The 60,948-nt window shown below is 40.7% G+C and overlaps 1 protein-coding gene across 11 annotated transcripts; it reads left to right on the forward strand.

Moving 5' to 3' along the window:
* Positions 1-14,963: 14,963 nt before the first annotated feature.
* On the forward strand, positions 14,964-60,070 carry LRRC3B (leucine rich repeat containing 3B). 11 transcript variants are annotated; one of them, XM_071429387.1, is made up of 5 exons: positions 14,974-15,106; positions 24,413-24,486; positions 32,830-32,896; positions 36,550-36,680; positions 58,809-60,070. In XM_071429387.1, the coding sequence occupies exon 5, from the start codon at positions 58,972-58,974 to the stop codon at positions 59,749-59,751; it is 780 nt and encodes a 259-aa protein (XP_071285488.1). In that variant the 5' UTR covers positions 14,974-15,106; positions 24,413-24,486; positions 32,830-32,896; positions 36,550-36,680; positions 58,809-58,971; the 3' UTR covers positions 59,752-60,070. The 11 variants fall into 11 exon arrangements, with proteins under 11 accessions (XP_071285486.1, XP_071285492.1, XP_071285485.1 ...); XM_071429385.1 differs by lacking the exon at positions 24,413-24,486 and having other exon boundaries at positions 14,964-15,106; XM_071429388.1 differs by lacking the exons at positions 14,974-15,106; positions 24,413-24,486 and adding an exon at positions 15,710-15,856.
* The last annotated feature ends 878 nt before the right edge of the window (positions 60,071-60,948 follow it).

Consider the following 60,948-nt stretch of genomic DNA (forward strand, 5'->3'; position numbering starts at 1 on the left):
GTTTCAAACTCAAATTTATCTCCTTATCCTTACAGCAAAAAATGCAAAAAATAAAGTTTAATGTCTGAACTACAACGGAATTATTAGATTTTACATAAATCAGGGAAGGTAAAATCCATTTGATATGCTTACTTTTTTTAGGTTATTAACATATGTAACTTCATGTCTGTAGGTCTTTTGTACTGTGACTGAAAGTATGCCTACATTACTATCAAGCAACTCACCTTGTATCAGTATCAAAAATGTCACAGCCAGGTCACTATTAGAAAATATTTTGAAAGCTCAATATTGGAAGCCCAGTAGTTTCTACTTCTTTTTTTTTTTCTTTTTTTTTTTTTTGTCCCTCCTAGAAATGCAAGGTCAGTGAATTTGAATGCTGTAAATACTCAGGCTGTGATGGGTTTATGCTTTTGTGTTCAACTACTAAAATGGCATGCACAGAGATGCATCCATTCCTAGCAGTCTTCCAAGCTGGAAAGCTTGTGCTATAGTATGACATGGTTAGTCTTTGGAAAAGACAGATTCCAATATTCAGTGACTAAAATTTTAGAATTCTTCCTTCTTCTCTGCTATGAACCTAAAAAGCTTGTTCAGGACTGCTCCTTCTGCAGCTGGTGTCCCAGTGTCTGTTCTACTTATAGCACTATTTATAGCTGGTAGTAGTGTCTTACAGAACCCTACCCCAAATTATTGAGGAGAAGCACATGAAGAAAGGTGCAAAGATGAACCCAGGCCACTTGTATCTGCCCAATTCAGACAGAATATGTCTTTGCCAGTGAAGAGATGTCAAATAAGCCATTGGCCCAACCAAAACTGGAAAGTTGTATTGCTGTCACTAGTACTCATGGCATAATGTTGACTGAGGTTGTTTACTGGCAGACCACAGTCTTCTGTTGGTTCAGAATTGGGAAGTGAGTCTGTTCCTTCCACCCCTGGGGTAAGGTTTTTGAGTGCAGTTAGTAGCAAGGAGAGAACAATTGCCTGGCTGACAGACATCCTGCCATACAGCTGCCCACATGCCAGAGCAGCCCTTCACAGCACAGGTCTCCTGACATGTAATTCAGTTGGCATCACTGAGGAAAAGGAGTCTAATAACAACTCTTGGGAATTTTAATTCTGCAGTCCTCATTCTGTCTTCTAATCATACATGGGTATTATTTAGATTCACAGTTTCAAAATATATCTCTACATGTCCAGCTCCGAAAATAGGTCAAAACACCTATCCCAGCATCAGCACTAAGAATTCATAGGGTAAGAATAGAAGAAAGGCACCCATAAATGTATGTCCTGAAGCCCACCCTGCCTGAACTGCAAGAGGGAAAATGATTGCAGAGATGGATGCCTCAAACAATAACAAAGTGTATGGCTGAGAGCAAGATCTAAACCTATACAGAGGTTTTCAAGCCAGCACCTCTCTTTATGAATCTCTGCTTATCACCCCAGTGGCACTAGGACATGGAAGTGCAGAGTTTTTCTCAAATTCCAAACTATTCAGCGCACGGAAGGTTAAAAATGGCCTCTTTAGTCCCATCAAGAAGCTTGTTGGAACCAATCAGTGGTTTCAGAGAATTTGTACAATGCATTTTCAACAGCTTCTCTGCGTAAGAAAGGGGCTAAGCATCACTTCAACTGCACTGGCAAGCTCTAGCCTGGGTAGCAATAATGACTTAAAAAAAAAGGCTATTCTATTTGCTATAAGATTAAGAAAAAGAATATTTTTGAACAACAGTTCTAAACTCCAGTCTACTTCTTCATACCATATTCTTATGGTTAGAAGATGATTAACTAATATTCCCATGCATTTTATTTAACATTTATTTACTCCCAGACTTGAATAACTTAATCATAATAAAAATAGATTTATTGGTCTGTTTCTCCTTCTAGCCCAATTAGGTAAAGCTCAGAATTTTATAGGATATTTAGAACACTGAAGCAGATGCTGAATAATAACAGCTAATCTTTTTTCATTGTGATAAAACCCAGAAGAGCTTCCAATGATGGCCAAGCTCTTTTATGATCCTGGATTGCAGGAAAATGAAGGATATCTTTGAAGTACCTCCTCTACAGTACAGACCCATTTTCATTTCCTAGCTAGTCCTCTTCTCTCATATGATCAAAATCCCATGACTTTCTAGAGATGCAGGATAGCTATTCCTGATTCTATGTTCACTTAGAGGGAAAATTTGTGACTATACCAATGTCTCTTTTAACAGGGCCAAAAAAGACTGAAGTTGCCATGGGTAATTCCAAGTGTTCCTTCATTTATGCTGATTTTACTGAAACATAAGTTTCAAAAATATGGCATATACAAACCCAGTATTTAACGACAAGGCCACAAGTGCTTTTGGGGGTATCTATGTGGAGTCCACAGACAGCACAACACCTGTTAAATATGAGGAGTTGCCAATCTACAGGAGAAATTTTCAAAATGCAATAATCTTTGTTAAACTGGTGCAGGGTCACACTCTTCCAGGTGCCTTTTTAGATTTCATGTCATGTAAGATATTACAGCATAAGGGATCCCTTCCCAGGTAATACACTTGTTCCACACCTGTATCCCTGAGCTAGTATTTCTCAATCATTCTATCTTCTCTCCAATATTGCATTTTTCTTGTCCAACCACTCTCTGGTCTCCCATTCCCAAGAAACTGAAATATAGTCTGAGAGACTAAATTTGAGCAGAAACCATGCCTGGAAAATTCTCAAGGGTGACACCATCCATCTTGCAAGCATTGAAGTAGTAAGTCATGGCAATTAAAGTGTTGTTTCTTAATGAAAGTGATATATAGTATCCCTGGTTTTATTGCATCCCTTGCTGCTTTTTGAAGTGTGTTAGACAACTCTAAAAGTAGATATAATTGCCAGCAATTGCAAAGGAGCCTGTTTGTGAATGCCAAAGAGATTTAAAGGTAGATACAGTTTGAAAAAATTGAGTTGGAGTACTTTCTTTGTTGTTTGGGGGGATGCAAGAGTAGAGTGTGTCCACGAAGTGCAGTTCTGCCAGCAATCCACAGCAAAAGGGACAGTAAGGTCTGCAGACTGTAGAAATGGGGCTGTTTCATAAAACATATGCCATCTATTTCAATACACAATTTTCCTCCGAAACAACAAATGCAATGGTTTTGTGTATATATTTCAACACTTACGAAAGCTACCAGTTGCAGATACTCATAAAGACTGTCACCGTTTTCCTGAAGGTGGCAGAAATAAGAGAGTTTAATAATTCCCTATTTGTTCCAGAGAAGTGAAAGAAAATGTGCAGTCTCGCTACTTACGCTCCAACTTGATCCCAATCTTGAGAAGTCACCATCTTGTTCCAGAAAGACAAAATGCTTCCTTTGTCCCACTGTGCCTGCTGCCTTTGATGACAACCAGCCACTGATGACTTAGAGGCAGCAGACAGGGTTTGCTAGACACTGGGCATTAATGAAACTTGGGTGCTGTAGATGGATTGGAAGCCAGGGCAGCTACAGTGCAAAGTCTGCACAGGAATATTTAAGTAGTTAGCATGTGCATACTTTGTTTAGCCACAAATGATGTCGTTTGGAGGGTTGCAAAAAGGAGCAATGGGTAAGCATGGCTTATGACAGGGTCACCTGGTGCTCTTCACTGCTCTGCTTTTGATGGGACTGGGAAAATGATCATGCAATATCCCTCAGATGTGACCAGTCACTTGCAATGTGAGGAAGTTTACACTTGGTCCCCAGACTAGTGACTGCCCTGCAAGGCCTGTTTGATGACCTGAGACTTAAGGCAGCTCTGAGCAAGAGTTTCACCACAATTGTGGCTAAGGAGCATATTACCTGTTGGCAATAACTAATGGCCTATTACCATTTTCATGAGTCATCTGATTATTTGATTCAAAGCCTATAATTCAAAGTTTTCAGTTGCAAGACTTTTAGCAGTACACCACCAAATATACTTTTTTCTTAGTTCTGAAAATGTAGGGAATAACTGCCACAGGGAAAAAAAATAAAACAAAAAATGCATTCCCAGTCAAGTGTATGCAGTATATGATGCATTTCACATATATATATACACACTGCAACAGTTTTCAAATTCATCTTTCTTGAAATAATTTTAGGCACAAAGATTTTTTTCTTTGAAGACCTGTAATGGCCAAAAATGTGTAATTTTATACTGAATTTTATCTTTCTTAAACAATAACAACTAAATGTAGTTAGGTGAGAAACATGAGTTCTTTGACACTCAAAACACCTTACAAAGGAGCACAGAATGCAATTCATCATCATACCCCACCATGTCAAATTACTCATGCTGTTATCAACAGATATTTAAAAACCAAATTCCATGGAATTTCAACTGTTTACTGCACTATCTCTGAACATTATTTTTGTCAACTAGTATTGGGTATGCCAATATTGCAATGTTTCTTGCCTAATTTGGCCTGGGCATTACCTCAGATTATGAACTCCCATCTCCTTGAGCAGTTAGCTTTTAAAGACAAAGATGCCTTGTGAAATCTGAATGCCATTTCCAAAATCTGAGAACCTCCAGTAGTATTTTTGTTTGTCTTTGAGCTGGGTAAGAGTTGAGCTATTTAATTTTAGAAAACTGTCCAAATAAACCACTCTTGTGCTGGTGGAGTAGTGTGCCAAATACAAGCCTAGAGCAGAGCTGCTTGGCACTCAAACTCCTGAACTAATAGACTCATAATGAAAACAATTCAAACTGACCTGTAAGAAGTATGGAAAGGCCTATGCACCCCTCATTAAAATGAATCTGTTTCTTCATTGCCATTCTGTGGTAACAGGGGCCATGTTTTGACTCACCCTCCTAAGTGTACTCAGTAATTGTGCACTAAATCTCTCCACAAGGAGATTCCTCAGTGCATATAAATGTAAGACGGGAAACAAGGAACCAGATGTAAATCAGTGCTTGACTTAGAAAAGATAAAGATCCCACTTCAGTTCTTTCTTGAAGGCTTAAATGGAAGAAGACTGCATAGGCCTCTTTCTGCATCAGGGGTGGATGCTGTTCTGAAACCTGGTGCTGTTTAGCATGCCCAACAGGGAAGAGAGGAATGCTGCATAAGAAATCTGCTTCTTTGTAGGTCAGATACAGATACATGTCTTGACTCAGTGATGACTAATAAGAACTTCAAATTCTTTGAATTCAATTCAAAGTTATTTTTTTCTTTTCCAGTATACAGTTCCAAAAGAGTTAAAGAATTTCTTTCCACCCTGTTTTTTACAGAATCATATTATTTCCAAGATCATGATCTTCTGATCTCATGTATACACAGTGATCTTATTATCAAAATTTCAAGCACTCATTTTCCTCAAATTCATTTTTACACATATTTTCATAATGCTTCCATATGATCTACAGAATATTTGTTCTAAACTGGAAAACTGATGTACAGCTGACTCTTTCTTTACCTATTCTCCTTGACTTTTAAAAGGGATCTGTCTTTGGTTTTAGACAAACAATGCTATATCAGAAATGTCTCATTAGTAAAAACAATAATGTAGTTGATGTTTTTGTCCTGACAACGTAGCATCCTATATAAGATCCAATATTACTGTGCTCATGCTGCATTTCTGCAAGCACAAACAATGTATCATCACTGGACAATAATTTTGCCAGACGAAAGCTGTGACTTTGTCCTCTGAGGGTTGTCTGTAAGCAGATAATACTGTTGAACTAGACAGAGGGATTTACAATGACATTCTTTTAAGTTATCAGGCATAAGTCCAGGGAGCTTCTGAAATGGTCCCTCTTTGAGTAATTTTAATATGTTTCTAAAAGATTTAAAGTGATATAGGCTCTGTGTCAGAATTATATGTATGGCTGTTTTTAAATGGTAGTGTAAAACTCCAGCTGCACAGCTTTATCTGTGTTCATATTTTATTAATCAGTCTGTTTTAATGTCCTCACTTCTATCTCGCTCTCATTATCTTCCTTTAAGTCCCTGCCCAGCTATTTCCCAGAGACCATTTTAAAATTAATTCTAATCATTTTAGGCACTTTTAAGATGACTTTCATCATAAGACTATTCTCTTAGTGAACTAAGTTGTTAGCTGACAGCAGTATTATTTGGAGACCTTGTCTTACTGTTTCCCCCAAGCTAGCAAGAGTCAGGCCAAATCCTTGGCCTAATCCTGTTTACTTATTTACAATTTAAATCAATTTAAATGAATATGCCACAGAATAATTGACTCCCTTAAAATATAGTAGGAAAATAAAGAGGGTTCAAGCTCCAGCTATTTTTCAGAGAGGAACACAGCTCAGACAAATGCTGTGTCCAGGCTCATTTCCTGCAACCAGAAAAACCCTGAACTCATGGGGCATTTTCTCTGGCCTCTTGGGAATCTGGGGCAATTTGTTCCCTCTGATTTATGATCAGTATGGCTAACAGCTTCAGATACTCCACTGAATCTGAAAGAGCTCTTGGCAGACCACTGATTCAAAGTGGGATCTCATGTTTTTTTGGGTTAAACACTCTGGATGGCAACCTTTAGTGCCTTTTAACACAATAGTGAATGAGAAGGTTAGCCAGGACTTGTGTTAGTTAACTAGATTAGTTGAACAAGAGTGAAAATGTCTGATCTTATTGACATCCAGAAGAAATGAAGCAATTATGCTTCAAAGATTTCTGGTTACTTGAACATCTTTTCTTTTGTTTTACCATTGTTGTTGTGGATCACTGTGTATCTATCACGAGTCTGTAACTTCAGCTTTGGCAATTTGCCTAAGATCAGTGCCTTGTAACAAAAAAAATCCCTTAGTGGGCTTCTTTGCAGAAAGTCCTGCCTCTCCAATTTCCTAATAAACCAGAAAGACAGTGTTCATGCATGTCATTTTCTCTGGACCTCTAGCTCTTTTATGGTGCTTCTCCATCCTGGCTGTACTGGCAACACTTAATCCAGCGGGAGTTCACGCTGGACTTTCTGCAAAATTCTCCAAATAGGAGACTGTTGAAAGGTGATAATAAGAATCACAAACTGTGTTAAATCTCCACCAGCTTCTTCTCAGAGTTTGATTTATTACTGTAGAGAAATCTTCTTAGGGTTTCAGTCTTGGTCCTCCCTAGTGTTTAGCACAAGAGAAGAGTAATAACAAGGGATGGCTAATATCTGAGAAGAGAAGGAAATTTTTACACATAAGACACACACATATATATATATATATGTTACTTCAGATCATGTCATTTCCCCTGTAATACCTGTTATTACACCATAACATATTTGTCTATATCAGAACACACCTGTTATTACACCAAAACATAATTTTCTTGTAAGACAATTTCAAGGAAGATAAAAGCACTTTTTTCCAAAAACCATAGCTATCTCATAGTAATAACTGCTTTTATGGAGCATGTTTCATTTTGTGAGCAAGCTCTACCTTGATAGTAAATTGCATATACTTTCCCTTTTTATCTAGGTGCCTAAGCATGAGGTATCATTTAACCTACATATTTTGTTCTCCCAGTGTTTCTGTAGGTATTGTTACAATTATTGTTATTGTTGTTGTGTTGTCATTCAACACAAAACTTAGGCACATAATTTACTTTAAAACCTTTAAAAGGCTCAATTGAAGTCAATATCAGTACTCTTAGTACTCTTGGCACATTATTATGAGCAGATGTGTAAATGCCTGCAGGATCAGTACCTTAGGTTGGCAGCTTCTTTGGGGCACACCATGCTTCCATTATTATAAAAATACCACATTAAAATGTGGGAAAATATGCATTTTCTGTAAATATGCACAATATCCCAGCAAATTTGGCTAACAGTTTTGTACATAACAATAATATATATAATTTTAAAAATTTAACCTAAAACCAGTCAATCAAGCTAATTATTCTGAAAGACTCAAGACAGCACATCCTGGGCACCATGTGAATTCTACCAGAGCAATCAAGTTCTGTAAGTCCTCATGACACTGTACATAAAGAAAGAAATATCTTCAATATCCTCTCAAATGTCCACATCTCAGATGACTGAAATGAATAGCTGTTATGCTACTGTCAGTTGTTGCTGGACTACATTTTAAAGTTGTTTTTTTTTTTTTTTTTCTTTTCTGTTTAAGGAAGACAATAAATCCACCAAATTTCCTCATTCTCTGGCCAGACACCCTGCAATCTGCTTCTGGGATAGTGCTGGTTGTTTCTTATATGTCCCATCATAAACAACAATTCTTTATGGAAACATCTTTTCCACCCAGCTACTAAAAATGACAGCAAAGATTATGCAACAGAGGAGTTGCTTGGAAAACATCATTTGCAGTCTGTACATACACTCAATGACACAAGCTCATTTCTTAAATAAAACTGTAGTTTAAGAGAAACCTGTGATAAATCTAAACTGAGAAGAATGAATTGATGAGCTAAGGCTATTATGTGTCCTTTTCTCCTACCCTTCAGCAACAAAAAATATCCACTTTCTGAAATGATAAGCATTATATGAAGCTATACCTACTGTGATTTTTTAGGCTTCCAGGTGCAAACATCTTGGGGATCTATAATACCGTTTTTGTTTTAAATAATTTGCAGTGCCACACTATTCATTGCACTTACTAGTGATACATATAATATATTTTACAAGTATATTTTTCAGAGGCAGTAAGTCATGGAGATGTGTTTCTACCTTGTTTCACCAGTCTGAGATGGTCTTCTCTCACTCCTTTTTATGACTCTTTGGGTAAGATGCTAGAAACAAGTTTTCCCTAATTATGTTAGTCTACACAGAGAAACAGCTAATCTATGTTTATTCAGTAATTCTTTTCCTGGATGCAACCACTCACACCTTCCAACCACACCAAAACACCATGGTGTGTTTATAAATGTTTTTCCAGAGAAGGTGTTAAATATCCAAGTTTTCATGCAGGGATGCTGAGCACCCTCATGTCATGAAGATGGAACACCTCCTAGTTCAAGGCTGGAAGTCTTCAGACACCTGCTTTCAATAGGGCTTTTCCACAACCAAGCTGCCACTCTGTCCTGCAGTTGTGTCTGTCAGCCTAGGGATGGGACTACTGATGGCAGAGGCTGTGAGGACAGGTCTCTTCTACTGCAGGCAGATACCTCTGATAACTTCTTCTGATGCTTGCAAGGCAAATACCTGCAAGCAACTGGTAATATTTTGTTCTTGCGTATTTTTAAATTCTGGTGGGAATTGCTTGATTTTTGAATTCTAACTGAGTTTTTCTATCTCTGATCGGGGCACTGGAGACTATTTGGTGCTTGTGGCTCATGGTGTAACCATGGTCTGAGAGCCCTGGAAATTGGAGGCTGTTGTTATGTACAAGTTTTAAATTTTCTTACAATTTAAGGCCAAGAGAGATCATCAGCCTGTCTGATCTGTCTTGCATATAGGTGCCTACTAAATGTTGTACATGTATGCCCAGGCTGAGAGAACCACTTTCATTAGCCCATAGTATTTTAGTCCTTGAGAAACCAATCTAAAACAGTACCTGAGCTTCCTATGATACTTGAGAACTAATTAGGCATGCCCAGACAACCACAGAAAAAAATACATGCAAAATATCCACCGTGCTTGCCAATCTGAGCTATTAAAATTTCTACTGCTTCTGGGCTTAATTCAAACCCAAGAATCAGATGTCTAAAATAATTTTCTGCATTGCTTTAATCTCTTCCTGGCTACAGCAAGATAAATAATACATGGTTCAAGGGAAGGCAAAAAGTTCTTCTGCAGAATATATGAGACCAAATATCTCTCAGAGGAGTGGAGAAGAGATTCTTCCTCTCTGCTGTAGGCAGCCAACTGGAGCTCTCAAGTATGGGATTTGATTATACTTATTACCTTAATGCCAGCCTGAAAATGTCTGAGTGGGCAGGGTGCAATTCAAGCCATCTTGTTCCAGCCATAATGGAAGAAGTTGCACAGATGCATTGTTCTAATGGATGGGACCAGAGGGATCATCAGGGGATGTAGCCTGATGTGACCCTCCTTCCCTCCCTGAGTCTGCTCTGTCCATTAGAAGTTCTCCCAGAAGATGAAGTAAAGCTGTATTTAAGAAAGACAGCCTTTTTTAGGACAAGATCAAACAATGGTGAGTGCACCACCTCCCTTCATAAGCTGTTACAGAGTTTAATTACCTTTACTGCTAGGAAATTGCATCTGATTTCAAGGTTGATTACATCTAACCTGAAACTTCCAGTCATTGGATTTAGTTGTGCTTTTGTCAGCAAGAGTGAAAAAGCTCACTGTTGTTATCTATTCCCTGCATTCTCTCACTCTTTTTTTAAGTAGAATATGTCCAGCTCTTTAAGCCTTCTATATCAAGACTTGTACTTGACATACAAAATATTTGGATTTTCTCCAACGTTTTCTCATCTTCTTTAAAGTGCAGGCACCAGAACTGTGCTTGATATCTTTGAAACATGCAAGGACTGTTCTGAATGCTTTCCTCACCAATGTACTCAGATCTCTCATGTAAGGGGTGATTAGGATAATCACTTTTTGAGTCTCTGCTCTCTGAGACAGTGTCCATTCCTACAAGCTTTTGGACTGTAGTGAAATTAATTTAGTGTGCTGCCTGTTGGACAGTGATCATTTAGCCAAATCAAATTACTGCAGAAATAATATATCTTCTTTATTTATTGTGCTATATGCAAGCCTTTAAAGCAAAGATTCTATCTCATGGCCTGAAATGCTGAAAACAAAAGAAAACAGTATCAGGCAAGACTGTTTCTGATGCTTGGAAATCTCCTCACACTGAATGAAATCTCCCCATTAAAAGGCTACATTTTGAAATTTGTCAGTGAGACACTTCTTAATCCTCACAATAGGTGACCAGTTAATGCCATGTAATGCAAGACTTGAAATCAAAACGTCATGTGGTATTAACTGCCTTGCAGCAATCCAAGTACCTCCTATCAATACAGCTGCTTTTCTCCTGCAGACCTGTAATCTTTTATATAAATCTTCCAAATAACCAAAAATTCCACAAGTGTACGTGTTCAGAACTGCCACTAACCTGTTTTGACCAGAATTAAATAGATTTATTCTTTTTCTAATATTTAAGTATCCCAGAAACACATGCTATTTTGTGAGAAGACCAAAGCATCAGTTTCAGCTAATGGATGGCAGGCACATAGAAGAAAAGTATACTCCCCTACTTATATTGTTCTCTAAATCAGAGCTAGGTGGAGTATGAGCTGAACAAGTTGAGCTTGTTTACAACCACTGTTTGTCTCTCAGAGTTAATGAATTACTGACAGTCTAAGGATCTTCTGTTATTTAAAACAGAAACTTTCTCTTAAAAGTCACTTCATCTCTTTCCTATAAAGGGACTAAGTCAAAGAACAATGAAATGTTCTTTCAAATGATGGAATCTGCCAAATACAGGAAGAACAGAAACTACTGGTGCTTCTTGAAGGGAGTGTTTAATGCCCAGTCCTCAGAGCCTCGTGAGAGTAGCTGTGCTTAGATGGTCTGCACATTGCCAGCACAGAGCTTAAAAAGATTAAGAGACACAACGGATTTGTACTGGCCCTCTGTAGAGAGGCCTTTGATTCATCACTAATCTTCTCAGGGCAAAAGCTCATCACCTATACATGCAGTAGCAATACCCATGGGCTGAGAGGAGAATGAGGACTGCTGGTACCATCAAGCCCTAGAGAGAGGGCAGAAACAGGTATACAATCTAGGAATGAAGCTATAGTGTAAACATTGTGGTTTGTGTTGCTTTTCATATTTCTAGGTTGCAAACTTCATGCTTTTTGCTGTTCTCCTGGCTCAACACAGCCTACTGCTCTGGGCTCTGCCCATGTCCTCCCTTGGAGTATGGAGTAACCCCAGGGAGAATGCGCCCCTGATATGTCTTTGCACTGCTCTCTACAAAAAAATATCATACTCTAGACCATGAACAGAATATTACCTCTAAACTCCTAAGCCTGTACTACTAGAGTTAAAAATGTTGTGAGATTTAGCTCTTTAATGTACCTACATCTAGAATATTAATTTCATACTACTCTTGGCTACGAAAAGAATTGATCCTGTAATGAAAGGAATATTAGTCAAGGGATAAAGAGAAGGTCACTCAATTTATCTCAGCACTGGAAGAAGTGGTATTCTTTGCTGATTTTGTAAAAAGCTATTAATGTCTCTGAAAATAAAGGGAATAGATGATACCAGATGATTCTTTAATTTAGCCATTGAAATATTTTGTTAATATTTATACATTTTTAAGGATCTAATCCTGTAAAGTCTTGTTTATATGAATACTTCTTACTCACAAACAGCCTTGCTGAATTATGTGTGGTTTTTTGCATTAGAAAAAAATAACTTGTGTAAAGATCAGTACTACTGGGCCCTTAAATATTTACAAACACTCATCAAAATTATTTTATGAGGGAAACCGAAGAACCATCTGCTATCTCCTGTTATTTAATGCTCCCTGATTTTCCTAACTATGTGTAGAAGTCAACAAATATTAACATTTTCTTTCTTATCTGAGGGCAGCCAAATTATCTTCTCCTTATCTTTTAAACTTACACTCCTTCCTAACAGAGGACTAATTCTTTCACTTTTACTTCTGTAAAATGGACAGGCAATGCCTATAAGCCAGTCAGCAAATCTGCTGCTGGGTTTGTTCAAGGAGCAAAGTTTCTTTCACCTAGAATGATAATATAATCTTTCTTCTGCACACAACCACTATGACATCAGCAGTATTTCAGTCCTTAAAAATCTGTGACATTTTTAACAGCAAGTACCTGTGCATCCCTTTACAGTAATTTTTCCCAGAAAAACTACTGTGTCCTTCTTTTCAGAGATTACTAAACAGCCTCTTTTCAACTGAAGTTGTTGATGCTTAGCTGCTCCCAGGAGTGAGTCTTTAAATACAACCCTGCAAACCAGCTACACATGTGCAGTTGGTCAAAAAACTTTTTATTAGGTGCAATTTCAACAACAACAAAAAAGTATTTCTATCTTTTTGTGAAGTTCTGTTTTCCTTGGCAATTGGACTAAAATCATTAGGATGAATGACATCATGGCTAATGCAGAAAGTTAAGTTACGTATGGTAAGATCAGTCTTCTCTTATATTGTTGTGATATTTAACAATGCAAACAGTTCATTCCATAAAGTACCACTAGAGGTTCAATTTTAAAGGGAAATTACTGAATTTTTATCTCTCTTTTTTTTTTTAAATTTTATTTTGGGGGGGGGGGTGGGAGGGCAGTGTGTCAAACCAAATGAAAAGATTTGCTAACTCTTTTTTTCATTAAAAATATTCAACAACAGCAAATCACTACAAGGAAGTTTGCAATGCTGGTAATGTGGTGTACTGCAGCCAAGTGCATCCATTCTGGGTACTACACCTAGCTGCCATATATCTATATACCAAACAGTAAAAATATGAACACAAGCTGTATTTGCAGGAAGGGATGCTGCACATTAGATTTTGGATTTGGGTTATCAACAATGATTAATATTTTTCTACTTCCTTAAAATGAATCTGAGCTGGTTTCAGCTAAAGGAATAAAACTCACGAAGCCTGAAAATTGTTTCCCATTGCAAATAATACAGGGCTGCTAATGCAGTCATGGCATCAGTCAGTTTCATCAGCTTTGTGACACAAACACACTACAAAGAGAAATGCATGCTCATGTACTAGGTTTTTAATTTTTAACTGATTGTGTCTTCAAAGCTGGGTTGAGTCAGTCAGTGTGAGTTGTGCAAGGAACTAATGAAAGTGATTTTTATCAAGTTGCTTTTTGTATTTGTTATTTTCTCTTTTACTAATAAGAATTTAAAATGATAGGCATACATATAAGTGTTCATGAACTAATTTGCAAATATTCCTAGGAGAAAACCAGCAGGTTTTGCTATAGTACAAAGGCTTGGTCCTGCATTATCTTGCTAATATAATTCGGGTTACACAGGGAGGTAAATATTTACTTGGATAAAAACTCACAGAAGTGAGGTTTAATGATGAAAATTGACATTTGGCAATGCATTTCTTTTGTCCCCCCCTTCCCTCAAAAGACCACCTCTCTGTGGCCATAGCACTGATCCTTCTGACCTAGAAGTTTCTTTTTGACAATGGCCGATATGGAGATAAAACAGTTTTGTATAGTTAGAGGCAAAAAAAAACAGCCCAGAGGAAATCAATGCCAATTCATTTTCTGTTCCATGCAGCAGCATCTTAGGCAGCTTTCACCTTAATGTAAACCAGCTAAGATGGATCTTTCTAAAACCCATCTGCTCAGGTGCTCTCAACTAGAGACAAGCAACAAAATTTTTGCTGCACAAAATGAATAGAAAGTTTTACTTTGCAGAGCCAGAGTAGAAAAGTGCACAACAGAGAAAGTGTTCGAATGAGAGAGGCAACCAATTGGTGATGTTTCTTAAAGTGTGGTTTATGGCAGGCCATGCAACTGCTGCAACACAGCACATTCCACAGAAGCACCTCTTGGAGAATAAAGTCACCCTCGCAGGAACCGCGGTAAACCCGAAGCAGGATGTGAATAAATGGATCAGCACAAAAGGTTGGTGAGGCTGAGCATGGCATAAGTTCACCTATCGTAGCAAGTATTATACATTGGCAATGACAGCTGTTCCCTCAGATGAGGAAAACAATTAACCTTATTCGTATTTTGCTGGGGAACCTGGTGGGCACTGGGGGGAGCAGAAGCACCCTCTGAACGCACCCCAGGGTCCTCCCGACAGGCCAGGCTATCTCTCTCGGGCGGCCCCGGCCCTGCCCCTAAAGCTGGGGAGCGAGAGCCACAGTCAGCCCCGGGAGGCAGACGGGCAGCACCTCCCCGCCGTGCGCTGGGAGCGAGAGGGAGGTCTCCTCCTTCTCTCCCTCCCCGCCCCGCTCTCTCCTCCCTCCCTGCCCGCCTGCCTCCGTGCCTGCAGCCGCAGCGCAGGGCAGGGGAGCGGCGGCGCGGCAGGCACAGCAGGCACAGCCTCCCCGCCGGCGGGCGCCCGGCGGAGGAGCAGGGCGGGCGGGCGTTGGCTGCGCCCGGCCGCGCCGCCCCCGGCTCCGCCCGGCGCTCCCATGGCGCGGCGGCCCCGCGCCAGGTGAGCAGCGCTGCCTGTTGCGCCGAGCGGAGCGGAGCGGAGCCGCCGGGGCCACACGCCGAGAAGTTTTGCGGGAAGGCGCCGCGATGTGAGTTGCGGCGCCCCGCGGATGCACTGGGTGGGGGGCGGCAGCTCCGGGAGGAAACTCGACGGGCAGGGAGCGGGGGGAACGCGATCAGCGCTGCTGCCTCCGAGGGGTACCGCCGTGCCGTGCCACCTTGCCCGGCAGCGATCGGCGAGGGCCACCGGCGATGCCCCCTCCCCCAGCCCGTGCTGGCGAACCTCCGGTGTCCGTGAGTCCTGGGGGGTGACGGGGTCGGGATTCCGCCGAGGCAGCGGGAGATGGGGAGGGAATCCAGAGGCGGAGGCTCTGGGAAGGAGGTTGACACTCTCTCGTTTGGGAGCAAACGAGGGATTTGAGACCCGCGGCCCCCGATCCCGTACCGGAGCAACATCAGAAAAGGGGGTGGAAAATCCAGCGCCCCTCCCATCCGTGTGTGTTCCCGGGCGCCCGGCCGCTGTCCCTGCCCGGCCGGGTGCGGGCGGGCTGCCGGAGCTCGGTCGCGCTGCTTAGCCTGCGGGCGGCGGCTGGGGCGCCAAGCGGGGCTGCCGGGGAAAGGGGGCGGCGGAGGCGGGGACGGGAGGGAAGACGCCTTGTATGTTGCCGTAGGATTTTTCCACTTTGAGACCTATCTGGACCAGTCGCTACGGTTCGGGCGGCGGTGGCCGCGAGGCGGGGGGAGGGGGGAAGAGGGCATCTCCGTCCGAACGCGAGCAACAAATGGCAGCGGGGGCGGCAGCCGGGCTGCAGGACAGCGGCGGTGCCTGCTGCGCCCAGGTGAGCTGCGACGCCCCCGCTGCCCGGGGAGGCACCGGGTGGAACCGGAGCGGGAGGCGCTGGAGCTGCCCCGGGGGGCTGTGACGGGGTGCGGGGTGCCCCGGCCCGGGACAGGAACGGGGGTTCAGGGGTCCCGCGGCCGCGGGGGGCTCCGTGCGACCCGGCGCTCCGAGAGGGGAACGGTCGCGACCTCTGAGCCCTCATAGAAATGTGGGGATCTCTTGCAGCAAGCGGGTACTGGGTACTGTGGGAACCGCGGGCTCTTCTCTCGCCTTTCTGGCAAGCTACACGTCCAGAATTTCCCTCGCCAAAAATTTGGAAAATGCCTCAGATGTGCCAGCGAGAATTCTTCTTTCCGTTTTTGCTTCTGCCTTCAAAAATTAGGAGATTTTAGAGTATCGGTTAGAAAATGTGAAAGTGGTTGAGGCTGCAGGTTATCATCCCATCTTTCTGATTGTCCCTAGACAGCAGAAATGGTGTAATTACAGAATGAAAACAGCCCAACAACTTGAAAAGCATAAATAGACCAACTACCTAAAGAGTCAGAATGAGAACCAGGAAAACAACATTTAGTGCTCTCCTCCAATAAGTAATTCTAGAGTTATTTACATAGATATGAAAATGACAGAATAAGCTAAATCTTTTGAGATTATTTGAATTAATTAAAATGTAATAGCCATGAGAAAACGTTACAGATTTAGTAAGGAAAGGAAAACAACCCTTCCTCAAGCTAAAAACTCTGACTGGGGTAGCCTTTTCTGAATGTTGAAAAGACCTGTCAAAAATTTCTTCTTATGGTAACCTGTCTAATAATTTGTAGGTTTAAACTGGAAGGTGTGCGTCCCACCCTCCTGAAAGTGGTAGCTTGAAGGCTTTGATATAGAGCACCACAGTGTTCATATAGCTTACCTATTGATATTATTCTTAGTAATTTAATTTAAAAGTATAAGGTCCTAGTTTGATTTAAAGGGAAAGAAGCTGTAGAATTAACTTAATTTGCAAAACCCTTGCTACGTTCAGAGTCTAATTTTCTAGTTTAGTTTCTAAATAGTAAAAATGCTCAGGATTAATTATAACTGTGATTGTGGCAGCCCTTACTTGTGCAAGTTGCCTGGATTTCTGTGGGATGACTTCTACAGGTAATATTCTGATGGCTCAAGATAGCAGGATCAGGCTCATGGTCAGAGAGTTCCAGCGTGCAGCACCGTGTAGGGTTGTGCCCATTGGCGCTAATGAGATGATTTGGACTTTGGCAAGAGAAGAATGTGAGGTTAAGTCTGGATCTCTTGCATTTATTCAGCTATTGCTGGCTGGGTCACTGAACCCTGATCTTGCCATCCCCTGAGATTTGCTGTAAAATTTGCACTGACTTCAGTCCAGCCAAAACGAGCTCCTGTGTGATTGTAGTTTCCAGTTGCCTTAGGGCGGGTTGAAGCTGCTGAGTGTCTTGGACATCAGGGCCTGAGTGAATGAGGATTGTACCTGCAGCTATCAAGAATCAATGTGTTTTGCCTCAAATGTGATATTAATTGAAAGAGAAGTATCATTTAATAGGCATATAAGTCTGTGCTCTGGATCCAGTCCTGAGCTAATAAAGTCCATGAGAGCTTTGCTGTATATAAATGGAATAGCAAGACTTAAGGGTATAGGTGTGATTTGTCTTTTCCATGTGCTTTATGGACCTGTATTTCAAGTCTTTTGGGAGGTAGGAAATTCTTCCTGCTCACACTGAAACAGCATTACAGTAACTAGAGTAACAGAGCAAATGCATGATATGTCAGCTCAAGAAATATCCTCCCAGCAGGAGAACTGGAATTTATAAAATTCAGCTGTATTCAGAAGTGCTAACTCAAGTGTCTAAAGCCAGAGAAAAAATGTATTACTTAATTTCAAAAGCACCTTTAGATGTTCAGTTTAATAATAAGGTGCTTCTGAGTCTTGTTTTTAAGGATATTTCCTGTCACTTCACTAGGAATATTTATGTGAGTAGTGCAAAGGATACATGGCTCACTGGCAGGAAGATTTTAAACTTTTTAATGAAGTGGATGATTTAAACAAGAAGGAATATGGGTTGAAATATTTCTTGTTGCCACTTCAGTTAATCAGAAGATGAACTAAGGAAGGTACTTCCTCTCAGAGTGGAATACTACATTTGTAATGACTTACAGGATTTGCATGTAGCTACTGTCCTTGTTGTTATCTGCATGCTTGGTCCTTTGATCAGTACTCATTAGAGAATGCAAATTAAATTAGTGTTCTGTGGCTAGCAAAATAATGCCTCTAATTTTGCCTCATTCAATAAACTTTGTTCATAAGCTTAGAGAAAACTCTTGTGAAGCAATTTAGAAACTTATAATAATGTTAAACAGAACCTTATTTCAAAATGATGGTATTGTGAGCCAAGAATAAATTATTTGAGTTCACAGAATATGTGGCATTTACATTGGCTTGTTTGGCCACACATTTTTAAGTTGATATTTTATTTACTAAAAGTAACCTCTAGAAAATGCAATTTTGATAGGGGCACTTCAATACTGGTATGAATCAAATGCCAAAATGCCAGTATGTCTACTGAAAGTACAAGCAGAAAGGATTTAGGAATTTCTCAGCACCTTCAATAAGTATTTTTAAAGGGATTACAGCCTGTGAATATATGGATGAACAAGGTATATCTTTTGCTCTTAAATCCAATGTGCTGTAGGTGAAGTAGCATCAAATTTAGAGATGTTTTGGTGAATTTAATCTCTGCTTCTAGTTTCAGTCCAGCACTTTTCATAAGTGGTTTCCGTGCTTCCGTCATTCTGGCGTGGTTTGTTAGTCTGGATGCACAGCAGACCTGTGGGTGCATCCTAGGGGGAAAAGGAGAGTGATGTGGTATTGGCTTTACTCACTGCTTCATCAGAGCATCAGATAAACAGTTGCTGTAGAACTTGCTGTGGAGGAGGATGTCATTAGTTCACAATGCTTAAAGATGCATGATCCTGCTTCATAGGGATTTCTGTGGGTGACTGGTGCCTGTGTCTGTACTTGCCACTGATGACCTGCACTGCTTATCTCCATCAGCACCTGTATCCAGTGCTGGTTTGGCTTTACATGCTTACTTTGAGCTTGGAAATGCAAATGCAATGCTTACTGTTACCAAACAACAGAGCATCTTTTATTTCTCTCTCTGGGCTCCACTGAGATCCTTCACCAAGCAGATCTTTTTAAAAAACAGGCGTATTTCTGACTGATTTCTGCAGTGGATGTGGGGAAGTCCTTTTCATAAGGATCATCCCTGCTCCTGAGTTCTGTTTTCCATCAGCAAGGAAAAGGCAATGGTTGCTGAATTTAAATGGTGTTTCTTTCTCTGGAGAGTATGAACTTTTGTAGTGATGAAAAAAAGAGAGGTAGACAAATGGGAACAGATGAAGAAGGCCTGATGCCCACAAAACAAGAGAAGTAGATGACAACAGGGAGAAAGTAATGGCTGATCTGAGTAGTTTGACTCTTGAAGTCGAGGTGATCTGGGCTGTACCATAGCCCTCTGGCTTGGCTCCGTGCTGTGCCATGGATTTGCCATGCCCCTGCCATGGGCCTTCAGAGAAGATGCGTTGGTTGATCTCAGTGGGACTAGCAGCCTTGCTGAGGAATTGAATTTGGCTTTTTGTATCTCAGCTCCACTGACAGAAAGAAGATAAAAATGCCTCTTGAGGAAATGGGACTGGTAAAAAGCCTTTTCAGAGATACATTGATCTGGATAATTGGACTTTTTACTTAAACAGAGATGAAAATTACCACTACAGATCTTGATATACTTGATTAAGGTTTACTTCTGCTTTTCAGCTAGCTAGAGTGTGTGTTTGAAATTAATTTGGCACTTCATTAATAGCCATTTCATAAAGCTGCTAACTTACCCTTTGAGAAGAAGAAAAAAGTTAACCTCTGCTTGCCAAATAGTACTATAAAGATTCGCTAATAGGAAAAAATGAAAAGTGATAGAAGTGAGTGACATACATAAATGGGATGCTACTCTGGCCTGGAAGCAGGAAAGCAAATGGACACTATTTAATTATTTAAGGAACAATAAATGAGAAGTCCGGTTCTCAAGTGACAGTAAAAGAAGAGATGAACAGAATTTTAAAAGGTTAGGAGCAGGAAACAATGTATAAAGAAAATAGAAGGTGGACTTGAAGGGAGCAAAGGGTCAAGTGATGGACTTAGGATTTCTATGGAGTTTTCAGTTGGAAAATATTACCTCTATATTGCGGTGCTTGCATAACAACCAGTATTTCTCTCAAATTGTGGAAGTTTTAGCACACAGTGTCCTCCTGGGAGGTCACTTCATGTTCCCACTTCATCCTCTGGATGCACAACCTCAGTTAATAGGGCATGTGCTTTTAAAGATGGCATGCCTTAGGTGTCGGGCTCTCTTGAGGGGCTTACTTCGTGGATGTTGTTAGTTGTAGTGCTGCTGTCACTTCTGTCAAAGTTGCTTCCTCCACCAAACAATAGCATTGGTTTTAAACAAAGTATTTTTTGCAGTTCACCAAAATTGGGTTACACACTTTCACAACTTTACTCACTAAAGATACGTTGTATGTAACGATCATAAGTATTCAGCATTTCGTTACAAAAGTTCGCATTGGGAGTTAGTGGGATACATGAAAAGCATGTGAAGGCTGTTTCCCATATGTAGATTACAAATGTGTATTGTTCTGGTGGAATTTGCTTCATGCAAAATATTCTTGTAATGCTTACAAAGCGTACATTTTTGTGTGCTTGTGAATAATTTGCAGCAAAAGGGTGAAGCCTTTGGATGTGGAAATAAATCCATGGTGCTTGCCATTGTAAAGGCATTGCAATTAAAAGAAAAGGAAAAGCACTGGGTCAACAGTGTTGAATTCCTGCTAGTATTCCCTCACCTTTAAAAGCAGAGACAAATGCTTCTTCCTCTTTAAAGAGGATCTGCAACAAAAAATTTTTATGAAATTGCTTGTTAGGTCATATATGGTTAAGCAAGCAATAGTGGTTATATATCTTAGTGATGAAATGTCATCTTATCAGCATTGAAGCCAAAATAAATTTACGTTACCGGTGTTTTAATTCTTGATTTTTTAACCTGTTTCTAATCTGTGTTTGTAAATGAAAATAGGCACAATCTCTTTAGACTTCCACTTCAATTATTTTTATTTTTAATTCTTCACATAGTTTGTATATTGCTTTCTATACACTCTTTTATTTAAAAAAAAAAAAAAGAAAAAACCCAGAAAGCCTTTTCTTACACTTGTGAAAATACTTCTGTAGTGCTTTTTTTCATGTGAAGATTTATTTGGAAATGTTGATATTCTGTTATAATTATCTCCATCTATGAAAAAAAAAAAAACCAAAAAGGGCATTTGCCAGCAGCAAAAATTGTGGAATCAATAGGAGTTGCAGAAGAGGGAGGGCCCTCAACAACAGGAGACTGACTGTTTACACTGGAAGTTGGTAAATCTAGGGGTCAGTCTTTATAGTAAATCTTGCTAGAGCTGGATTTGGTTTTTTGGGTTTTTTTCCCTAGATGTACTGCAAATGGTCTTTAAAATTTATCTTGATTCTTACATTTTATTAATGCAATTATTGTTATAAATGTCAAAAGAGTGACCCTTAGTTCTTTTCTCCTAAAATGAAGTTAACAGGCTAATTCTGCCATTGCAACCTTCAAATAGAGTGATAGTGTTTCTAAATATTTTTTTGCCCTTGTTTTCAGCTTTGTTGACACCAAGTCATCGAGATGAGAATTGGTGACTTTTAAACAGTCTATTTTTAACAAAGTTTGTAATAGACTATTACTGTTCATGAATGTGTGTCAGTCCCAGTTTGCACAAGCACTAAAAGGGAAGGCTTGTACCAGAGGAGATCTGCTTCTAAGTCCTCATTTTCAGTTTTGTTGTTCTCTGGGTGTTCCTGGTCCTGTTCTTCAGGTGGGAGTACCAGTTTTACTCTGCTGCTACAAGGACATCTCCTCTTTTTCAAAGCTGAAATATTTCAGACCGAAACCTTTTTCAAAGGAATGGTCTAAATCCTGTTATAAAATGAGATACAAGTGGGAAATTTTGGTTGCTAGGCTCTTCTAACTTAGAGTGAAATAACTCCTCAAACTTCAGATCACAGTATTTCTTAGACCTTTAGTTGTCACTTCAAACACACTGCATATAACCAAAGCACACAATTCAAATAGAATAAGAACATCTCAGCTTTGATTGAAAAGCAGCACATGGATGACAGCATGCAATCCAGGTAATCCTTTCTTTTCCTGTGTGTTTTGAGGCTGCAGAGCTGACACTGTCATGTCCCTATACACTGGATTTGTGATCCCTTCCTGGTTGTAAGCAAGACCATTGTCATTGAAGGGTTAATATTTTCTGTTCAGAAAATGTATTGGTCATTTTCTCTTTCCAGAGTCTTTCACAGGTTTTGCCCTTTGACAGAAAACATTTAATCTGTATTCTGCTCATCACTTTCATCAGTTACTTGGTGTACTTATTGGCATCTCTGATGCATAGTGGGTGTTAGGAATAATTTCTTGACAGAAAGGGTTATCAAGCTTTGGAACAGGTGTTTGAGTCACCATCCTTGTAGGTGTTTGGAAGATGTATAGATAAGGCACTTAGGGACATGGTTTAGTGGTGGACTTGGCAGTGCCGAGTTAACAGTTGGACTCAAAGATCTTTTCTAACCTAAATGATTCTGTGATTCTATAAATACTTTATTTTGCTAGAGTAGGACTTGACAGGATTTAGACATGCAAGAAACCTAAATCTTTGGCTCAGGAAACAATCCTGATAGATACAAATGGTATTTCAATAACTTTCGATCCAAAAATGTTTCTTGCAAAGCGACAGGACTGTTCTTCTTGCCAGTCATGGCAGGTGCTCCATCTGTACAAATACCACCTAATTTGAACAAGTCAAGCTTAACAGTTTGGTTTTTTTTCCCACTATCTGCCACATTTTCAACAATTTTTTCTCTATTCCTTAAACAAGTGTGAGGCAAGGCAGCAGTGTGGAATGAAATGGACACAGGCCAACCAATTACTTAATTATAGTAGGTTTTTTTTCAACACATTGAAAAGCAACAGTCAGTGCAGTGTCAGTGGCATTGCAACTTCCCTTGGTTGTGGGCAAAAAAAGGAAAAAAATTGCATGAATCTGTTAAAAATGGAAATGCATGCTGTTGTGTTGTCTAATGCCATCTCAGCCCTTCCCATTGTTATGCTGTGTGAACAACTGTGGACATATCAGCTGTGTGCTGTTTTTTCATTCTGGTTTGTGCAGCAATAATTGATGTACCCTCTTGAATTCAGGGGTTTTTTCTGAGAACAGCCCTTTCTCACAAGCTTGCCATAAGGGATATTTGCTATTACACCTTTGCCACTGATTTCAGCTATAAATGCACATCTAATTTCACAGATGTGTATTTATTTTTTCCATGTAAAAAGCGGTCATGCTAGGGATCTTTCTGGAGGTGAAATCTGACCACAGGTCAGATGCAATAAAATATGTTTTACATTGTTTTCAGGATTAGTTTGTATAAAAGTACCATTCCAATCTGGACATTCCATGACTGTGTTATCACCACAAACATACTTTTACAGACCCTGACCATTCTCCAAAGAACTTCCCTGAGAGAAACAATCTCTATGCCGTGTCAGCTCCATGCACTGTCATCTTAGTGGTTTTTTTCACTGTGGCATGCATGACTTGGCAGTCAATGCTTTGATGATAAGTAAGTGGATTTTAAAAGCTTATGGACGTTTGAATTAACTGGGAAATCATTAGAATAATGTAAAGTGAGTGAGGTTGTACAGGTCCTTTATTTTCCCCTTGCTGTGGGCTTGCAGAGTAGGTGTTCTGTGGGGTCCCAAAAGGTGTCTTGTTGACTGGAGTTAGTGTGTCTTGTTCCATTGCAGCAGTATTTTATCAGTGAGCTGAGACTGCTAGTTTTAAATTCTGATTCTGGAAGCTGTGGAGTGCAGCTTTGAATACCGAGTAAATGCTTGGGCATTTGCAAAGGGAGATTAAAAATATTATCAGGCTTGCAGAGCAGTTCTTCATTGATGTAAAGCATTGGTGGGCTAGGGGCTGATTCTGTGACCTCATGTGTTTTTTCCATTCACTTGGCTGCTCCAAGTAGCCTCCTCCATTTCCTATGCATCCACCGTTTCCTCAAATTATTTTTTAAAGGTATTTTGTTGCCTTTCTTCTCAAAGTATGTAAGACCAGGGGTTTGACTATGGAATTTATTAAATATCAGTATTGAAGTAGAATTGACATTTTTGTAAATGTAGATGTGATGTGTGTATGAGGAGTTAATGTGAATTTAAAAGCATTTGGTCTCAGCCCTTCCCACCTTGTTTCTGCATTTTGGACCAGCCACTTGTAGGTAAAGGGCACTGACAGGGTAACATTTTTGTGACTTTAAATACCACAGCTGACAGAGAAAGATTGAATTTTTAAGGATCAGCTATCAGGGAAATGCACTTCAGTATTCCCATCTAGGAAAAAAAACAACCATGTTTGTTTTTAATTACAGATACTGAGCTTGTTGTGGTCAGTTGATGCAGAGATGAAAATTTTGTGGTAGTGAAAACTGGAGATTGGTGAGAGGTGAGCTTCTTGCTAACATTGATATTACTCAGATTCACTGTTTTTACTCATACACCTGACTGTTCTTGGAATTACCTAGCAGCATTTGGCATGGAAGTGTTGCTCCTGGAAACAGTTTCAATCAGAGAAATTAGCCATAAACTTTGACCCTTTTCCAGTATAACTTAGACTAGATGGCTTTATTTGAAAACTTAATAGCTGTACCTAAGCTGCCTCTAAAAATATTTTGCACTTGAACTTTATTAGTCTTGAATATATTACTTTTTCAAATGAATTTTTATAGTTCCTACTAAATAAAGGTTGAACCTGGAAAAGGGAAATTAAAAGCAAGTGATCTGTATCTTCACTTACAAAACAAATACAACATAAATAATTACATTCTTCTCAATATTTTCACACCAGCATGGGAAAAAAGAAAAAGCCCATCCGTGTAAACCTTCTGAAAACTGTTTCCTGTGCCATTGCCTGTACTCCTTTAGGTTAGAAAGAAACACTGTATTCTTCAGATGCCATAAGGAGAACATTGCTATTCAGTGGTTGTGGCAACAAGCAAAGAAAACACTGGGCTGTGCTGTAGCTCCCCATAATGGTGAAAGCCTTTAATTTTTCATTTGGGATTTGACCCTTGGTTCATTTGAAGGGTAAACTTGATTTCTTTGCCCCTGCAGAAAAAGACCCAAACCAAACAGACTAAGCAAAAGCACTGGCTGCTGTCATTACTAATTCATCAGGTGTGACGGGGTTGGTGTTCTTCAGCTTGGGTTTGCATGTCAGGATTTAGGGAAAATGGAATGAGAGGGAAGTGATGTCTATAAAGAGCTGGCAGGGATGTACCAGATAAAATACCCCTGTAAGAAGGCACATCTGAAGAGATGAAAGGCAGAGTAATCAGCACCTGCAGAAACGTTTCCTTTAAGGTTTGTACTTCTGGTGAGAGGTAAAAGATAAAACATGCCACTAATACTACAGCATGTCCTTGCTAAGCCTACAGCTGCTTTCTTGGCAGCCCCAATGGAGGTATCTTGCTGGGCTCTGAGAAAACGAGTGTTTTGGACATACACAGGTCATGAGGATTTGTCAAGGCTGAGACATGAGCCCTGGTGCAAGGGCCAAGTCACGGAGCCCCTAATGCATCCAGGGAGGCATCTCAGACAGGAGCTCAGTGTCTGGGCTCACAGCTGTCAGCAGTGATGGGCATCCCTTAAAAGTTTGTTCAAGAGCTGAACTTTTCTACAAAAGTAGAGTTTCTTTATAGGTTGGGTGGCTGGTCCAGGGTGAAAGAGGAATGATGGCAAGTTTTTAGTACCTGCTGCTGCCAGATTCAGTTACACGTACTGCACTCTAAAACACCAGTTTGACTGTTAACATGAGTATTGTCAGTGTAAGTAGGCAGTGTTTTTAGTTGCTGTTGTTTTCATGAGGCCTTCAAGGGTGTGATTGAGAACTACATGAGGGCTTTTCCAAAACCTTACTGAGCAAAAGGGCTCGATTCCTTTTCCCTAATGAGTGGCATGCTGCAGGGGTGAAATGGATAGATGAGATTTATGTTCTCAGCACTGGGTGGAAGGGAGTCCCCATGTGATTTTCTCAGTATGGGTTTGCAATATTTTCTAACTTGCCAGGCATTTCTCCTTTGTGTTGTTTTGCTTCCCCAGTACTTTCAAAACCTTGTTCTAGTTTTCCTCTGGACCAAAGTGATGTTTAAAGAACAAAGTCCAGGAAAGATGTTGGTACAACAAAGAAAAAAATCCTAGAAGAGGCTTAGGAGGTCTGAAATGGGAGGTGAATAGTTCTTTTTCTTTCTTAGGGGAAAATGGTCCTTCTAAATAAGAAGGTAAAGTGTTCTCAGGTGACAGAAGAGTTTTCAAAATGCTTAAACAATATAAAATCTGTTTCCCTATCAAGGGGAGGAAGATGTTTTATTATAACATAGACCTGTAGTAAGGTTAATAAAAAGTAAATTTTGTGTAATTTTCCTTGAAAGTATTTTGATACTAATGAGAATCTTTACAGTCTCTAAACTTTCTAGAACTTTCTTTTTATCCTGCTGTCTCCCCTTTTCACTTCTGTTGCTCTCAGAAAAAGCTGTTTACCCTCTCTTCGAGGTGTCAGCTACAGAGAACTCTTCCAAGGCACCAGCTTGACCCTTTATGTGGGCTAAGGGTTGCATGAAACAGGGCAGCAAGAGTCTTTCAGTGCAGGTGCCCAGAGCTGGCCTTCCTGTACCCTTGCTGGAGCTGGTGGGAAAGAAATTGGATTTTTTGAGAAGAAGAAACCACAGGAATGTGCCTAGGTTCAGACCTGAGACTGGGGTTGTACAGAGGTTGTGATTAGATTGGTATTTAGTTTGGAAGCATCAGTATTATGGATTTATTTTTCCTTTTTTGCTTGAAAATCACTCATATTTAAAGATTTCAGGTAAACCTGTGTCTGAGCTTGGTGGAATTGCTTTGATTTATGTGGGTGTAAGGCATAATAGATTTATGTCCATAATGTGCATGCTGTCTCAATTTTTTACAGACTTATGCAAAATAATAATGAAAACACCTTGAGAATGGATATTATTTGTACTGATTTGAACACAGGATATTTCCAGATGGAAAGTGAGGTATTGTTCCTAACTTGCAATATAAAAATACTTGAAATAACTGTTTCTGGGACTTTAGTATCATCTATTGAATTCATATCTACCCTTGTCATCTGACAGACTACTAAAACAAGATTCTGCTCAAAATGATAGAAGTGGCAGTCATACAATGCATTTCATTCCTGCTGAGCTCTGTTAGGTAGTTAGTCTGGGGAGATTTGGATCTCACTTCAGTCATTCAAGGGCAGTCCTTTGGAAGCGATTTGCAGAATATGTAATTGTGCCCATAAATCCCTCGCTCCCCCCTGCAAATAGGGTAGAATTCCTGTTGCCACCTACTGTGTTGAGGAAATAGCATTTCCCCCCACCCCTCCTTTTTCAAAGCAATTGTGGTGAATTCCCTCTGCCACTGGCCATGCTTTCATTCCTCTGCAGTGTGGTTACATAGAATTGCTTCTGTGTTCTGTCAGTGTTTGATCCCTTCCAGCTGGCAGTGAATCGAAGAAATCAAATGTATGGACACCCAAACTGCCCTTAGCTACACTTGTGAAAACCTGTGGCATTATATGCTTGGCTTGGAAAGGCTTAAGAAATCCCATGAGATCTGCTCCGCTGAAAGTCGCTCTGTAAATGTTAGACAGGGCTGTTGTTTTTGTTCTAGTACATTTTACTTTAAAGCTGCACCTGAGCTGCAGTTGATGATACTGTTTCATAACTTTGAAAAAGAGGGACAGATTTGGAGTATGAGATGTGCTGTGCTGTCAGTGGAGTTTGTCACTGAAACTGTCATAGCTGGGTGCCACGGCAGTGTCTGTGCTGTGAGAAAAACGCGCTCAGTGGGGTTCTGGTTCCTGGCAGCGTTCAAGCTACTGGTCACCATGCAACCATCCTCCTCAATGTGGGAACTCAGCACATCGCTCCGGATGTCCAGAGTTGCCAGGAGAACCCTTGGGGGGTCTCAGAAATCCTGGAATGTTGCCAAGAGTGTTTGGTGGCTTGATTTTGATCCATCCACAGAAGTGACAGCAGTTTGAGGACATGAGAATCACTTTAGAGTGAAGGGTGTAAGAGGGACACATTTATAGGGTGAAATATAAACTTTAAGGTTTTTGGTACAGGGGGGTTATGGAGACAAGATGGAGGGATCAGGGCGTGTCTTGTCCTTCTTCTTTCTTCTTCTTGTCTTCCATCTTCTGTGGTGATATTGGCACTTGGGGATTGGTTTATGGTGAAGGTGCACTTGCCAACATGGGTGAAAAGTATTGGAAAATAAAAGTAAATATAATGTACGTAGATTTTAGTATAAAAAGACATGACCGCCCCATGAGTGGTCACGAGTGCCCTTGGCTGTCTCGCAGATCAGACCTCTGTTGGGCAGACAGAAAATTTTGTAGATAAGAAACAATAAACAATCTGAAGACTGAAAATCTGAAGAGTCCAGACTCGTCCTTTGAATTGCGTGCCACCCAAGAACCACCCTACCCGTGTCTGGGCAGAGACAGACAGCCGAACCGGACACCTCAACAGCCTGATCTCCTTTGGGAAAGAGCCATGGCCATCTGCTAGCAGGGTTGGCAGCAGTGGTGTCCAGCACCCTGGGGTATCTTGGTGGACCCTGATCTTGCACAAGAGTGAGTCCCAGGCAGCAGAAGATGTTTCTTCTGAGCCAAGAAAACTGTGTTTAGGTCTGACACGTTCCTAGCATCATCCAGTATAGAGGAAGCACAGGTCTGAGGAACCCCTTTGGTCTTCTGGCTCTGGGGAATCTCTGGGTACTGGTGGTGTAGCTGAGTGCCCTGTGACTGTGAAACGTAGCATAAAGGAGATGTACCTTGGTGAATGGAGGGGCCCATATGATCTTTTTGCTTCATATTTAGTGCAGAACCACAGGAAATAACATTCAGCCAGATACTGTACTGACACAGCATCTTTGACTCAAGCTGATCTTTGCCAATATGGAGGATGCTTCATGCAGCTCGTCCACAAAGAACCAAAGAGCTTGAATAGTTGTATATACTTCTTTTTAAAAGTGTTGCAGTGACCTGAGCAGATTGAAGTTGCAGTCAAAAAAGTCCTGCCCTGAGTCATTTACTTTAATTCTTGGTTTCTGTTTCTTGGGATCCTTGGGAGACAAGGAAACAAATTATGAGATGTGAGGAAGGTAAGCAGAAGACAGGATGACAGGTATTACACACACCTCCAGGACTGTCATTGGGTATTTTTATCTACTTCTAAATTGTGGAAAATTTTCAGAAAAAGAGTTCTCTGTATTTTTTTCCTAGACTGAATGGAAATTTTGCCATTGGTTAATATAGAAAGGAAGTCAGAAATATCAGAATTACATGTGAATTATTTATGTATCCAATTTGCTGCTGTGAATGGAGGAACAAGGATCTTAAATGCTGTTAATTACTGTGGATTTTATTTCACTGACTATGGTCTAGCTGCAGGCCATGTGACCTGGCAGTGACCTGGGTGCCATGCAGTTTAAGGGCACATCTGGAAGGGAGGAGGGAATGTGCCGAGCATTCATTGCTGGGTAGTCAGCTGACATCTGGAGGTTTTATCATGTTAGCAGAGAAAAGTGATGTTTTTCCTTCAAGTCCTTAAGGATTAACAGCTTTGTTTATACTTCTTCTGGTATGTCCAGAACAGAAAAAATAATAGAAAAAAACTTACATTTCTGTAGTACAGCATCTTCACATTTTTATTCTGTGCTTCCTATATTCAAGGGATTTCCTAGCAAGAATAGAAACATCTGCAATAGCAGCTCCTATTTATGTTAATCTTTTCCAATCAGCATGCAGCCTGAAATAATTACAATAAATGCACTGTCTGCTCCAAACACTCACAACTTCCATTTATTTCAGGCTTCTTTGCTTCGCAAGTCTGAGAACATAATCCTTCATTCTGCTCTGCTTCATCTCCTTTGCATGAATTTATCCAACAGTATCTTTTGTCAGCTTCATTAACAATGGTCATGCCATGATAAATTACATAAATTGAGAAGTTTTTAATTAACTAAGTTAACAAAACAGCCCCACAAAGCATAATAAATTTAATTAGGTAACGTTTTCCTGTAATAAGTCTGCACATGAGGTGTGTAATGAAGTAGACCAAAGTAAAATCTGTAACCTGAAGGTTTTTAGATTTCATAGCTGCAGAAATAGTTTCTTTTTGAGAAAGGTATTTTTATAAGATCATGTGCTAAACGTACCTTGTTGTGCAAAGGATTATGCAAACTTGGCAGAAAAACAATAGTTACTGACAAAGACATGACTAAAAGTATGTTTAAACAGAAGAAGACCTCTTCCAGTCTTTCCCCCTCTGCTTCTGCCAGAGCTGCCCCCCAGGTCAGGGTCATTTTCTCCAGCTTGGCAGTGGTGCTTTGGCTCTGGTTGGGTGAGGTTTTTTTTTATTCTGGACAGAATTTACAGGTGTTTTTGGTCAAATTGGCTAACATATGTGGTAGAAAGAGCACATTCAGAGCAGAGTCTCCTTGCTGGTGCTGTGTGCTTTTAGCTGGGCTGCTTGCCCAGGTATGTGGGAAGGAAAAGTAAGATCAGCCTTGGCTCGTGTAGAGTGCTGTGGATCGACTTCTCAGGTGTCCTCTGCAGTTAACAGCATCTGTCTTTGCTTTTTCTTTCCTAAACTTGCATCCAAAAATATTAAGATTGTTATCCCCTGCCTCCTACCCTCTTACACAGCCCAGCCAGCTGGCTGCTTTTGCTTGGGCAATGCTCCCACCTAAGGAATTGGGTTTAAAAATAAGACCTTTGCTTTTCCTTTATATCCAGGACAGCTTTGTGACAGTAAATGGTACTCTGATTTTGATGGTGAGATAAAGAAGCAATTAAACAAAAACCAGTGGGATAGGACACAGAAAGGAACTCTTTAATTTATCAATTTTGGTTTGCATTTCTCCCAGACTCTTTGCAGTCACAGAGAGCAGTGCAAAGGGAGTACATGGGTACATCCATTTACTGTTTTGGTTTGGTGATGTATAAAGTCAGAGTAGGGTTTTGTAATTGTCTTTCACAAGTGCAAATGAGTGTATATTGAAGGCTGTGAAAAATAGCTATCAGTATTTATTATCTCTATGAAGTGTCCTTTTTATATTTTAATTTAGGGCTGATTTAGAGAGGCAAGTTTGATCTCAGCAACATCAGTATACAGTTTGGGGTGGATCTCTGGTTTATGGAGTCCACTCACATTGTTTATCATCAAACTCTGAAACCAGGGAATGGAACTTTTGGACATTCTGTGAAAAATACATAGCACTGTGTCATCTGATGTGTGTGTGTATGTAATTATTCTGCTATCTGCAAGAGATATGTAGTATTTAACCAGGTGAGGTCTGTTGTGAAGATGGAATGGCAACTTACCTGAGCTGGTGAATAGCTCCTAACCAGAAAGGTCACAAAATTGTGAGAGGTAGATCTCTTACAGTTTTCTGACTCACAGACTACAGTTAATTGTCCATCAGAAGACATTATAAAGCCTTTCAGCATGTGTATATATCCTATCTCTCTCTGCTCCTGCCTTTTTACAATCAAGAGTGAAGCAGCTGTAATTCTAGAGAAGGTAGGAGGGCATAAAGTTTATGTAGCAGAAACACATCTATTTTACAGAAAATGTCCCACTTAAATTTTAGGGTTCTACCTAAACAGTTTGAACAGTTGCCAGACACACTCCCAAGCTTGTAGGGTATTGCACAGAAATCATGATTGTACTCCTTTGCAGAATTCAAGATAACCTGTAGCACTCATAGTAGTCTGATGGCAAATAGGGGCACACAGATCTGGACAGCAAAACAAAGTGAAAGGAAAGAGTTGATAGGAACAAAGAGTAGGGGGAAAAATTAATGCACAGAAGCAGAGGGGTGAAATTAGTGAAGGAAATACAGGAATTAAAATACAAAGTGTTGGGTGAGAAAAGCAGCTCACCAGCAGTCACTCGCTAGGTGAGAACATTGTATGTTCAGGAGGATACTAAAGCAGACCTTCCCCAAAGATTTGTGAATCCTCCAGGTGAAGGACCTTGGGATGAACAAGGAGACCCTTTGCTTCCTAAAGTATTACAAGTTAGGTAACTGAGGCAGAGGAATTTTCTAATAGTATCTGGAAAAGAAGATATTAGAAATTAAGGTCTTGATGACAGGAGTATGTCAAATTAATGCATGATGTATTTTTGGAATTATACAATGTGTCATAAGCCAATTTTGTTCCAGGGGAAATGTGACATCTTCTCCCTTGTGAGTGAGGTTTCCAAAGGGCTGAAAAGCAAGGAAAATGGAAAGGAAAAAGCGAAGTTGTCAGGTGGAGGAGAAAAGCATCGCCTGTGGTATTTAAATTGTATAAATTGGTGTTGATGTATCCTGCTCCTCAACCCCTTCTGATAGCTCTGTGTGTTTCTATCTGTGACTGCTACACCTGTTTTCCATTTTCAGTCTGTTTCAGGACAGTAAATTTTACCTTGCCCTGTGAAGCCAGTCATATCCTTTTACACAGCAGTGACTTCCCAGGAAGCAGAAACATGAGTCTGTACTGTTGCCATGAAATACATGCTGTGCCTCACAGCAGATCTGTTTCTTCACTGACAAAAATGTGTGCAATAGGATTTTGCTGGGCTGCTGAAAACATTTGAGCTGCAGTTTTACATACTGTATTCTTGTTTCTTCTTCTTTCAGGATCTGGACTGTTTAGAAAGAAAATGTAGAGTTAACATCTGCAATCTGATGTGTTCTTTCTTTTCAGAAAAAATACTGTTTCTGGCATTCATGTTGGGAGAGAGGAGCCATCCTTTCCAAGACTTTCAGTATAGGTATGAAAATGTTCAAAGAGCTGACAGTTAGTAATTATTATTCATTGGTGCTACTTTGCTTCTAGTACAGTGAACATATTTTTGAAGTAGAATTAAATCCAAGTCTCTCCAGGGGCTGTTGGTATTTTGCTAACGCTAAATTAAAGCGTGCCATGTGCTGTGCACTAGAGGTGGTCAGTGGTGGCTTGACAGAACTTAATTGTGTGTGTGGCAGGGGTGCTCTGAGTCACTGCGTGGTAGGTGTGATGCAGCTGCAGTCTGGTGGGAAGTCACAGCCCCTTGTGTTTTCATGAACAGGAAGGAGACATTCCCAAGCTGCTTTCCATCCTGCCTGCAGGTTAGGTGGTCCAGCTCCTGGCGTGGTTATCATGCACAGCCAATTTTTATTCCTTCTGCTCATCACTTATCCCATTGCTTTTTCAACTCCCAAGGTGTAAATACTTAAAATGAGAAATAAGCTAATTAGAAGCCATGAAATAGAGATGGAAGCTGAGCTTCCTTAAAAAATCAGTAAGTGAAGAAGCAGGTCCGGATTGGAGAAGAAGGGATGTAGTCTTTATAATCTTCAAATTTATCATCCTATTAAGCTGTTGAATCATGTGTTTGGATTTATCAATATAAAAATTTAGTAGTATTCCATCCTTGGGACATTCTAGTATGTGTTGGAAGTTTTTAAATGGCACTGCCCTGTTTTGAGCACTCATCCTCTTAATACATTTTTGGTATCGCTTTCCTTGATGAGGTCCTCACCCTTCTCAGCCAGACACTTGGAGCATGTTCACCGTCCCTAGATGATGCAGTCAGTGCTCAGGATGTTGCAGCATGACTGGGCTGAAGTGTTAGTGGGGAGAGAGCCACCACAATTTAAACTTGTGAATGGTGCACCTGAGCCAGCAGAGTCACTGTGTGGGGAAGTTTCCTGAAGAGCTGAGCTGAAGGCCTTACTCCCAGGCTCTCCTTCTTCCCACTCTCTTTTCCTTCTGTCAGTGAGGGCTGAACCAGCTCAGGCAGTCATGCACTGGGTGTGGGTAAGGTTCCCTGGAGATGGTAGATATGATCTCTGTAGAGCATGCAGGAGCTAAAGGGAAATTAATGGGATGTAATGCTCAGGTGCAGGTGAAGGATGGGGGGGGAAATCCCCCTGATGTGTATTGCACCCTCGGTGATCCTCAGTGCTGCCTTGGAGCAGAGAAGGAGAAGGAGCTGTGGCTGAAGCTCACTGCTGTGGCTGGTTAAGTGGAGACAGAGCAGAAGACTTCAGGAGAGCAAAACATCTGAAGATTCACAGGACTAGCGTGATATTTGGGAATTGGTGTGTGGAATGGTGGCATTTTGTCAATTTGTTTTGTAATCTGTGATGACAGTAAACTGAATATTGAACAGCTTAAATCTAAGCAACTGTCATTTCATGCTTTGGTGAAGAGGGAGTGGGTGAGTGAGATAGTAGGGGTAAATTGTTAATAGGAGTGAAACCAATATGTGCAGCTTTCTCTGAACCTGCCCACCTCTTTTTTTTTTGGTGTAATATTGAGCAGCTGGGGCTGTGCTATCTCAGCTTACCATCACTAATCAGGCTATAGATCTCTGGGGACATGCTTTCCTCTCAGTTGCTGTGGTAGAAGTCTAAGCTTATTACCTAGATTACTTGCATATAGACCAGCAAAATCACATAAACAGATTTTGAGCCTTTTTTGTCAGTGTGGTTCATGAGACATACTCTCATTTTTTGAGTGCTCTTTGTTCAGTCAGAGAAGAAACCACTTGTACTCTAAATGAGAGAGCATTTGCACTATTGCTTTTTTTTTTCTTCTTTGTGTAAAATTGTATTGCTTTTAGTAGAACTAAAATTAATAGAGTTCACTGGAAATTAAATTATTCACTTTGTTTAAAAATGACATAGTCCATAGTTTTCATAGTCCTTAGTCTTCATGCCTGCCTGTAAAAACACCAGACACAAACCTGACCAACTTAGTTACGAAGTGTTTGCTGCTGTAATTGAATTTCTTCAGCTATTTCAAGCATTTTTCAGGGAGACTTTCCCCTTCCTTGAATTCCATAGGGCTTTTATCTTAAGTATCCCACTGGTGACTCTATATGTATTTTTTAATGCTGTGTTAGGTAGGTCTGTTTATGAGTTGCTGTTCTAGACTGCTCTCTCCAGAGATGTAATTTAGAACTGGTGTTTCATTCAGTACTATGCTTACCTTGGTCCGAATCTACAATTTTGTCTGTTCCTTAACTTTCAGACCGATGACTCATTCCTTTGCTTCATGGGACTGCTGCATGTGATCTTATCCCACTCTGAGATGAGCTTTGGAAATGAGCTAACAAGAAATGTTTACAGCATTCAGCATAAATCACAATTCCACAGAGAAACTTAAGGGGAAAAAAATGAAAAAAAACAGTTTCCTATAACTTGGAGATGAATCTATACCTAAGGGACTCCTTGTTTTCTCCCAGGTAGCAAGTGACAGGACCAGAGAAGATGGCCTCATTACACCAGGGGAGGTTTAGACTGGATATTAGGAAAATGTTCTTCACTGAAGTGGTGTTCTAGGCATTGGAACAGACTGCCAGGGAAGTGGTGGAATCACCATCTCTGGAAGTGTTCAGAAGACGTGGATGTGGCACTTGTGGACATGCTTTAGTGATGGACATGGATGTGGCCAGGTTAATGGTTGGACTCAATGATCTTAGAGGTCTTTTCCAACTTCAGTGATTCTGTGATTTTAAACCATTTTAACTATCTGTTTCATATGACTCCCTTGAGTCTTGGTATATGCAAGAAGATGCTCTCTGCCCCTTTACTAACCTTCATGAGAAGGTGTGCAGAAGCAGATTGGTGCTTCCATTCAGGAATGGGGTGTAGCAAAACCACCTGTGGGAATCCATGTGAAAGAAGAAATCTTAGTGAGATGTCCATTGTATTTGCAGGCATTTTCTTTAGAAGAGCAGTTCCCTGCATGCCATGTCCCCGCATGACTTAGCAGCATCCTGTAGGTGTGAATGCCTGTCTCTGCAGAGCAGGATATGCAAAAGATGAGGGGATGGGTGGTGGAGGTAGACATGGTGACTAACTCTTTATTCCTGGAAGTGCACCCTCCGTGTGGAGGACGGCATTAAGTGTGTCCCAGATAGGCTTCTCACACTGCGTCATTGCTGGGGATTAAGCCATTTTCCCCAAGGATTCTGTACTTGGCAAAAAGCTCTGCAGGAAGTGCTAGTGTGCCTCCAGATTTAAACATATCAGCACTTGCATAATAGGTTTATTCTTTATTATCCACCTTTATTTTCTGTTCTGTGGCACGGTCTTCAGATACTGCACATGATGATTTTGCTCCTGCTGCCATGTGGTCCTACCACATGGTGAAGGAAGGATGTCCACACTTGCATTATTTACTGTTCCAGAATCCAAGAGTTTTACATTGTTGCTTCACTTTGCTTTCTTCCTAGTATTTCTTCTGGTAGTTTTATTTTTATTTTTAAAAAAATCAAACATTAAGGCTAGTGATTGTTGCCACAAAACTGGTTGTTCTTATTTCCAACTAAAAGACAATTAGTGAACTCCAACTGAAAGAATTATCAGGGTGTAATTTTGCCTTTTTTGAGGAGGCAGAGGGAATTCACTTACATCAATCTTTCTGTTTTGCTAGGTCTGTGAAGACCACAAGGCTTCACTTCTCTAGGTGATTCTAACATGTTCATGCTGATTTTGAATGATAAGGGGAAATTTGCAGTGAAGACTTGTCATGAAATTTGAGGAGTGAGTACCTTTATGCTCAAGGTAAATGAATAATTTTTTTCTGTATTTAGGTACAAGTCCCAGCCATCCCTCTTGCTGATGGTATCCTTTAGAACTAACCTGGGTTATTGTATGTGCAGAGTGCAAACTGTGAAATGATACCAGGCAATGTTTTTGTGGTTATCTGTTTGTAAGGGGTGTCACGGTAGCTAAGGGCAGTGTAGAGTTTACACTCAGCATGTTCAACTTGTCTTCCAAAGGCTGTATTCACACCCCTTTGTAGCCAGCCACCTGGAACCTCTTTTCACCTGCTAAGTGTTTCTTGTGGCCATTTGGAAGGTCTGCATGACTACAGTCCATAAGATCTTTCTTCATCCTGGCAAACCATGTTTGCACAAGTTAGTAGCTAGGTGGTAAGGGTCAAAGCTAGGATTTCTCAAAAGTCTGTGTATTGGGTTCCTTCAGAGCACAGGAAAAATGTGAAAGAGGAGCATGGACTAATTCTGTTTAACAGCTTGTGCAAAATATATGTAGGAGTGTAAAGAAGAAACTGTCACTACTGAATCTCAGAAGAAGTAAATGTAAGAAAAATGTTTAGAATTCAGGGAAGAAGGAGAAAATAGTGTGCACAGATATAATGTGAAGCATCAAGTTCTTGTTCAAAAAAGAAAGCCATTCAAAGGCCATTTGGGAAATCTGAGTAGTTTTCAGTGGGCATATTCTGTTGTATCTTGCTACCAGTTAACAAGTCTCCAAGTTTTTGGTGCATGTCATAGCTTTGGCACATACCACTGCAGCTTGCTGACTAAGGCTAGTGAAATTTGTTTTTACTGAGGATGGGTATCCTCACAGAACATGCATAAAGAGTTTGGCTGATTTATTCTTCACCTTTTGAGAGAGCTAAAATGTTCATTACAAACAGCTTGTAAAATAGCAAAGAGCATTTTGTTGTTAGTGTTATGTGAACATAAATTTTCTGTGTGATTTTATATGAAGCAAACAGAAAAAAGCACAGCAGTTTACCCCACGTATTTGGCTTCTATCAGTATAGAAAAATATTTGCTTAAATGGATGTGACTTCCGTTTGGTGTTATAAGGGAAAATATGTTTATACTTCACTTCTATTTGCCATACTGTTTAATCTTGCTTACTTTATGTAGCCATGCTTAAATATACCATATTATATAGTATTTTTATGAATTATCTGGGCATTTGAATTTCCTCTGCATGGCCCTTTTCCACCACGAGAAAAGCAGTGAGCAGTGGTTTTCAGTACTCAAAATTAATGACTGTGGGCAAGTATGTGGTAGGCTCCTTTTTATTAGGCTTAGTACCTAAGGGAGCTTCTCTTCATTGTAAAACAGTAGTAGAAATTAAACTTGTTGTCTTGAAGTGTAAAACCAAATTGTTCAAGGCATTTAAGAGGAATTTTTCTGCTATCAGTGCTATTACTACATGAATTTCAAAAGTATTTCTGTTTCTGTTACTGTGAACTTGAAAATTCAGGTGGTAGTTGATTTTTTTTTTTCCCAAGGCAGGAACTGCATGATCCTGTAGGTCCTTTGCTTACATGTGGAGGTTATCCTTAAGGATGACTCCCTCGGTGGCTTTGGAAAAAGTCTGGTCAAGCAGAGGTGCCCCCCTTCTCACCTCCAGATTATCTGGACCTGTAGAGGTATTGGGCAGAGATGGCCTTGCTTCTGCAGTGTCTTCTGGTGCTTGAGCTTTCCTGCAGAGCTCGGACTCCTGGGGAGCTCTGGGATTTCTGGGTTAAGCAAATAGCCTGATAGAGGGTTTGGATCATGCCAGGAGATGAAAACAGCCGTGCTGGATCTGCTGGAAGATAGCAAGAGAAAGCCACACAGAATCCCTGAGCGAATGCAGTGACAGACACCAAGCACACCCGAGGGCTCTTAGTTTGGCAAGCTGAGGGCAGCATTAAAAAGCCTTTTTTCCTTTTAAGGCTACAAATCCCAACAGGAAGCTTCAGGGAAAACCTTGGTGGCTTGTTCCTGCAGAGTTGTTTTTTTCTTTCTCTTGGCAAATGTCATATCCCTGTAGAGGGTTGTGAATTGGCCTCAGATGTTCTAAGAGAGTATTGTAAATGAAGGATGGAAAAATGTATTTCCTATTACAATCCATTTGACTGACAAAATTAATAACAAAAGTTGGAATTTTAGAAAGCTTGTTCAGTGGTCTTGTTTCATTTTGAAGCTTTCTAGCTACACTTGGAGGATTATCTTCTGTAATTTGTGTACAGAAAACAGAATGAAAGTTTCCCCTTGTTTTCTTGCCAGCTTGAATGTCATTTTGGTGCTCAAAAGCATTAAAAAAAACCACTCAAACTTCTTATTTTCACTCTGTTTGGTTTCTTTAAGAGCAGTGTTTTTAAAACAGCTTGTATGAGAGTAGGCACCTAAGTTGGTGTTTGATGCATTGAATTCAGTTAATCACTTAATTGGTCCATTAGGTTCTTAGGAATTTATTTACCTAAATAAATTGACTGTGTGTGACTTGTTATCATTTAAAAAACTTATCCTTTCAAGAGTTTACAGATAAGTTTATGCATATTTACTGGGGATATTGTCATGCTATCAATTCAGTAATTCAATTTGTTGACTTCAGTTACAAAAATGAATAAACATTTGCAGTTTTGGTCCTTTGTTTTTGGATGCTGGTGTGAGTTAAAAAAGAAGAATACTATTTTGATTTAGAGTCACAGAGCAACATAGTAATTGTGTCTCTTCAGTGTTAGTTGGCTAATATAACTGTTTCTCAGGAAGCACTGTTCTTGTGGAAAGGAACTTCATTTCAATTAATGCTTTACACCATGTTCCTTTCAAATAGTGTTTTTAAAAGAGAACATCTGTAATTGAATCTGCTTACTGTAGTCATAGTGGAAACTGTACTCAGTGGTAAGATATTTCATAAAATCTGAGTGATAGAAAACATCTTCAGCCAAGTTCTTGTTTGGAATATGTGTTTATAACTAACTGTGTTGCAAGTGAAGAACCCCATGAATTGCATCTCTTCTTTTCAGACCACACAGGTTGTACAGTCTTGTGTAACACAAAGAGGAAATAAAAATGTGCATCTGTAGGAGTTAAGCATTATGCCGCAAAACCTAGAATTACCTCTGTCTTAAGTTCTGCTGCTTTTGAGTATTTTCCTCTTGAACTGTAGTTCTTTCAGCTGTTCTGTTTAACTTGATTGGAAGTAATCATGGAATGTCTGAGGCTGCAAAGAATATCTGGAGATTACTTAGTCCACTGCTTAAGCATGTTGCTCAGAACTATGTCCACCAGGCTTGGATGGAGATGCCACAACCTCTCTCAATAACCTGTTCCAGATGTGACCACCCCCACAGTAGGGAGAGGGAAAAAAGAAAAATAAAATATTTTCTTGCTTTCAGATGGAGTTCCTTGTATTTCAGTTTGTGCCCATTGCCTCCTTTTGCTGGGCACAACTGGGAAGAGCCTGTCTTCATTATTGTCTCCCATCAGTTGTTTATACATACTGATGAGACCTGCCCTGAGCCTTCTCCAAGCTGAACAGTCCTTGGAATCTCAGCCTCTCATACATCAGATCTTCCAGTTCTTTTATCACCTTTGTGGCCTTTGCTGACTTGTTTCAGTCCATGTTTTGCACAAACCAGGAAGCCCAGGACTAACAGCTCTGTGCAGGTGTCTCACCAGGGCTGAGTGGAGGGGGAGGAGCATCCTTAACCTGCTGGTGATGCTCTTTCTAAAGCAGCCCATGATGCTGTTACCCACCTTTCTGTGAGGGCACACACTTTGTGTCTGTCAGGACCCTGATGTTGCTCTCTGCAAGCCTGCTTTCCAGCTGATCAGGCCCCAGCATGTAGTGATGCATGGAGCTAACCAGACCCAGGTGCAGAACTCACCTTTGTTGAGCTGTATGAGGTTCCTGCCAGCATGTTCTCCAGCCAGTCCAGGTCCTTCTGGATGGCAGCACACCCACCTGGTGCATCAACTGCTCCTCCCTGGTTTTATCATCAAGCAGCTTGCTGGAGATTCTCTCCCACCCTCCAGGTTTGTTGTGAAAATGTTAAATGATGTTGGTCCCAGTACTGAACCCTGGAGTGCTCCACTAGTGATGGGCCTCTTGCTGGACTTCATGCTGCTGTGCACAGCCTTTTGAGCCAAGCAGTTCAGCCAGTGTTCTCTCCACCTCACCATTTCCATGTTTAGTCTGTACTTCATCAGTGTGTCAATGAGGATGTTACGGGAGACAGCATCAAAAGCTCTGCTGAAGTCAAGATAAATTAACATCCACTTCTTTCTCATCTCAGCAGGCATCTCATTGCAGAAAACTATCAGGTTGTTCAGATGTGATTTCTGCCTTCATAAATCTATGCTGACTATTCCCAGTCATTTAATTTTACTCCATATGTTAAGGTAATTGTTCCCAGATTTACTTGCTGATCACCTCCCCAGGGTTGGAGGTGAAACTGGCCTGCCTAGTTTATGGGATCCTCTTTCTTGAAAATAGGACTGGCTTTCATGCAGTCCTCAAGAAATTCATCTGATCCCTATGATCTTTGAAAGATCGTTTAGAGTAGCCTCCTGTGAACTTCAGTCAGCTCCCTCAGCACTCATGGATGCATCCCCCCTGGATCCATGGGCTTGTGTATGTCCAGTGTGGTTAAATGTCCCTTCACTGGATCCTTCTCTGCTGACAACAAGCCTTTATGGCTCCAGATTCTCTCACTGGGCCCTGGATTTTCTGAGCATAGAATATTGAAGGAAGAAGTACCTTTTCAATTGACAGTCTTTTTCCTAGTAGTCTGTCTTTCCAGAGACAGAGATTCACTTAATGTGCTTTAGACACAAACCAGTCCTGTGCAGAGTGCATGTATTAAAAAAATTTAGAGTCTGTTGATAGACCTGTATTTAAATTAAGCTATTAATGTCTTTCCATGATTACACTAAAAAAGAACTCTGCACAAAGCAGTATGAAGGTGCAAGTTTTTCCTGTGTGCTTCTTTCCTGTGTTGGCTTGGCTGAGTGCTGACTGTGCAGAGATGTGTAACAGGAGTGACTACAGACAGTGCAGCGATTTCAGAGGTGGTTTTCATGTGTCAGAACAACAAGGGGAATTAGTCTGCAGTCACATTCATGTTGCCATCAAGAGCTGTCGTCCATGCCTGAACAAGGTTGTTTTAAGCCTGCAGGGGTGTAACAGTCCCAATCTACAAGTGTTTATGTGCAGTTGTCAAATGGGGAGAAAGAAGGAGGAAAAAAAAAGTGAAGCTTTTATTTCCAGCTCAGCAGGAACCTGACAGCTCCTGAGCTCAGCAGGACCAGAAAATGCTGCTTCTTGGGTGAAGCCATCAGCCTAAGGCAGGATTTTGGCTTCTGCCTTCTTCTGCCAAGCCCGGCAGCAGTCTGGGCTAACGGGTGCAAAGCACAGATCACCCCTTGGCTGCTGAGCATGTGCCACTGATGGGGATCAGAGGTTGGTCAGCCCTGCCCTCCAGAGAGACACGGGGCATCCACACTGAATGCAGTGAGAGCTGAGGAGCCACTCGTCCTCAAGCAGTGTTCATTTACCTTTCCAGCATGGCTCCACCAGATTTAAGTTCATCGTAACTTTTTAAAAGCCTTTCCCTTTCTTAGATTCCAGAAACAGCCAGTGACTCTCAGAGGGTTGCACAGCACTTAGGACTCAGCCTAGCAGCACATGGAGATCTGCCAGGGTTGCTCCTCCTCCTGCATGGAAGCAAGAATGGCTGTGCATGGCAATTGTGGCACTGCCTCAAAATTAGTGGGAGGCTAGAAGTGTTGCAGTAATTATTCCCAAGAGTAGTTGTACCAACTTCTGGGCTGCTTTCTGCTGGCACTGCTACATAAAAAAAGGTTGTTTATTTTCCTCAGCATATCTGCTGCTGTCATCACATCTTGTGAAGTCAGAATTGCAGTGTGTGTGTCTGTTCATGGTGGACTGTTCACAACATAGCCCACATCAGGTGTCTCCTGTGAAAACACATTGCAGGACCTCACCACAACCATCTGAGCTTCTGCTTCAGATCATTGCTCAGCTCCTGAGTGTGAGCCCAGCCAAGCAGCATTCAGTGGGGCCACCTTGTTCACAAAGAGCTGCAACCTTTAGTGCACCAGAGAATCACCTTCTCTTTGTTTTGAAGAGAGCTGACTGAGAGCTCCAGAAGGAGGAACTGATAAAGTACCATATTTTTAGAAAGACAGAAAAATACCAGCATAGTTTAAATTTTGTATTTTGGTTGAAGTTTTTCATGTTGTATAATGTTTTTAATTTTTCCAAAAATTTTTGAAATTCATATTTAATAAAAAAAAACATGTATATTCCAGTAACACTAAATATCCATTAAAATTTTAGTAGCAATATTGATATGGGTGCTATGAAAAATGCAGCAGAAATAAGAAACTTCTTAACTGAAGGAATGCCACTGTATAGGAAAAGATATTATTTTTTTTCCTCTTTGTTAAACTTCAGGCCATGTTCTGTTTTAATGAGTAAAGGTAGGGTGTAGCATTTTGCCTGGGAAATACTTGGGTAACTTAAAATAAAATATGTACTAACATCTTATAATTATGAGTCTTTTTTCCTCTCATTTTACTACTAAAATTTATTCTAAGAGAAGCCTAGCTATTTATTTTGTTATTAATAAATGATTGCCTTACTAAGGCAGATGTTAAAGTCATTGATGGAGAACTAATAATTCATTCTTAATGGAGCTTTTTGTACAGCCATTAAAGTAACTTTATAATATGAAATGATGATGTGGTGGGTTAGTATGGTAGATGAACTTGGAAGACACCTCCTGGATTGATGGTTGACTTGCCCATTCCTCCCTGTTTGCAGAGGTTGCTGCATTTTTATGTGCAACTTTGAAGAATTCTAGAGGGGCTATTTGCAAAATGACAGTTTTTTGGTGGAAAGAGAAAGGAGAGGTTGAATATATTAATCAAAAGGAAAGCAGACCCATCATAGGAGCTTTTTGGGGCTGTTGAGGCTCATTCCCCAAGGAGCCATGGGCTTGCCAGCCTGCAGTCCCCTTGCTTGCCATGGTGCAGTCATGTGGTGGCTGGTAACACACACTGGTAACCATAGCTGTGGTTGTCTCCCTTTTGTGTTCTGGGGACACTTTTGAGCTCAGAGCACTGTGAGAGCCCTGGTGGTGCAATAACATGTGGCTGTTACCACTGTGAGCACCCTACTGCTGCTCACATATCATGGATCAGTGTGAAGACAGGTTGACAGCACTATATTGACTGAAGTTTAACACTGGGCTGCTCCTCGGGCTAGCAATGGTTTTAAATGTAGGATTGCAAGGATGGGCTCTCCTTGCAGCTGGAAGAGATGGAAGATTTGTCATTTTCAGAAAGCATCCTTTTGGGGTGCATGCAAACTGTTCCTGGACCAGAACGAGTGACACTGAAAAGTGTATGGCACCACTTCATTACAGAAGCTTAATCTGTTTTAATGTGCTTGAACTAGTCTGTGGGGAGGAGTCTGTGAACTGTCCAGTGGGGAAGGGCAGGATGGAACTGGAGGATACCTTTGCCAGACTGAAAGCAAGAAGGGAAGCAGTCAGAAGTGCAGCTGTGCTCAGATCTGAACCAGCTTATGAAGATGGCTGCATGTTGCTGCAGAACTGTGGCACTGCATCTATGGCAACTAAAGAAAGAAGAATTAGTAAGATAATGTTTCCCATGATGGTAAGCACAAGGAAAAAGATTTGAAAATGCTGCTCTCAAGTGATACAGTTTAGTTTACTTGTTGTTGTAGTGTTCTTCATAGTACATAACCTGGGACTCAACAGTGTTGTTTAGGCCATTTGGATTTTTTTGTATGTCCTGGACTCCTGACCTGTATTCAGATGTGGGAATTGAATGCATAAGAGGTAAAGGTGCCTTTGAAAAAAGGCAGACAGTTAATAGGGTGCTTTTCATTATTGACTCTCATTGCGAAGGTGTGTAAATATGGGCAAAACTGGTTTTCCCACCATACTAGTGTATCTCTGTCTATTTTATTAGTCAATAGAATGCTGCTGCTGCTGCTGCTGGGCTGTTTCATGGTTTGTCATGTAGCTCCCAGAAAGATGGTATAATTTATAGAACTTGTTAAGGCTTGGCAGTTTCACTGGGCTCCAGGCTGTAAGTAGTTCACCCATGGGCTGGTGAGCCAGTGTGGTCTCTCATGTGAAACTCTCACATCTGGCTTCCTCCCTTCATGGTGCCTGCGCAGACCTGAGATTAACTCCTACTTCTCTTTATTCTTCGCTATTCCTGCAATTCCACAGGCTTTTCTGTCAGCCTTAAACTTTCCTGTAGATAACACTATTCTTCTAGCCTCTATCTTTTTTTCCTTGAATTAGTAGTCCTCTCTGTGAGACAAAGATTTTTCTTTGTAGCTGGGCCATCTCTCTAGGTGTCCCTGAATCATAATATTTGCTTCTGACAGAGGAAAAAAAACTGGGTGAGTTGCTTTGAACTCACATGCTTTTATTTGGGCCAAACAAAAGAGCAAACGAAAGAAACAAAAAAGAGGCAAGTGATAAATAAACAGATGAAAATGTCTTAATTTCAAAAGAATATCCATTATTTATTTGTTTTGCCATTATATTTCATTATTTCTCCATTACATTTTTTTTGAAGAAATTGTTTCAGGAGAGGAAATAGAAGTCTCATTTTACCAACCACTGCCCAGACCATTTTGGGAAAGTGTAACACAAGGGATGCTTACTGGCAGATAAAGCCACCATCATAGTTGTGCTGAGCACACCTCACTGAGAGTAGCTGTTGCTTCAGGAGCTCGAGGAGAAGCAGGCAAGAAGGAGGGTGTATGTGTGCCATGTGCCAGGCACAGATTCCCCTTGCTTTGATTTGACTTTTATACATCTTAGTAGAAATGAGTGGGTTAGTGACTGGGCAGGGATCGCAGGTGACACGCTGGGGCTTGGCATACCAAGGAAAACCTGAGGCCATTTGGACTCCTGTACTGAGTGAAGAAATTCAGCTTTATGGCTCTCCTGGAGTCTGACTGAAATAAGACTGGTAGTAAACAACTTATGTGCTAATAGCAGGGTGCCTTAGCGTGCAGGTGGTTTGGAACAGAAGTGAGTGCCTTTAAGCATTGTTTTATGGTGTTGTGCGTTTCAGACTGAAAAATGGCCACAAGCTTTATTGCTTCAATATTAACACTTTTTCATTACTCTCTCCCTCCCCCCTCCTGCAAACTGCTGCATTCATCTATTACAGTGACTCTTGTTTCCCCTTCACCTGGCGTTTTTCACAGCATGGGGGACGTGGGTGGCAGGAGGGGCAGCTGAGGACACCATGGACCTCGTCTGTTGCCAAGTGCAGCCAAAGCCCAGGCTTGGCTGGATAACCTGTTGAGGTACCTTGCAGAGCCCTCAACGATGACAACATCCCTCCTGCCATTTCTGCTGGTTTCCAGTGCCCTGCAAGGGCACTGCACCTCTTAGGAGACCTTTTCCCATTAGGTTTTTCCATCCTCCCTCCTGCTCCTTAATGGCAGGGGCTTCTCACTGCAGATGTTGTTATCCATCCTTTCCCAACCCTTGCAATCAGCTGTTTTCACTGCACTTGCCACTGAGGGCTGTGTGCCAGGATGTTTTAAAATTGGGAAACAAGCAGCCTTGATTCACAGGATTGAATTTGCCCTGTTTTCCTCTGAAATGTGGAGAAATGGTGTTAAATTTTTTTTAAAATCCTATTCTTATATTCTCTTTCCCATTCCAAGTGTGTCAAGTTAAGTTTATCTCAGTGCCAGTGCCAACAGTAACCAGAGTTAAATTAGCCTTCCTGTTTGCTCTGCTTGGGTTTCACTTTTCAACAAGCCTTAGTAAAATTAATTGTGCCCCACATGTCTTTAAATTTCATTATCATGACCTAACTTAATTTGCTATAAATTATTTCTACCTGAGCTTCTTCAGCTGTGAACTTGCAGCCTCAAGTGTCTTGCTTATTGGATCATTGCCCAGCTAATCAAGATTTTTTTTTCCTTCACAACTCCTGCTTTTTGTATCACCTAGGTCTGCCAAAGTCAACTTGGCTGTATAACCTCAGAGGTTATACAGAGGGGACACACAAAGAGCTGATACATTCTTGTCTTTAAAATAAGAGTTTTATTGAACCAAGTTCCTGTTGTGCTCTAGTGTTGCTGATAAAGACCTCTTTTCCTTTAGCGAAAATGTGACCTCAAGGGTTTGTTCTCTTCTTGGAGGTAGCCATTGCAACACTTCATTTTGGCTCTTCCTTCCTTTTGTTTTCTCCTTGGGAAAAACGACTAACTGGAAGATCTCTGCACACTCGGTGTCAAGCAGCTGTGCCTTGCTTTTGTTTTTTGCACAGCTAGGTTCCATGTCTATTAAAGACTGGTGCTTATTTCCACTGAGAAAAGCAGATTTTTTTTTTTCTTAGAGCTGTTCCTTTCATTTAGCAGTTGGCGATAACTTTTATTTCAGTGTGGTGAATGTCGAAGGCTCTCTTGCCCCTTACCAGCTGATGAGCTGCAAACAGGCTAAAGATTTTTGCTGAGTAATGGTCAGAGAACCAACCCTTAAAGGATTTCAGCCTGCAACGTCAAGTTGTAATAATGACTTGCTATCATTTTATGTCCTCAGAAGAGACACTTAATACAGCAAGTTTTATTATGACTTTGGAGAAGTCCTACTATATGGTTAAAAAAAAAAATAAAAATTACCTGACTTCCTGAGAAGCCTTGGGGATGCTCCAGAGCACTTCTTTCAAAATGAAAACATGCTGATTGTTGCTTAGGTGTAACACATGTAATTAGAACTGTTCATTAATGGCAGCTGGGGGCCTGATGTAACTCACCAGCAGATTAAAAAATAGCCAGTTTGTTTAACTTTCATTTGGAGAAGGTGGTAACATAGAACTCTTGATGCTGAACAGTGGAACATTATCTTCCAGTACAGCCTTTCTTTTGAAAACAAACACTCTTTCTTGCTTGGTGTCTGGATCCTGGTGGAGCAGATGTGTCTGCTGGAGTAGTTTAACTCTTATGGTGATTGTTGATACAGGGTGCTGCAAGAACAGTGGGCACAAAAGGTACTGCCCTGGGCACACAGAAGTCTTCTCAGTTCAGACATACTTCAGTCTGACCTAAATTTTTGGGCTCAATATGAGGTTTACTGGTAAAACGACACGTCATGTGGTAGGCAGGGGGTCAGATTAGATGATCTAATGGCTCCATCTGGCCTTGAATTCTTAATTAGGGAAGTGCTGCCAGCACAAGATGGCATTGAAGCTTTACACTGCTAGATTTTTCTTTCTTGGAAGATCCTCACCTGAAGCAGGGCAGCAGAAGTTGTACTTGGGCTAGTTTTTTCCACAGCTTCTAATGGTAGTAGCAGCCGGCAGAGCTAAAAGTGGGTCCTGATGGGAACCTACTAGTCTTGCTTTCATGAAAGTACAAAATCTCTGAGTCTGACTATTTCAGATTACCACATGTTGAGCTTTTAGAGCTATAATGATACCTAAATATAGAGGGAAAATCTATTATTAGGACAGAAAAAAAGAGTAAGTTTCCCTCGCAAGCTAATGAAAAAGAAATTACAGTTATTTGAAGCTGTTCATGGATTGAAATATTAGAAGTGGGGATGTGGTTTTTGGGTGGATGGTTTGATACAGTAGGTTATGATACTTTGCTTGACACCTTTAGTGCAGAAATGGAATGCTCTTGGCTCTCCAGCTATGCAAATGGCAGTGTGCAGGTGTAATAACCATTGGCACAGTAAAACCAGCATCACTGATCAGCCAGGCAAGGTCAAATGGCTTGCAGCTAACTCAGTGTGTCACTTGATTGTAGGTTACTGGAATGTCTTTTAAAGTTGCTTAATTGCTTATTGATCTCATAATTATTCCATACTTGCTGTCTCTTTTGCTATTTTCTGAATTATATTGTTAAATCACAATTTTAATTTCATTAGGAGAAGCTTGTGGTTTTGAGCATTCACTCTTAGGTTTAGAGCTTTTAATTGGAACTTTCAAACTTGATTGGTTTCTTTTATATGCTGGTACACATTTTATTTTTCTTGCATTTTTCTAAATTAGTTACTCTACTTCTGCATGCTTCTTTAAGGTCCTGTTAGTATACAGGTAGCATATTTCAAAGCACAAGGAGCTGAATTAATAACTGCTGAGGTACTATATTTTAACTGCTGTCCCCTTTTGCTAATTTATCTTGTGGGTTTTTTTCTCCCCTTTAAGATTTTTTCAGAGAAATTGCTCTAGAAGTATGTTCTTTTTCTTGCTAGTCTCATCCTGTGTATTAATATTATTCAGGTTGCTTCATTTTAGTAATAGCTTCTGCTGGCTTCTTTCCTTTCAAATTCTTTGTGCCATGAATTATTGTTCTGTGTTTGTGTCACTGGGAAGAGTGACAGGAAGAGAAGAGTGCAGGAAGAGAAGCAGCCTTGGCTTCCTGGGTTTTAACGCAGCAGGGTAATCTAGACCCAGTAAAAGCAAGAGTTTGTGAAAGTGGGTGCTGAACTGTCACTGTGGCACTTCCTCTGCTCACATCTGTATTTCCTGTTAAGCTATCTAAACCAAGAAGTGGTTTCATCTGTGGTGACCCATTGTCCTGGGAAGCTGCTCTGTGACGGAGGGTCAGCTGGGAAAAGCAGCTTTCAGCCATTCTCTGCTTTGTTTTCCTTCTCCCTGTCATGCTTCAGACTCCACAGCCCCCTCTTGCAGCATTCCCTGGTGCCCAGGTTTTTGCTGCCAGCAGCTGTCCTGCTGTCCTGCTGCTGCTTTGGGCATTGATGGCAGCTTTGCAGAGCCACCAGTGTGTCCCTTGCTGAACAGTGCCCTCAGGTCAGCACGCTCATTTCTGCCTTGCTGACTTTATTATCAGCACAGCCTCCCAGCCTAATCACAAGCCCTGTCCTCTACTAAGTTGCAGGAGCATTTGGGTGAACCTCAAATGAGCCTAAAGATCACAGTACACAGAACCAAATAAACACCCTTAAAAGAGGAAGAAGGGTCTCTAGGTGGTCTGAATCTTGCTTGACTTTGCAATAGCCTTAGTTTCTTAAAGGTCTGTCGGTTTCTGATAACACAGTTTTGTTAGCAGGGATTAGATTTGCACTTTGCAAAAATAGAATGAGGTCTTCAACTGGGCAAGGACACCATCTGCAGTCACCAGATGCAGTTATCAAGATTAAATTGCAAGACTTGCCACTGATTATGCTGGTAATCATTGAGGTAATCAGTGTAATTATCTTGAGATCAAGACAAGATTTTCTCTGATCTGATAGATTCTGCCTAATTAAGTTGAAGGAGCATCCATCATTAGCTACTGGAAAGAGTATGGCTCCAACTGGGCACTTGTCTGTTTCACTTTGATCATGTTATTTTATAATATGGGAGAAAAATAAATCGACGAATATTGTGAAATTGACATCTCATGATGAAAGCATTTTCCATTGGGTTGTATCAGATTTCTTGAAAACCTACAGCATTCCTTATTCATGAAAGGCTCCTAGGTATTCTCCTCATAACCAGACTTTAGACAGGACTTTAGTCTGGATCTCTTTACCCAAGAAAGATGAAGCATTTCCACTTCAGGTTATTTTAAGCTTTCAGAGTATATTTTTTTCCTACTATAGATTATGTGGAGGATTGACTCAGCTGCAACTGGAAAGGATTTTCTTTCCAAATAGAATGGTTGTTGATGTTTTCTCAGAAAATGTGACTGAGACTTGCTAGAATATAATCCCAAACTCTGATACACACTAATAATCTAGAAAAAAGTGATGAGGCTTTGGAGAGCTCTTCACAAGTAGTTGTTTATGTGTGTTGGAGCATTTTCCTTTAGCATCTGTAATGTGGTTTTTCATGTTCTTATATGGTAGTAAAAAATCTTTTTGCAGATGTGTTTGCTGAGCAGTAACTGGCATATCTTGATCTTTGTTCATTTCTTCTATAGGTTGTCAAGACAATTTCTTCTGAATGTAGTGATAAATGATGTTAAAGATTATAATGTATCCTACATCTTGTGCCTTTCATTTTTAACTTGCTTTATGTTGCAACTACATATGCAGTGTAAGTCTATGTAACTTTTTTTTTTTTCAAATGGCATAGGTGTGCACACAAAATGCTGTTTATATTTCCCATCAGGGTATATTGCTCAGGGAAGGGACAGGAGCCATCTATTGTCTATGTCAGATGAAGAGGATGCAGGAGATAACAAAGAGAAGTAGGCAGCACTGAATGCCTTCTAAAAAGCACGTGATTCAATCTTTGTTAAGGCTCAAAAGAACGAGGTCTAACAGCATCCCCAGCAGCTGTTTCTTTAATTTCCAGCAAGTTACCAAATTTCATTCCAAGAAATGTGTTGCCACAGAAGACTTCCAAAAGCAAAGCATCATAGGAGATGATTGGTAATATTTTTTATGTCATCAATCTGTTATTATATCTGCTAAGTTTCACACAATTATTTATCAGCTGAGACTTGCGAAATAATTCCTGACTTGATGTGAAAAGGAAAAAAAGTCAAATACATTTCTGAACATGAACCCAACCCATCAGTCTTAAAGTGCTGATTCATTTGCCCACACAGTATAATTAAGATGTTAATCTGTAATAAGGAGTGATACATTCAGTGATCTCACAATCAGAAAGTAATTATAGCTTAAAACGTTCATTTGGCTCTCCTCAACCATTTTATTACTCTGTGACAGGTAAGGGAGGGCATTCATAGCTTAGGATCTATAAACCTTTACCTACACGCTTTGCTTCTACAACTGGAAAAGGTTTGCAGTTATATATAGATGCCTATAACTGGATGTTTTTTGGGAACAAAATGTCGATTGGCATTCTGAGTCCTGTCCTAGGGGAGAATATTTCAGTTTGAGTACATTTGGTGTTTCATTAGATAATGAATCCATTATGTAGTTTAAGTTCAGGCTCACACTGATTAATCATGACATTTCAATTATTCATAGAATCAGTGATCTTTTGCACCCCTTTTTTCCCACCTCATTTGCCATTGGCTTCTATTAATTTCTCTTTTTACTGCTTTAGGATTTTTCATCTTGCCATATTCTGAAATCCTGAAACTCTTCCACTGCTGGAGACTTTCATCTGGGAATTGAAATGACCTGGCACCTTGCAAGCAGGTCATGGCACCTCTCTGGTTTGGTGCTTCATAGCATCTTAACTGCCTACCTTCAAGGTGGCTGAGCTGTGGAGCAGCCAGGCCTCCACAACTGAGGAGTGACAGGGAGAGATGTGTGAAAGGCACGGATTGTCTTGGGAATCCAAACCAGGTTCTTGTTTTATCTGCTGAATGGAAATTCTTCATGTTGTCCTGGAGCCATGGAGAGGGTTGAGTTGCCTGACTCTCAGTCCCTCTGTGCAGCTAGTGAGATTGCCCTTGGTCCTGGTGGGCTAACAGCACATAGGTGGCGTTATTTTAAAGGATTGTGTTGTTTGTTTGGAGGAATTCACTTGGTACCCATGCAATTTGATATTTGATAGTGCACAGACAGCACAGAGGTCAGAAGTGGCTGCTACGTTCCCCTTTGGGTCCTACTGCTCCTGTCCAGCTCCAGCTCTCAAGTGTGATCACTTTTCAGCTCAGTGGCCACTCGTCAGTCACATTGCCATGGTGTAGTTTTATCATATATCCATAGGTGTGTAAAAAAAACCCCTCAACTTCTTATTTTTACATCAATCTTGGGTTTTTAAAATTTGTGGGCTGATTCAGCCTGCAGGTGTTGGTGGAGCCAGGCAGGATTTGTTGGAGGTTTTTCCCCAATGTGCATAGAGTCTGCTGGCCTCCAGAGGCTCAGATCTCTCCAACCTGGTGCACAGGACAGCCCAGTGTGCAGCTTACTGGGAGGTCTGTACTTATCAGGAGTGTAAGATTCATTAAGGGTAGGATGTATAAACAGTTCTTTCTCCAAATATCTTCTCTGTTTTAGCTCTTCCTAAATATGCCATTAGCAATTGTTTGGGAGTAGTGGTGGCAAATCTCTTTCTTTGGGTTCAGATAAAATTGTCCTGTCCTTAGTCCTCTAGCTAACTGGACTTTTCGGGCTGGAAAATCACCTGTTAATTTTAGCCTATAATCTCCATCTTATGGCTGTTTTGTCAATACTAATTGCAAGGTAATATTTTTAGAGATAAAGTAGTACATGGCTTTTATGACAGTGGGAAAAAAAACTAAAGTAATCAACCACAGCTCTATGGATGGGGGATAGCAGGGTGGGGAGTGTGTGTTTTATAAGAAGTAGACTGGCATTACAGGAAGCAGAACTCATGGGAAACAATGTACTAGAAAGGGGCATATTTTCTATTTCAATGGTTAATTTGCTAAATCAAATGTAACCCAAAAATACTCAATATGGCAAAGTCAAGACCTGTTTTAATAGAAAATAGAAAACTAGATTTATCAATGAGAATCTTTTCTATTAACCAACATAGTCAATGTCTTAAAGAAGGGAAAAAAGTTATAATAATGTCAGGTCTTTCAAAACTATAAAGCATTTCAGTAATTTTCTGGAAGTTAAAATAATGATCTTTTTCAGTGCTCCATTTAATGGATTTTTAGTTATAAAATTTTAATATTTATTCAAAATGCAAGTTTGCTTTAAAGATGTCTAAAAAAAGAGCCCTGTAGGAGTCTCATTTCCTGGACTTTTCTAATTCTGTATCAAAATTCCGATCCTGGCACGCAAGAAAGTTGTTACTCTTAAGGGTAGGACTTTACTTAGACCAGGCTTGAAAAGTTGAGCTCTTTTTCAGGGATCTCCTGAGGGCTTATTGGGAGTTGAGAGCTTCTTTTGAAGGCAGCAGAGCTGCCCATAGAAATTGGAGCTGTCTCTAGGTTCATATGTGAGTTGTACGGGCTGTACAAGAGGAGGATGGGAGGCACCCTGATAGGTGCAGTGCATCTCTCATGTGGGGGGCTGCAGTTGTTTGTGGGGATACCTTCAGTATTAACTGAAAACACAGTGATGTTTGTTGTGGAATCTGTGATCCCAGGGATTGTGGAGCTCTGCAGTGCCATTTGGGATCCATTTTCAAATGAGGGCTTCTCTGGGTACCGTGCCTAAATTTAGTAGCAAAGTCACTTAAGCTTTACAGCTGTATATCCTTGGAAGCATGGTAAGCCTAGGCAGGTGAATTGTGCATCAGTCCCTATGATCCACATTCTTAGGAAGCTGGATTGTTCATAATTTTTTCCAGTTTTTCTGGTGGTTGAAAAGTGACAGACCAGACAGATTGAGTATTGTCATGATGCAGCCAACAGCTCACCCCCTGTGGTTGATCCATTGGCTTCTTCGTTTTCCCTGTTCTGGTCCTGCCTGCTCGTTTGAGCACATCGGCTACAGTAAAAAGAAATTCCTTTCTAATCATGGAGCCTTCAGTAACCTTAAGTACAAATTGTGTGTGCAGTTGCTGAGCATTAGTAGTTAGCTGTGACCCCTTTGACATTGCTGGAGTTATAGATGAAATCTTTTTCATCAGTGGGTCCAGCTTTGAAGAGACAGCAGAGAGCTGCTGCTTATTCTTCCCATGAGTGTTTGACAAGCAGGCAAAACAAGTGAGGATGTTGTATGTGAGTCTGGGGGCTCTTGTGTTGGCATGTACCTGTGTGATCCTGTTCTACAGACTTAATTTGTGGCCCTCATTCTGTGATTTACAACAGGAATCTTCCCATAAAAACATTTATATTAAATACATTACATTAGGTCAGGGTTTTGTCTTTATGTGTGAGATCTTGCTTGATAAAGAACTGTCAGGAGAAGGGTAATGGTCTTGATTTTTCCTCAAAAAAAATGTTTGGGAATTTACCTGACACCATCTGAGAATTCAGGTGAAATTCCAAGTGTTGTCCTACTGGAACCACTTGAACAAAGATATTTTACTGTCACAGGTTATTTTGGTAGTGCTAGAAAGTAATCTTTGAAGAAACCTACTAAAATGTAGATACACAATGCCTGGAGAAGCCATCTGCTGAACAAATAGGAAGTAAATCCCTCTCTTGCATCTGAAAGGTACAAATTTGCAGGAAGAGTGTCATCAACAAATGGCACCACTGATTTCACCTGAGGGTTTGGGGGATTGTGTGTGTGGGTGTGTTCAACATACTGTAGGCAGAATACCTCTCAACGTTGGTTGTAGTTTCTGCTTTTGAGTCCTCTGAGACCAGTGGCTGGCTCTCAAGTAAGGATTTGGTATCTGTTCCATTCTCTTTTATGAGGCAGGGGATGTGTGAGTACTTGGGTGATGACCAAAGCTGCCATGTGGACTCTGAAAGTCTCAACACTGCAGTAGAAACCCCTTCTCCTAGTCAGACATATTTAACTAAACATATATGATGAATTGTCTTTTTCTGCACCTTTTGTTGCCTTAGTATTGCCCTAAACATCGAAACATCTCAGCCTGTGTCGTTTTTTGTCTGTTCTGTGTGGTGGTTATAGGATTTCCTATCCTCCTATGCCTTTCTTTGAAGACAAAACAGGATAAATTAATATTGCAGGCTGTCTTGTCCTGGACTTTCTGTTAGACTTTCTTGAGTCTGTGGAGCCTTTTCCCATGTCAGTAGTTGGAGGCACCAGTGCTTCCTCACAACACTGGTTCTTGTGGGGAGAAGTTATTATTCAATTAGATAATTTAGTAGTGTTGCATTCAGGAGCTAAGATACAGTCTCTGCACCTTGTTTGTAGTAAAGACAAACACTTGCAAGTACCTGACGCCTGAAGCTCAGTAGAAATCTCACTATGTATTAAAAGCAGTGTGTTTTCCCCAAGGATTTCAGGATTTGTACATTTTCCTACATTGTTGGATGTAGGCACTGAGTGAATGGTCTTGGGGGAACTTGAGAAGAGGAAGCCTTGGAAAACTGTTTAAATTGTAAGACTGTAAAGAGCTCTTCTGTGCAATCTTTTGTCTGTAGTATTATTCCCCTGCAACATTTGACTTGATGTTTGTACTTGTATTTTAGAAATGTGCACAAAAAGCCTTTTTATACCACAGTGCTGCAAGTGCTCCTGGTATTGCTGTCATTTCCCTGTGCCTTCGTTCACTTTTTAATTTCTTTTTTTCTTTTTGCTTTATTTGCAGATTTATAATTAATTCACATATTTATTTTAATTCTGTGTCTTTCATCCTTTTGTCTGTAGTCATTACTGCTTCTTCTGGTATATCTCTATTGTGTTTGTTCCAACTTTGACACCTTCTTTATTTATTGTATTCCAAGCAAGAGGAAATTAGATACAGCTCAAGAAGCCACAGATCTTCCTACTGGCATTAAAAATATGTGAATCCTAGTTTTCTTTTCTTTTCTTGCAGTCACTAGAAGTAAAGAAAGTTCTTGCTCTAAGTTTATTGTTGAAAACAAACCTCAGATATCCCTTCAAGCGCATATTCTGAAGCAAAGGAAGCTCTGTTTACCCTGACTGATGCTCAGTCCCATTGTGTTTCTTCTGGCTAATTTACTGGGAATTTGCTGAGCTTTGTTCTTATTCAGACGAGTTTTGTTGAGTGGGTTGTTAATTGCAGGTTTAAACTTGTATTTGCTCTATCTAGCAACTTAAAACATTGAGAGTTCTTTCCTCTCTATATTAATTTACTTAGTTAGGCCTTTAGAAGAGGCACTGCTTCATTAAACACTGAGACTCTAATGACTCTACTTCTTTCTCTAAACACATTAATGCATTAAATAGATTCATTTGTCTTCTGTGGGATCAGGATGTTCTACAAAGGGGCTTGGGGCCTCTGATACATGCTCTTTGGTGGTGTAACTAGTGGAGGACTCAGCAGAGTCTACGCTGTATTTCCAGGTTGACTGGGTTTTTTTAGCCTGTAATGAAGCAAATTTGACATTCATTTGTGACACTCTGATGAGAACAGTATCATTTTTGTGCTTCAATGCAATGAAACACCCGAGACTACTTCAGGTCTTTGCTCTTTCTCCCCAGTCCCTTCCTGCAGTAGAGCTCCAGTGGTGGTGGTGGGAAGCCACTGTGTACAAGAAGAAGTGATGAGATGATGCTCCTTCTGTGGTGATGAGATGCACCACTCATCTACTCTTCTGGTGCAGCAGCACAGTAGTGAGACACATGAACATGAAGGGAAAAGAAAATAGGTGGCTGTTTTTCCAGGGGACAGGCTGTCCTGCCACAACACCCGGGGCTGCTGGAGGGAGCAGCAGATTGCCGGCTCCGAGTGCCAGGGGGAGCAGCTGCCAGCTCCAGCTTGGCCTCCGAATGGGCTGCACATTTTAGCAAGTACTTAGCGCTTTTGGGCAGGCTGGGAAAAAACAACTTCTGGAGCTTATCCCCTCCTGTAGCATATTTCTGTCTGGTCTGAAGAGCAGGCACTCCAGTGACCAAAGAGCCAAAGGGAGAAATGGGAAAGATGCACCCACTGCAACAGGGTTGTTTCATGTAAACCCTGTTTTTCCCACAAGAGGTTATGAAGGATTTCCTTGACTCGGGAGGTGCTACCTCACCTCTCTTTCCTCAAAGGGAGCTTTTCATGCTCTACTTAGTTCCCTTCTAAGCAGTTTCACATTTCCAGGGTTAACTTCACAATTTCTCACATTTCTTTTTAATTTGAGAATAGAAGTTTATGGAATCCAAATGGAAGCTTTCTGTTTAGGTTCTTGGGCAATCACTGATTTGAACAATAGGTAAGTTGAAGATTAGTGGTGATACATTACTCTCTCCAGTAGTTGCAGTGAGAGTATGCTGAGCTTGTGTGAGCATTCCCGAGCCATACAAGTAATATACATGCTGTTAAGATTGGTTTGGGATGTTTTATTTTTCTTTTCCTGTGGGGTTACTGACATACAGAGCCTCAGCAGAAAGGGTTAAATAGAACTTGAGCTATGAGTTGGAAATTATGCTTGACACATCCGATCCATATTACTGCAATGTGTCAGCAACTGCAGTTGGTATGTCAGTTCTGCAAGTAAAAAAGTGATTGCAATGCAATTTCTCTCTTTCCATGTAAAATCACACATATCCTCCATGCAGGGATTTTCTTGTTCAGTGGGCTAGAGTGTGGATTTAGAAAAAAACATAATTCATTTATATGTAAATACAACCTGAAAGCTACACATATCTGAGCTTCTACAAAGACAGAGAGCATGTACATGAAAACAAATGGACCTGTTGTTGTTTTAAATTCATAGTTTACCATAATAGGGGTGGTGGTGGGCAGGAAGGGTTGTCTTTGAAACCATATAGGTCAGCATTTCAGACTTCTCTATTTGTATTCCAGTTAAAGGAGAAAATGGAAAAGCTTCTGGATGTTTCCTATTTTAAAGCCAGCTTAAGGGGGGAGAAGCAGAAACAGTATTTTTCATATGTCCTATTAGCAAATTACATGCCATGAATAAGATATTTTAGTGTTTGGCTCATATGAGTTTTTTGGGTTTTTTTTTGGAGGATGGGATATGTGAGTTTTTTGCAATTGTTCCATTTCTTTTTGTTACATGAAAAGAAAATTTTCAAAAAAACTGGAGGTAGAAATTATGTCTGTGGCTCTTACCAAATGCTGGGAGGTACAAGAAATCCAGCATTCTAAAGCAAAAGAGAAGGAGGGGGAGACAAACAAGGAGGTGGTGGGTGATTGTGGCATCTTGTAGCAGCATTTGCTTTACCTGATTTTTGTTCCTTGATATGTAAAAATATTTCCTTGCTGAAGTACTTGGATTTGGACTTAAAATAGCATAAATTATTTTGAGACAAGTTCACATTAACCATCACAGATTCCTCACTTAACCTGTCACTGTTGCTGGAGATACAAGTCTTAGCTCCTATCGATGCATCTTCTATTTCAGAAGGGAAAATGCAATTTAGTTTTATAGCTGTTTTAGAAGAGTCGGTGATAAAAGCAAACCAGTGCCTTCTCTAATAAGTATTAAAGACCAAACCTGTGCAATTTGTAGTAAGTGTACTCTATCCTCTTAAAAATGTCCTGGGGATTTATGCACTAAACTCAGATTAATGCTAATAGGAGTTATTTAAGATAATAAATCATTCCTTTAGTGTGGTATTTCCCTTTAACATCTTTTTATTTTTTTTTTTTTTTTTTAATGAAAACAAAGTTAGAATTTGAGTTCGTGGTATAAAAAACCTTTTTTCCTTCTTCTCTGTAGGCATGCTTCTAAGAAGCATATTGACCATGAGGAAGCCCGTGTGCAAGTAACCAGTTTTTGCTAATCCCGCCGAAGAAAATGAAGCCGCGTTTCAGCTTTGCCGATCCTTTTCCCGCCGTCGGCTGAATGAGAAGTGGTCGTGTGATTATGCTGACAGCCCAGCATGCATTTGGTAGACCTGTGGTTAACTCGTTCCCTCTCCATGTGTCTGCTCTTACAAAGTTTTGTCCTCATGATACTGTGTTTTCATTCTGCCAGTATGTGCCCAAAAGGCTGCCTCTGTTCCCTCTCCGGAGGTCTGAATGTCAGCTGTAGCAATGCAAACCTCAAGGAGATACCCAGAGATCTTCCTCCAGAAACAGTCTTACTTTATTTGGACTCCAATCAGATAACATCTATCCCAAACGAAATTTTTAAGGACTTGCACCAATTGAGAGTCCTCAATTTATCAAAAAATGGGATTGAGTTTATCGATGAACATGCCTTTAAAGGGGTGGCAGAAACCTTGCAGACTCTGGATTTGTCCGACAACCGGATTAAAAGCGTGCACAAAAACGCTTTCAACAACCTGAAGGCCAGGGCCAGAATTGCCAACAACCCCTGGCACTGTGACTGCACACTGCAGCAGGTGCTGCGGAGCATGGCCTCCAACCACGAGACGGCCAACAACGTCATCTGCAAGACCTCTGTGCTGGACGAGCACGCAGGGAGACCCTTCCTCAACGCTGCCAACGACGCCGACCTCTGCAACCTCCCTAAAAAGACTACTGACTACGCCATGCTGGTCACCATGTTTGGCTGGTTCACCATGGTGATCTCCTACGTGGTTTATTACGTCCGACAGAACCAGGAGGATGCAAGGAGGCACCTGGAGTACTTGAAATCCCTGCCAAGCAGGCAAAAGAAACCAGATGAAGCTGATGACATTAGCACTGTGGTATAGTATTCTGAATACAATGACTGCCTTTGTGATGGAAACTAGAGTTGGATCACACTAAAACCAGAGGTTTACTTCTAACGTTCATTGTAAACATTAAGACTTTTGGGGCTTTCTTTTTCCTGTTTAACTGAATTACGCCACTGTTGAGCTTTCTAACAGAAAGTTTTGTCCAGGTGGTAAACTTCAATTATTTCTCTGGTGGTATCCTAAAGCAAGTGAATTAATATGTAAACATTAGTTTAGACCCATTCCACTATTTAATAACGAAATTTATTTTTTTAATTTAAAAACCTAATAAAAGCTTAAATTTGAACCATGTAAAGCAGAGTAATTTATTGATCAGAAACCTGTCCAGTGCCAGAGCACCTTTGGCTTGTTCAGTGCCCGTGAGGTAGAGGAGAGGAGTGATGATGAAGTGGGCTGTGAGAGGTACAGGATTGGAGAGTCCCCAAAGGGCACATCTCACCCATGGGTGCAAGGTGAGTAGCCGGTGAATGGTGGCCCATTTTGTGGGCTGCCTGCCATGGTGGGCAAGGGGCACAGTGTGGGCAGAGCAGAGTGCCCTGACTCTGAGTGTAAGGGACTGATGCTTGCTTAACCTCTCGGAGGGCATTTTGGCAGTGCTGCGGAGGAGGCAACCTGGAGGAGCTGCACTTCAGGACGTCGAAGAGAGGTAAGCCAGGGGCATGTGGTGCTTTTTATCTTACACCCACTTACTGCCTTGCATGATCTCCAGGCATGACCTCAGCACTGGGGAGTACAGCAATAAGGCAACAGCAAGCTTAATATGCTGCTCAAACTGGAGTATCACCAGTGATAATTAAAAAAAAAATCTGGTGGGTTTAAGTTATATATTACTTCATTAGTAAATGTGACTTTTTATTTTTAAGGAGTAGCCTTTGAAAAAATTGAAGGAAGTAAATGAATATATAGGCTAGGCATATTCTGTTGTGTGTTAGGATATATGTATGGTTTTGTATGATTTTGTGGCTAAACGTTTGGGAAAATAGAAAGTCCACATGAAGTTAAACTCAGCCTTGCATATGAAATGGATATTTTATATCTCTGCTGTCTTTAAAAACACAGTATTTTTCTCTTTTCATAGATAAAATTTTCAAAGGGAACAAATCCACAAGAACGTATTCCTCCTGTCCTTTATTACTATAATAAAATGATGCTTGTCTCTGCATCCCTATAGAT

Source organism: Agelaius tricolor, unplaced genomic scaffold (genome assembly GCF_023055355.1).
Source record: "Agelaius tricolor isolate 1412-34295 unplaced genomic scaffold, bAgeTri1.0.p SCAF_6, whole genome shotgun sequence".
Lineage (NCBI taxonomy): Eukaryota > Metazoa > Chordata > Aves > Passeriformes > Icteridae > Agelaius > Agelaius tricolor.

Coding starts and splice junctions, on each gene's coding strand:
- LRRC3B (XM_071429385.1), top strand. CDS start 58,972: ATGCATTTGGTAGACCTGTGGTTAACTCGTTCCCTCTCCATGTGTCTG.